Source organism: Nomascus leucogenys, chromosome 7b (assembly GCF_006542625.1).
Source record: "Nomascus leucogenys isolate Asia chromosome 7b, Asia_NLE_v1, whole genome shotgun sequence".
NCBI classification, from domain to species: domain Eukaryota; kingdom Metazoa; phylum Chordata; class Mammalia; order Primates; family Hylobatidae; genus Nomascus; species Nomascus leucogenys.
Genome location: NC_044387.1, coordinates 50,115,602 through 50,187,336, shown reverse-complemented (window position 1 = coordinate 50,187,336; position 71,735 = coordinate 50,115,602). Strand labels below are relative to the sequence as shown.

The window sequence follows — 71,735 nt, the reverse complement described above, 5'->3', positions numbered from 1 at the left end:
CAGGTCAGGGAATTCCAGATATAGTGCTGAGCTGGCTCAGTCCTGGGCACCTGCATTTCAGTGGAAATGTCGGGAGATGGGATTAGGTCTGAGGGTAACTGTGGGCCTGAGGCCAGTAAACCTCTATGTAGGACATGAGAGAGTCAAGGGGAGGCTCCACCATGGCTGAGACAAGGCTGAGGCTGCTCCTTGGCCACGGGGGAAGTAAGTCCTATGGATGTGACTCCTGCAGCTCATCCCACTCAGGACCATGGGGACTGCTGAGCATGGGTTTGCTGATCCCTCAGGGTCTGTGTTCTCTTCTCTCTTAGACCATTGGAGGTTCTCACTGAGTCAGGTTCTAGTGGTGAGTCTGTGGAACATCTGGGTACAGATACTGTTTGCTTCAAGTGACTCCTTCCCAGGAAAGTCTTGAGAAGGCCCCCATCTCAATGTCACCTTTTCCTGCATGGGGAGCAGCAGAAACACTGGGCATTCCCTCCCAGAAATAGCCCCTAATTTTGTGTCTTAGGACATCAGTGATTATCCCTCAGAGGTCCGAGCCTGATTCTACAGCTCTGGTTTATTCCCACAGCCTCCTGGACAACTTCTGCACTCCAGCCTGAGGACTGGCTGGTTATCACTGTCACACAGCTGCATCCTGACTCTATGTTACCAAGGGTTCCTGTTCCATGGGGAAATGAGAGAAAGATCTGCCCCATTCTTCCTCTCTGCCCCATCTCTCCTTTATCCCTGCCTATGACCAACAGCAGTTCATGCCAAGGCTTCTGCTGTCACTTGTGTTACTGAAAGCAGAGCAAGGGTTCATTGACAATAACTCCTTTTCTTACTGGTCTCCCAGTGCAAAGAGAATCAACTTGTTTCTAGAAGCAAAAGGAGCTGCCCACACATGGTGGGTGTGGATGAGGTGAGGATGACAAGAAAGAATCCAGCCTGTGTGACCCAGAAGTCCAGGAGCCTTTGGCCTGGTCCCAAAGGTGTCCCCTCCTTTTGGTGCAGGTGTGCTGACCATTTCCTGAGCTCTGAAACTGTGGGAAAGATGACAAGAAAGGAGAATCCTGCCTGTGTGACCCAGGGATGTGAGAGAGGAAGTCTGATGCTTAAGAAAACATGGGCTCAGCATTCTGAAAGGTCCAGATATGGCTTGGCCTAGAGCTGGTGTAGAAGAGAAGCAAGAGAGATGCTCAGACTTGGGTGGCCCAGGCACAGCGGTCCTGTCAAGGGGCTGAGCTCTCTGCAGCATGGATATCCTGCAGAGACCTCCTTGGGGAGGCTGTGATCCTAGAATGATGCAAAAGTGCTAATGGAAGTGAGCAGGGGATGGTTTATGGGGGAATGAGGAGATGGGTGTGGGGTCAGATGTGGTAAGGAGGGTGCAGCCTGAAGAGGAGGCTGTCCATTGTGAGTCATAGGAGGAGGAGGCCCGGGACCTAGAGCAGTGACAAAAAGAGGACCTGGAAGGACCTGTGCCCTGAAGACACATAGAGACTGGGGTTATGGTTTGTCTGTGAGGGTCCCTGAGGAGAATCACATAAAAAATCCATAGTCAGTATCCTCTGTCCAGGGCTCACTGTCCCAGCTGTTGTCACTCCCGGATCCTCTGGGTGTCCAGATCCTGTAGTTTTGGACCTGTTCTTCTCTCTGCCCTCAACCTAAAAGCTGATGGGGCATCCGCCAGGAAGTGCATCCATGGGCAGGGAGGGGGCCATGAGTAGCCTTGTCCTGTATGTGAGACACTGCTCAGCCTCGGTGACCGCCTGTTCATTAACGTGGGAGGAAAGGAAAACAAAATTCACTGTGAACATCTATGCATCATCAAAGAAAAAGCAATGAGAAAAAACAGGAAGTGAAGCCCAGCTCTAATAGTTTATTCCTACTTGGAAACAAATAAAACTTAATATGTCTGATGTGTTAAGTAAATACAACAAACATATTTTAAAAAGTATAAAAATTATGTAAAGGCACATGGCTTACAGTAAAAGGAACATTTAAAATAACAACACCCTTGAAATGTGATCCCAAAACACAGCATACATTTTATTTCAGTTCCATATATGGACTAGTTTTATTTAAATGTCTGTATTAAATTTCACTATTGCATTGTTTAAATGGAGCATTTAAAATCTTATTGTATTGCAACTTATATCAACATAACCATCTTGCTGTTTTTCTGTGTCCCCTTAAAATTCCCTAAACAAATATTTATTAAGAGCCAGGGTGTATCATGCCAGGACACATGCAGTCATAGACATAACCTGTTTCATTTTTCATTTTGATCAACAGAATTGTGTTTTCTGTTAAGCTTCTTGTTTTTAGTTATTAATTCTAGATGTCATTACAGATCAAAGATGAAAAATTTCTATCATCTTTAAGCACCCCCACAACATTCACTACTGAATTTGAACCATAATTTTCCCCTAGAATCCTCCTTGGGGGCTCGATAGTAAGAGCTGCCACGTATCAGGCTCACCTGAGGACAGACGCTGGTTAAACCAAGTTGAAGTTTTAATTCTTCCCATCTTCAAAGACTGAGCATCTTTGCTCTTTTTGCTCATAAGTGAAACCCTCCAAAGTCATTTGCCAGGATCCCCTGCAGATGGGCATTCAGTGTACAGACTCCTAAGCAAGATCCCTGGTCACAGTATCCAAATGACTTTGGCTGCAAATCTGGGGAAGTAGAGAGAGAGCAAAGATTTACCAGAAAAACCCTCTGGGAATGTCTCCCCAGGGGACCCTAGAGGGAAGAGCTCCCTTTCTCCTCAGCGCCACAGGATCCACAGAGGAAGGAGAGCTCTGGCCACCAGGAAGGAGCCACATGAGAGGAGAGGACCAGGTGTCCCACACAGGTGGGAAGTGAGTCCATGGGGCCGGTCCCCGCTCTGGGCTTGACCCTGACATAAGAGGACTCTGTGTAGACACCACCTGAGTCCTCTACAATGTACAGCCACAGAGCCATGGACAGATTCACTCCTGAGGAGTCCAGTAGAGCGTGAAGACTGCCGTGAGGTCACAGCTAGGAGACACAGGTGTCACCTGAGCTGGCCTGGACCTGAGAGAGGGGGCAGTGGACAGAACAGACGGAGGCAGCGGTGTAAATGAGAGGCTCTGGTCACCTTATCATAGAATGGTTTACCTTCGCTGGACACCAGAGGGCGCTGGGGGACCATTTCTGAGAAGACGCGTGGGGGGCGAGGAAGTAGAACCGGCCACCTGTTTTGCCTGGTGTCCTCTGCTCAGGGCTCACAGCTGTGTTCTCCCCACCCTCTGGGATCACAGAGCTCCACCCCTGCCACCCCCTGACATCCTCAAGCCCAGGAGCCTGACCCAGGGCTCAGGGTGGGGTCACAAACCTGGGGGGGGTGGGGTCTGATTTGCATGGATGGACTCTCCCCCTCTCAGAGTATAAAGACAGGGAGAGATCTGGGGGCAGCTCAGCTTCAGCTGTGGGTAGAGAAGACAGGATTCAGGACAATCTCCAGCATGGCCTGGTTCCCTCTCCTCCTCACCCTCCTCACTCACTGGGCAGGTGACAGGATAGGGGAGCAAGAGAGGGGCCCTGGGAAGCCCATGGGGCCCTGCTTTCTCCTCTTGTCTCCTTTTGTCTCTTGTCAATCACCATGTCTGTGTCTCTCTCACTTCCAGGGTCCTGGGCCCAGTCTGTGCTGACTCAGCCACCCTCAGTGTCTGGGACCCCCGGGCAGAGGGTCACCATCTCTTGTTCTGGAAGCAGCTCCAACATCGGAAGTAATAATGTAACTGGACCAGCAGCTCCCAGGAACGGCCCCCAAACTCCTCATCTATATAATATCAGCGGCCCTCAGGGGTCCCTGACCGATTCTCTGGCTCCAAGTCTGGCACCTCAGCCTCACTGGCCATCACTGGTCTCCGGTCGGAGGATGAGGCTGATTATTACTGCGAGGCATGGGATGACAGCCTGAGTGGTCCCACAGTGCTGCAGGCCCAGGGGAAGTGAGACAAGAACGCCCTTCCTTTTCTGCCAGGAGGGTGAGCCCTGGCAACTGCTGCTCAGGCCTGGCCTGTGGCTTCTGCTGCTGCAGCTTCCCCCATGGGTCCAGGGGCATCCAGGGCCCTGCCTGAGAGTGGAGGGTCCTCCTCCCCTTTAGTCCTCAGAATCAGGCACAGGTAGCAGCATAGCACTGCTTTTGCTGTATCCCAGAGGTTTTGATAGGTTTTATCAAGATTTAGTACAACTGCAACCTTACTATTGGCCAATGGCTTTTGAATTCCTAAGAGTGTGACCTCATTTAATCCTGACAACAGCTTTATGATTGCTTTTCATTCAGTAGGTCGTGATTAGAGAGGGAGTGCTTGTGTTCTGGATGTAAGGTTCTCTAATCTATCAAATAAAAACACCGAAGGTCAGTTAAATTTGAATTCAGTAAACAATGACAAAGAATTAGTAGTGTAACTCCCACACAATATTGTTCATTTGAGATACAAACTTACCTTGCAGTTCATCTGCCAACTGAACACAGGGTTCGAAGCCTGGAAGAGGCAGAGTTAGAGCTGCTCTCTCTTCCTGATGCCAGGTCTATGAGCTGAACCTCAAAGACAGGGCTTCTCTAACACAGCTACCCTCAAGTGAGCACATCGGCACTAAATACACAGTATACGATGCCCAATCAATAATGCCTCTTCACTTTTCTAATTCTTCTTTCTATTATTCTTCAAATCTGCAGACTCAAGACCTCCCCAAACATTGCAGCAGCCAGGATTTTGAATGAGGGTCCTCATATGTCTTTCAAAACAAGATGCAAGGGTGCTCCTCAGTCCCCACACAGAGGGGCTTAAGCCAGGAGTGCATAAGTAACAGTAAGAGACAGAAGAACTCAACCTGGCTCTCCCTCCGTGCAGTGAAACCCTAATTCCCGGGTTCTTTGATTCTGAAGGTGGGTGGGCTGAGAGCAAGAGGAGCCCCACCTTGAGAGCTCCGAGTATTCAGGACAAGACTTGGCAGCCTGAATAGGGGCTATGTCTTGATGTGGAAGAAGCAAGCATCTCTCGGCACAGGCCTGCTCTTCTGGTGGCTTCTCCTTCACCAAACTGGGCTGCCCGCTGTGATGTCTATCAGAGAATCTCCTTCAGTAAGACCAAGATTCCAGGATTTAACTAAAAATAGCAGCACAGACCAGAAAGATATGTCATGGTACTTGAATTCTGTGCAGAGCAATAAGTACAAATGCAGCTTAACAGGGGTCTTTGCAGTTGTATCTTTGGTGAAGGAGAAAATAGACAATGGCAGGGAGAAACTGAAGGACTCAGTAGATCTGGAACTGGGGCAGCACTGGGTGTTATAAGGTTGTCCTTGAGGGGTCTACAGATGCTGACAGCTGGGAAGTCATCCTGCATCATCTGCTGACTGCTCACTGGGCTCAGCAGCTATGTCCTCACAGATAACCAGATTCAATCAACCTGGCCTTTTCCACCCAACCTGGGGAATGTATTCTGGTGACTGTTTCAACTGAGGTTCTATGAAGGGGTTGGGAGATAAGAAGAGGGGACTGATTTGCTTGAAGAAACCATTGCACACCCTTTCCTTTCATCTAAAACCTATTAATGGAAACTCTGAGGCCACCCATAGAAGTCTAGCTGGTCTCCTAAATTTGGGAGTTATGAAGGAGTCATTCCTAATCAATCTACAGGATGAGGGGCCATCAGCAGCAGGTGGTCAGAGTGAGGGAGAAACTGGCTTCCTTGAGAGACTCATCAGCACAGCCACCAACTCTGGGGAAAATGGGGCACTTACTATTACAGTCACCCCAAACTACTCACAGGAGCCTGAGCCTAGTCCCCTCACCTTATTGTTTCTGATTCTGGTCCATGCCTCTGTTTTCCCTGGACCCCTTGCCCATGTCTGAGTCCAGGGTAGCAGGGGTAGTTCCATCCCAGTCAACAGCTATACAGAAGTAACAGCTGCTATGGCTTGAAGCCGAGTCTACAGTTCTACCCATGAGGGCCTCTTTTTCTCTCCGATCCCCTCACACAGGTGACCACTGCTGTGGGTCTGGTGGAGTGGCCACTGGCCCCAGGAGAACACAAAGTATTTATTCTTCTCTAACACCAGGCATATATTGGAGGGGGTTTGGTGGGTGTAGAGCAGAGTGGCTCTTCCAGATGCAAAGCAGTAAGACCCGGGCTACAGAAAATCATTTCACAAACCTCCACACCCTTTCATGATAAAAACACTCAATGAGCTACGAATACAAAGAAACTACCATAACATAGTAAAGGCTATCTATGAAAAGCCCACAACCAACATCATACACAATCTTAAAGACCAAAGATACGCTTTTGTAATATCAGGAACATAGCAACAATGCACACTTTCACTGCTTCTATTCAAAACAGTATTGAAAGACCTAGCCACAGCAATAAGGCAAGAGAAATAAACAAACAGGATAACAATTAGAAATAAAAAGTAAAATTATCTCTGTTTTCAATGGATATAATGTCATATGTAGAATACCCTTAAAAGTTCCTCAAAACAGCTTTTGTCAGAATGATTAAATGTATTCTGTAGTGTTCAGAATACAAAATCACCATGTAAAAACATCTCATGGCTGGGCATGGTGACTCACGCCTGTAATCCTGGCACTTTGAGAGGCTGAGGTGGGAGGATTACTTGGGATCAAGAGTTCAAGGACAGCCTGGGCTGCAAAGCAAGACCCTGTCTCAAGAATAAAAAAGAAAGAGAGAAAGAAGGAAAGAGAGAAGGAAGGAAAGAAAGAAAGAAAGAAGAAAGAAAATCTCTTATATTTCAATACTTAGAAAATCTCTTATATCTCAATACTTAAACAAGGACAGAGAAAACAACCCAAAACGAAATTAATAAAACAAATCAAATTACAACATCATTGGAGAGAGTAAAATATGGCTGGGCACGGTAGCTCATGCCTGTAATCTCAGCACTTTGGGAGGCCGATTTGGAGGGATCATCTGTTCAAGTTCAAGACCAGCCTCGCCAATATTGTAAAACCTCGTTCCTACAAGAAAAAATAAAATAAAATTGCTAGCTGTGGTGGCACATGCCTGTAATCCCAGCTACTCAGGGGTCCGAGTCACAAGAATCGCTTCAGCCTAGGAGGGAGAGTTTGCAGTGAGCCAAGATCTTGCCGCTGTACTCCAGCCTGGGTGACAGTGAGACATTGTCCCAAAGAAACAAATAAATAAAAATGAAGCAGTAAAATACTTAAGAATAAAGTTATTCAAAGAGGTTAAAGATTTGTAGATTTAAAAGTATGAAACATTGCTAAAAGAAATTAAAGAATACACAAATAAATGGAAAAAAATCTCTTGTTCATGTACTGGAAAACTCAATATTGTTATGCTAGCAAAACAAACCAGGAGGAATCGACAGATTCATTGCAATCTCTGAAAACATTCCAATAATATTTTATGCAAGAATAGAAAAAAATTAAACCTAAAATTTATATAGAGTGTGAAGGGAACCTAAACAGTCAAAGTCGTCTTGTAAAAGAAGAACAGTGTTGGAGGTCTCACACTTTCTGATTTCAAAACATACTACAAAGCTACACTAATCAAAACAGAGCGGTATATATGTAACATATATACTGATAAATAAAACAGAACTGAGTGCCTAGAAAAAAAACTCTTAGTTATACAGTCAAATAATTTTAAACAAGGTTGTCAAGACTTTTCGGTGGAAACAGGACAGTCTTTCACAAATATAGACGTTCTGGGAAATAATACTGAATGGCTTTTGTTGTTGTTGTTTTCCAGTGGTCTCAAATGTTCTCTCAAAGATGCTACAGAACATAGCCTATTCATTTAGCAAGTTAAAAGGCTGAGTAAGACTGTGAGAGACTCCCTGCTCATCATCATTCTTCTTCCACTTCCAGTGACTACTCTTATATTCTGTGCCATAAGCCAACAGCTACTGATCCCAGGATCTTGTAATCCTTCTGTAAAACTGGTGCCGTGCTGCATACTTTGCACCTTAGACTTTTTATCTTACTGTATTTTCTAAGGAGTGAATAATCTTGTCCAAATAACTAACATATTTAAAGACATTTCCTTCTGTGGGCACTGATTTCATGCTTTCTGTTTTACAAGGAAGTGGTGAGCCCGTTTCTGAGAACACCTGGAATCGATGGCTGTACCTTCCAAAGCAATCTAAAAGTGATTTCCTTTTGGCATGTGTTTGGTTTTGTTATTGATTTGAAAACATACTTTCGAACACTGAGATCTCTGAAACTACTAGATCTCTACAAGTGTAACCGTGAAAGAAGATTCCCTGCAGCTTTAACGAAATGAGAAACTCTTTCCAAATAAAACTTGTTTTGAAGTTAAAAAAAGAATAATGTGAGATTGGAACCTGGGAGGTCCAAGGCTTCCCAAGAGCACTCTCAATTCTGAAGCTAATTGTAAGCTCAGGGCTCCCCAACAGCCCTTTACTTCTTATGATTCCCTGGAAGGACTCACATAACTTACTGAAAACTGTGACGTTCATTAATATAATTTTTCTACAGTGGAATAATACACATTAAAATAATTCAAGGGAAGAGGCACATGAGCAGAGTTTAGGAGAATTCCAAGCACAAGCATCCAGTTGTCCTCTCCCAGTGGAGTAATAGACAATGCTGCATTCTGCTGGCAGCAATGTGTGATTCTATGTAGGAAGCATTGCCAGCCAGCAAAGCTCACCCAGGCTTGGTGTCCAGAGGATTTTGAGTGGTGGGGTGGGTGAGAGTGGGATCGTCATGCAGACCCTGTTGATCATCCTCATGGCTCACTTGAGTTTCTACTCGATTGGAATTGACAATAAAACTTCAACCTTCAACCTTTGTCATTAAAAAAAAATTGTCTAAAGTAAATTATTTTAAAAATTCTCACTTAAACCAGCTGTTTATCCAATATAAGGCTCAACAGAAATAGTTACATAAAGTCAGTAGGTCATTAAAACAATTTAGCCATTCAAATCATTCAAATAAAAATGAACATCATGTAACACTAAAATCGAATTATAGTCAGGGGCAGGATTTCAGCAACAGCAAGAGAAAGTAGTACAAATAGGAATGAGCAAAGAATAGACAAGTAATGAGTATGAATTGGCCTGGGAAATATTGTGGCAATGTCCAAAGATAAATCAATAGTTATTTGTGAAACAAGTGAAAAACAACACATTCTCAGTCCAGGAAAGCCACCAGGGGGCGGTCTGGGTCTCTTGGATTGTAGAAGCCCAAGAGGTTCAAACTTACAGAACCCTGCACAGTTGCTCACTGACTCATGTAAATGTTAGAGCAGCTGCTTCCTCCCACAGGGCAAATCCACAGCACACAGCCTCCCTGGGCTGGCCCCTCACAGTGTAGCTGCTCTCAGGGCTGTGGACCCAGGTGGTGATAAAGGCAGTAAGGATTTGCGTAAAGCAGCACACGACACACCCCCTCCATTCGGAGAGCTCAATAGGAGATAAAGAGCCATCAGAATCCAGCCCCAGCTCTGGCGCCAGGGGTCCCTTCCAGTATCAGCATCATGACCTGGACCCTGCTCCTCCTCCAGTTCCTGCTCACTTGCTGCCCAGGTTAAGAGAGATTTCAAATACCAGCCTTTGCAGGGATCCTTGTGTCTCCCCTTCTAATTTCTAACCTGTGTCTGTTTTTTGTTTCAGGGTCCAATTCGCAGACTGTGGTGACTCAGGAGCCCTCACTGACTGTGTCCCCAGGAGGGAAAGTCACTCTCACCTCTGCTTCCAGCACTGGAGCACTCACCAGTGGTCACTATCCAAACTGGTTCCACAGAAACCTGGACAAGCCCCCAGGGCACTGATTTATGATACGAGCAACAAACACTCCTGGACCCCTGCCCGGTTCTCAGGCTCCCTACTTGGGGGCAAAGCTGCCCTGACACTGTCAGGTGCGCAGCCTGAGGACGAGGCTGAGTATTACTGCTCGCTCTACTATAGCGGTGCTCAGCACAGTGACAGACTCATAAGAGGTACCAAGACACAAACCTCCCTTGGTCCTCATGATGTGGAGATTGTGTGATCAGACACGCCAGCCCTCAAGGCAGCCTACATGTGGACCAGCCATAGAAAGGGGAAGGAAAGGGTCTGAATTGATTCCTGTCCCTCCTTGTGCCCTGAAATGGAGGAAATGTGAGAGTGATTTGCAGTAATTGAATCAGACAAAGCAAAAGTTATTTGTTTTATATTAAAAAAAAAAAAACAGAAACAGCAGGATCAGACCTAAAGGCTGAGTCTAAATGCATTTCCTCCAGAAAGAAGCTTCTTCAGACAATGGACTTTCTGAGCTAAGAGCGAAGAGAATAAACTCTCCATTTGTGTGTTATTAAAGTTTATTTTATTGAGTTACTTTCAAAGCAATACATGCCTATTACATAAAATCAAAAAGTATTAAAAGTCACCAAGTTCTCTGCTAAGCTACCTTATCCCAAGCAATCAGAGTAAGTACTTTTCTTCATTTGGATGCATTTTTAAATTTCTGTTTTTAATATTTCTACAATGGTGATTAAACCTTGTGCTCATTCCTCCGGTTTGATCCACCTTTATGCTCTTGTCACTTAAAGTTAATATAAGTAGTGTTCCATTTATTTAAAAGGATAAAAATTTTAATAGTTGATCATTGTATTTTGAACCGAGTACCAGTGAAGCATTCTAGCTTTTAGGTAATTCCAATTGTTTGCTAGTCAATGATGTTATATAACGTTATTATTATAACACTCCTCGTCATTTCTGTGGATTTTGTGAGGTCAGAGAAAATTTCTGCGCTTTTCAATGGAAAGCCTTGATTACATTATTCCTGACTTCCCAATGCACAAAATAGAGAAACAAAAATTTCCTGCTCATATTAGTTGGAGCATAATAGATTCAGGTATGAGGAACAATTTATACTCCAAACTACATACAGTGTCTTCAGGCATGTATTAGAAGAGTACTTCTCAAACTCTCTGATATCCTTAGTTCTGAAGAAGCTCAAAGTTGGCTAATTCTTTTACATTTATCTCTCTATTTTTTAACCTCAACCAGCACCTTCTCCTGATTCCTGGGGTTTTCTGCATTTCCAGTGAATCCAGTGAACCACACAAATAGGCTAACTGATTATTCCCAAGCTCCAGCACCCTCCCTTACATGCTGATCTAGTGAGGAATCAAATAGGAAGAGAGACCCATGGATTTCTGGCAGCCTAGGAAGTGAGTTCATGGCTGATCTCAGCTTGCAAACCAGACATTTGTCTCCTTGTTTCCCTTTACTGTTCATTGGGCCCAGCAGCTGTATCCTTCCAGGTTTCCTGGACAGTGATGGGCCACACTCTCCCAACTTCCAACCACCCGCTCCTCACAAAGAATAACCAGACTCAGCATCTTATGTGAGGGGCACAGCCAGGGGTCAGGATAGATTCGCATTAAGTCCCCTCCTCTAAGAGAGGCCAGGGAAGAGGGGCTGTTCCCCCTAATCCATGTGGCTCAGGAAGCAGAGCTCTAGAGACATCTCTACCATGGCCTGCACCCCCTCCTCCTCACCCTCCTCAGTCGCGGCACACGTGGCTGGAGACAAGGAGGCAGGGACTGGCACTGGCAGGACCAGGGCTCTGCCTTGCTCCCCTGGCTCACTGAGCTGCCTCCCTCAGCCTGTGTCTGTCTCCTGACTCTCAGTGCCCTGGGCAATCAGGGCTCATTTGGTAGACTGAGCCATCTGCCTGTGGCTAAACCAGCCACCATCTCCTGCACTGGAATCAGCAGCAATAAGGTTCTTGGAATTGTGTACTGGTACCAACAATGAACAGGAAGTGCCTCCAAATTGCTGACTCATAGAAGTAAATATCTGCCCGCAGGGATCCAGGATGGACACTCAGGCTATCAATCTTTCAAAGAGGCCTTCCTAAGCATCTCTGGGCTTTGGGCTGAGGACAAGGCTGATCACTCCTGTTGGCTTCAGACAGCCCCCTGGAGGTCCAAACAGTGCTGCAGTCTGGAAAAGTGAGATGGGAACACACCAGGTCTTCGAGGAGCATGACCTTCCAACAGCACCCCCCAGAACCAGGACAGCTGGTCTGTTTACCATTTGTGTGGATGTTTCTTGGTGATACCCCTAACCAGAGCCCAAGACTCAGTTCGGGGACAGTGATCTAGAGAATACAGCTTTGTTCTCTCACAGCCAGCTCTCAGAGGAAGCCCTTAGCAACAGCATTGTCAGACTGCCTCAAAAAAAAAAAAAAAAAATCAGAAAGTCTCTGATTCCAGGAACAGGCTGCCCTGGGGACAGACTCAAGATGAGTCAGGGGGAGCAGGGACAGAATCCAGCTGGGTCTGCCTCAGGCAGGTGCACTAACCCAAAGGTCTGTTCATCCTTATTGTCTACTAACACCTACTATGTGCCAGTCTCAGGAGAGTGCTCAGGATACAGAGTTTACAAGACAGACAGGGTTCCTGTCTTTGCAGGGACAATGCTTCACAGAAGAGTGAGCACCAACAAGTAAATGAGAATAAGGCATATTGTGAAGTATACAAGGGTTGACATGGCCCAGAAGACAGTGAGCAACAAGAAGCCATTAGGAGGTTGTAAGCAAGGAAGACAGAGACTCTGCTTCTCTGCTTTGAGATTCAGGAGGCAAAGTCCAGCTTCTCTAAGGAAGATGAAAAAGGAGGGGACAGAGTGAAGGCAGATGGTCCAGTTAGGACATGGTGGCTTTGTACACATGAGAGACGAGGTTTCTGGCAAGTAATGTGGCAGCTGAGCTGGGAAGACTGTGTGTGACTCACACCATGGAGAGAAGGACTAGAGGAAGGAGGCCAATGGTTGAGGCTCTGAGCGTGTCCTTGTGATGGAAACGTGACAACAGCCTGCAGCCGTGATCGAGTGTGTCACACTCCTTCTCTCTGGAAAGCTCACAGGACTCAGGACTCATTGCTGCCCTTCCCTCCTATTCAATAAGATTAATGTGAACCATCACTTTTCACACCTGAAAAGAGACCTGGTTACTTTGTTTTATATATATGTGTATATATATATATATGCTGTTTTTATTTATATTATTCTGAATTATTTTATTATACTTTACGTTCTAGGGTACATATGCACAACATGCAGGTTGGTTACATGTGTATATATGTGCCATGTTGGTGTGCTGCATTTAGCTCAGCGCTTACTTCACATGCCATCAGATCAACTCTCTGGTTACTTTCTATTGAGCAAAAGCCCCAAGGGTCAGGGCAGAGCATTGTAGAGCTCATGGGATGATGCCCTACACATTCAAGGGGCTGCTGTTAAAGCTCAAGATCAAACCTCCCGGAGCTCTGTCAGAAACCATGAGAGGGGAGGTGTCAGTGCTGAAGTAGCTGATTTGGGAGCGCACTGATGTGTGGTATGTGCAGGTGCAGGAGACTGAGGACTGAGGCCCAGCACAGGAAAACGGCTCCCAAGGTGTCATTATGGGGCAGGGCGCTTGTAGCCTCCTCAGTGATAGGTGGGGGTAAAGGTCAATTAAAAAGCTGGAGAGCAGTGGAAAGGCAGGATTCTGTGTCTGGGCAAGGAAAGGAGGTCCAGCCCCCACCCAGGCATCCTTATTCACCCTTCTTTTTACCTTCCTTCTTCCTTGCCACCTGCCCAGGGCAGGCTTCCAGGGCTGTGGTGTCTCTGCTGCTCTTCCTCTGTCACAAAGAGAGCCGTAAGGAGGTTATCTGGTGGCAAAGCTATCTCCTCACACTCAGTTGTCTAGTTACCCTGAGGAATTCCTCTGGAGGATGGGAATATTCTGTTTTACCTCTGACCTACAGTAAGATCTCAGCCATTAATGAGGCCAAGAAGAATGACCACATTCTGTTTACACAGGATTATTTATAACACACATAGTCAAATAACACCATCAAGTTCTGAGCACGTGAATCCATTCTTCAGAATTATAGAAATGCATGTCTCTCAGCTGTCAGCAATGGGCTTCAAATCCCCAGGGTGACTAATTGGTCAGGGTGGGATCAGCCACATGAAGAGGTTTCTTTACTGTTAGTGACTCTGTTCACTGTGTTTCCCCTGCTGAGATCCAACCTCCATGAGATTCTTCACTGTAGTTGTTGCTGTTGTCTTGTCATTGCTGTACCTACAGAGCCGAAAACACTGCCTGGCACTAAGGACAGGCTCAATACATGTTTGTTAAATATGGGAGTTCACCTACATTGGAATTCCAAAAAGAGATACAGATCTGAGGTCAAGATAATAATTTTTTTTAAAATTCTGGATATTTTGTGTTTGAGATTCCAAGTTCATTCAATAGAAGATATTAAGTAAGAACTTTTGCCTTTGGATTTGGTTAGCAGGAGAAGGATATGGATATAAAAATACATATATATCACACATACCTCCCCATGGCCCAGAGACTTGAGAGCCCAGCTGGTCTCTGCAGCTGCCAGTCGCAGCCTCTGTTCACTCATTTATGGTCTGATTCCCATGGATCCATATATGCTGGATCCCATGGGTTCATGTGGAGAAAGTGGAGAGGATGTGATGGGCTTTCCCAGTCCTGCTTAAAGAAACCACAGGAAGCGAGTAGATCATAAAGCAAATTCTTGGGACAGAAGTCCCTTGGGAGCAAATAAACTGCAGAATATGGGTGAATTGGGAAAATTTCTGGTAATATTTATACAACTAAGAAACTTTACATTAGATATCCTTCAACACAATATTCATTACAGAGCTTTAAATCAGCCATATGATCAATGCAATTCAAACATTAAACTCATCCACCAGAAGTCCCATAATAGACTTTGTTGAGGAAATTCTTGAAGGAAGAATGATGGGTTTGTGAGCTCTGTGTCCACAGAAGAGATATTTCTGCACTAGGAGGACTGGGTAAAGACAATAAATAATTAGAAATGTAAGTGCCCATCTGGACTATATTCTAATCCAATAGGAAATGCTGTGAGTCCTGCATCTGCAAATCCTTGCATTCATTGTACTTACTTCAATTTCCCAATTATTACAATAAATTAACTTTAGACATGGATGATCAAAAAAGTCAATTAGTGTGAGAATCCTTGAAATCTGTTGCTTTAATGCGCAAAAGTTAGGGAACACTTCAAATGCATATATTGGTTAATTTATATACCAATGGTATGATACCTCTTCATTGGTCTATTGTAAAAATCACCTAGCCAGGGGCTAAGTTGATGGGTAAAAGGTGTTGAAAAGTTAAACAACATGAACCACATTGATGATGGTCAAAGTTGGCTGAGGGAACAAACAATTCATTAGAAAATTATCAGTATGTTTGTGTGACTCAAAAGTTTCCATGATAACCAGTGTTGAAAGTATCCTTGTTTATGACGAGATGGTTGTGTTCTGCTTTTAACAGGTGTACAATGTGGACAAAATGCAAGCTTACACTTTGATTTCAAGTAGAAGACCGTCTTCTCCCAACAGGCAGAGGAGAAGCTGGTGTGGAGGTCATGGAAAAGACAGGAGCTCAGGGTTTCCCAGGACAGAGGTGAGTGAGTCTGGAGCCCTCAAATTAAGAGGAGAGGCTGTGAGTTGGGCTGTGGGGGTGTGCAGGGGCCACAGTGTGAAGGGCATGCTGTGGAGGCCTCAGGGCTCAGGTTTTATAAAAATGAGGAGTTACTGAAGGGGTTTAAGCCAGGGAGTGCCTTCCCTGCCTCATCTGAATGAGACAGATCTCTCCAAATGCCCTGAGGAGAGAGTGCCTGAGGGAAGTGAGTGGTCCTGATTCTGGATTACTCACTAAAGCACCTTGTGAGTCTAGAAATTCAGGGGCCATTTGCACAGTTAGCACAAGAGTAGACGTGGTACTTTGAGAAGTGATGGTCTCTGCCTTTGTCTCCTCAGACATTCAACTCACTTGCAAGAGAACTTTGAGGGCAAAATACATACTGATATTTCTAATAAACTGAAAACATCCAATCAAAAAATACATGTGGCAATATCACATTACAAAGAAATAGTATAACATCTAGGACAAATTCTTGACCAAAAAATATGACACAACTGTGCAGACAATGACACGTTTTACTTAGGGAGATAATGGCTAACTTCATTAAATAGAGAAATACATCATTGTTCACTGATAAAGGTAAGTCTACCAAATCTAGTAATTATCCTATATTACTGAATTGAGTCATATCCCTATAAAACATACGAAACCATTGCATATATAACTCTTGCTAAATTACTGCCTTTAACATGTCAAGAATTTTTTTATTTTTCCTGGAAAAGTCTCATTATTCACCGTCCTTTTGAACAGCCCCAAGCTGCCCTTCAACCCAGCTCCTTAGCTGATCCCTTTTCCATAATGCCCACCCTAATGGCAATTAGATTTTTCTAGAACACTGTGGTGGTGCTGACACCTGTAAAAGTTATATATGTACATGTCTGCACATCCCACAGACCAAGACTACTACTGGGAGTGAGAAATCACAGTAGTAATTCATAGCATAATAGAAGTGTCTAGGAATCAGATCAAGGATATGTGAATCCAGACAGTGACAGTGACTGGAGAGCGGCAGAGACCAGCTGGGTTTTGAAGTCTCTGAGCCATGGGAAAGTGTGTGTCCTGGGACCAGCGTCGGATGTTGTGGGGCTGCCCTGTGGTTGCTACACAGCTGTTCAGTAAGGACCATTCACTCAAAGAAATCCAGGCCTTGGGGCTGGGCCCTGTGCTCACTGATGGGGACTCGGCAGCTGTGTCCCCTCTGGCCTGGCAGAGTTCCCTGAGCAGGGACCTGTGTATGGTCTCAACAGGTGCTTCCTCCCAGGGCCTTGCAAGAAGAAAAGCAAACCTTCCTCCCGCTCAGTCTGCAGAGAGAGCTGAGCTGCATCCCCAGGTCTCAAGGAGGGGCTGGGCAGTCCCTGCCTGGAAACACATTTGCATGAGCAGCCCCTCCTCTGCAGAGGGTGGGAAGAAAAGGAGGCCTGGGGCAGCCCAGTCCCACTGCGGGTAAGAGGCTGTGTCCATCATGGCCTGGACTCCTCTCCTCTTCCTGCTCCTCTCTCACTGCACAGGTAGGAAAAGGCCTCAGAGACCAGGGTCAGCCACACAGCCTGATTCTGAGTCTTCTGGCATAGATCCCTGAAAAACTTTACCCTCCATTCTGCCTTATCACTCATAAATGCCTGTGTTTCTAGGTTCCCTCTCGCAGCCTGTCCTGACTCAGCCAAGCTCCCTGTCCGCATCTCCTGGAGCATCAGCCAGACTCACCTGCACCTTTAGCGGTGGCATCATTGTTGGTGGCTACCACATATTCTGGTACCAGCAGAAGCCAGGGAGTCCTCCCCGGTATCTCCTGAGGTACAAATCAGACTCAGATAAGCACCAGGGCTCTGGAGTCCCCAGCCGCTTCTCTGGATCCAAAGATGCTTCGGCCAATGCAGGGATTTTACTCATCTCCGGGCTCCAGTCTGAGGATGAGGCTGACTATTATTGTATGATTTGGCACAGCAGTAGCGCTTCTCACAGTGACACACACAGATGGGGAACTGGGATGAAAACCTCGCCCTGCTCTCACTCTTGTTCTGTGACAATTTTCAAATTGTGAAAATAACTTGCCTATTTACAAAGTGTATTTGGAAGTACTCTCTTGTGGTAACAGGCTTTTCTCTCAATTTCCCATTCATAGTTTTTGAAGTCTGAGTAAAACAAAACCAAACCAAACCACCAGATGACATCACAATGTTGGCCGCTTGTCCGTATGTGCTAAAACCAGTGCCTGTGGAGCTGGGCCTTTTTCTCCTGAAAGAAGCAAAATGCGCCTTTTCTAGCTCACATTGTAGTCAGAGCCTGGGAACACTCTAGCAGGTAAACAGTCTCCTGCCTCATGGATTTGGCTTTCCCAGGGTTCAAACCAGAGACCTCCCATTTCATTTCCAGTAGTCTGTGCTCAGGGCTGTCCAAGGCTCACTGTGTCCCAGGAACAAAGCACTAAAATGTAAAATGCTTCAAGAGGACACAGGTCAGGGAGGAATTCCAGACATAAAGCTGGCCTGGCCCAGTCCCGGGTACCTGCATTTCAGTTTCAACGTCAGGAGAGCAGATGTGGTGGGGAGGTAACTGGATCTGAGGCCAGCAAATCACTCTGTAGGACATGGGAGAATAAATGGGTGGCGGAGGGGCTCCATAATGGCTTAGACAAAGCTGAGGCTGCTCCTGGGCCATTGGTGTTAGGTTCCATGGATGAAACTTTCCTCCAGCTCATCCCACTCAGAATCACGGGAACTTCTGAGGGTGGTTTTCCTGAACTCTTGGGGCCTGACTGTGTTATTTTCTGATAGCACCACTAGGGCTTTCACTGAGTCAGGGTCTAGTCAGTGCAATATCTGGGTACAGAAACTGCCCAATATTTGCTTCAAGTGACTTCTCCCCATGAAACTCTTGAGGAGGCCTACATCTTGATGTCACCTTTTCCTGCATGGGGAGCAGCAGAAGCATTGGGCGGTCCCATGGAAATGGCTACTGAGGGCTCCCAGGGAGTATCCCTATATTTGTGACCCAGGACAACAGTGATGGACTTTCAGGGGTCCCAGCCTGATTCTCCTGTTCTGGCTTTGTCCACATTGCCTCCTTGACCAGCTCTGGACTGCAGGCTGAGGACAAGGCTGATTGTAAGTGTCACACGGTGGCATCCAGACTCCATCTCACCAAAAGCTCCTGATCCATGGAGAAGTGAAAGAAAGATTTGTCCCCAACTCTTTCTGTCTTCCCCATCCCTCCTTTATCCTTGCCTGTGACCAACACCATTTCATGCCAAGGCTTCTGCTGTCACTTTTGTTACTGAAAGTAGAGCATGGCTTCAGTGAAAAGAACTCCTTTGCTTACTGGCTCCCCAGTGCAAACAGAATCAATTTGTTTCTAGAAGCAAAAGGAGCAGGCCACACACGGGGTGGATGAGGTGGGGATGACAAGAAAGAAGAATCCAGCCTGTGTGACCGTGTGACCGAGAGACCCAGGTACCCTCTGCCTGGCCCTATAGGTGTCATCTCCTTTTGGTGCAGGTATGCTGGCCATTTACTGAGCTCTGAGACTGCTGGGGAGATGACGAGAAAGGAGAATCCAGCCTGTGTGACCCAGAGACCCATATGTGAGAGTGGAAGTCTGATACTTAAGGAAACATGGAATCAGCATTCTGAAAGCTCTGGCTCTGTCTTGGCCTATGGCTGGTGTAGAAGGGAAGGAAGAGAGACGCTCGGCCTTGGGTGGCCCAGGCACCTTTGTCCTCTCAAGAGGCAGAGCTCTCTGCAACGTGGGCTTTCTGCCTCTGTAGAAAGCCTTCTTAGGGAGGCTGCAATCTGAGGATGATGGGAAAAAAGCTATTTATAGTGAGCAGGGGATGGTTTATGGGGGAATGAGGCAAGAGGTGTGGGGTCAGATGTGGTAAGGAGGGTGCAGCCTGAAGAAGAGACCGCTTTTGGGAGCCTTATGAGGAGGAGTCCCAGGGCCCAGAATGGTAACAAATAGAAGACCTGGAAAGACCTGGGCCCTGGAGACGCAGAGGCACAGGGGCTTGGGTCTGTTCTTGAGGGTTCCTGGAGAGGATGACAAAAAAACTATGGTCAGTGACCTCTGTCCAGTGCTCCCAGTCCCAGCTGCTGCCGCTTACAGAGCCTCTCGGTGTCCAGGTTTCTCCCCTGAAGTCGCTTTCTCAGCACCAGTCCCCAGGAGCAGGTTCACCTTCTGTGCCCAGAGTGGGGCTTACACAGCTGAGTGGAAAAGACAAGATTTACAGGAATGTCCTATGTCTGCCCATTGTGTAGGGGGTGGGTGAACAGTTGTGGGCATTTGAGCTCCTCTAGGGACCTGAAAGAGCAGAGGTGCTCCCCAAGACCTGGACTCCTTACTTCACCCTCCTCCCATCACTCTCCTCACTGCAGCTATGGCCAGGTGAGGGCTCAGGGCTACTTGAGGACCTTGCACAGCCCAGGGCCTCCATCCCAGGCGTTGTCTCCAAACTCTGTAAGGGCTGCCTCTGAAACTTTAGAAACGTTTATTTCTATGTCCCCAGGACAGGGTTAGAGAGCGCTGACCCCATTTCTTGCAAGCTGCTCATCAGCTGTCAGGGCCCCAGTGAGGAGAAGAAAGAGTTAGAAATCAGGAATGTACCCAGGGCTCCCCTCTCTCCTCTCTCCCAGCCACCACCTGGCTTCTTCTATCTACAGAAATAAAGAGGAGGTGGCCACAGAGGGCAAGAGAAGGGCCAGGCAATATCCAAGGCAGCAGAGCCAGACAGTCCCCCCGGATGGTGTGGGGAGGTGCTGGAGGTGTCTGGGACCAGGGAATAGTGAGGACAGTCTTACTAAAATAAGGAGGGGTGGCAGAAACTGAGGCCTAGATGGTGAACCAGATCTCCTGAACCATCTACTCATTTTTTCTTCTATTGCAGCCTGGGTAAGAATAGGACAAAAAAGTCTTTGAGGAGGTTTTTTTCCTCAGCTAAGAATCCTTAGAGGATTAACTCAGGAGTTGAGAGGAGACTGAGCCTTGCTCTCAGGCCGAAAGAGTTTGGGGCTTTCAAGGGAATTGGATAGAAGTGAAGTTCCCGGACTCTGGCATCTAAGACTTAGGCCCCCTTAGCAAGCCCAGCACTGATACCAAAATGGAAGACGGCTGATAGATAAGTCTAGAAAGGCCTAGATGAAATAATCCTGGGGCTTAATCCTAAATCTAGAAAGAGAAATGGGTTTCATGATATAAAGCAGAATGAGTATTAGATCTTGAATCTGAAGACTTGGGCTTGAAGTCAGACATGGTGGTGCACATCTGTAGTCCCAAGTTTTTGGAAGGCTCAGACAGAAGGATCACTTACACCCAGGAGTTTGAAGTTACAGTGAGCTGTGATGATGCCACTGCACTCCAGCCTGGGTGACAGAGTGACACTTTGTCTCTAAACAAATAAACAATCATCCGGGTTTACGTCCTGGCATTTACTGGCCATGTGGCCTTGGGCAACCCAAGTTTTCTTTCTTTATTTCCTCACTTGAAAAGTGGAGATAATGATGGAAATACCCACTTAGTAAAGGTGTTGGGAAGATAAAATGGGATTAATACAAAGTCACTCCATTGCTATTAGGAGATTGAAGCTTACAGACTGGAGGCCAGAGTGCTCGAGGGGCTTGAGGAACTGAGAACACCCAATCTGGAGGCCAGACTGGTAGAGAGATGCTTGGGACAGCCCAAAGCCATAAAGGGCCTGAATCTGGGAGAGCGCCAGGGCCAGGAGGCACCAGGGCTGCTGGGGAGGGGCAGGAGCTACAAAACAATTAATTAATTAATTGTACTTGGTGTTTACATTGTTCTAGAATTTATTCCTCAGATGGGCAAATATTTTCACTTACCTTCCTACCTATCTGTCTGTCTGCAATCTGTCAGTGAGGGCCTGAGAGGAAGGGGAAGGCACAGAGGCAGAGGCTGGGCCCGAGGGCAGGTCCCAGTCATCTGGAAGCAGGCTCTGGTCAGCCAGGGAGGGAAAAGAGGGAGTAGCTCCTGGTGTCTTGGAGGCAAGCACTGCGCTGTCCCTGCTGGTCTTCTGCTCTGCAGTCCCTAGGGGAGGCTCCTCAGGGAGGCTGAGTTCCAGGACTGTCTTGTAAACCACACAGTGAGCTTGGCAGGTGAGTCCAGGGCATGAGAGCTGTGTGGAGACCTGAGACTCAGATGCTTAGTGATATGGACACTGCCCACCTCCATCCTATATGGAGAGGATAAAGTGGATAGTGAAGAAAGCCAGATACTCAGGCCTGTGTGGGCTTCAGACAGCAGAGGGTGCTGTGGGCTGACTCTGAGGCCTGTGCTGTGGATCCCAGATGGGAACCACCTGCTAGGCCTAGGCTGGAGCCCTCTGCCTCTGCTCACGGGGACCAGCAGCTGTGTCCTTACAGGTCCTTAGGGAGCCACAGAACAGCTCCACTCAGGTCCACCCCATCCCAGGCTCAGCTTTCTAGGCAAGGGTCAGAGTCAGGGCCTAGGGTGGGACTTGGCCAGCCCAGGAGAGGAGGCTGGTGTGCATGAAGAGACCTTCCTTCATCCTGGGCTGTGGGAGAAAATAGCAGGGACTGGGGCAGCTCAAGCCCAGCCGAGCATCATCGGGATGCAGAGCTGTGTGTGGGTCCCCACCATGGCCTGAGCTCCTCCCTTTCTCCCCCTTCTCATTCACTGCACAGGTGACTAGGGCTAGGGATCAGAGCTGTAGGTGAATGGAGCGAGGACCCTGCATGCTGCCCTCTCCACTGACCCACCTCTCTCATCCTGTGTTATTCCAGGTGTCAAGGTTCTGGGCCCGGTCTGTGCTGACTCAGTGGTGTGAAGTGTTCGTGTGGGTGGGGCAAACGGCCACCATCTATCGCACTGGAAGCAGAAGCAAGGCTGGGTGTGGGCCTGTGTCCTGGTACCAGCAGTGCCCCCAGACTCCTCATCTATGACAGCAGTCATCGGTCTGCACAGGTCCGAGCCCAGTTCTCGGGTCCCAGGTTGGGGATCATGGCCTCCCTGGGCGTCTCTTGGCTCCAGGCAGAGAACGAGGCTGATTCTTATGCTCATCTTGAGCCACAAGCATCCACGATTATGCAGTGCTGCGGGCCAGTGGGGAGCTGGGAGGAAAACCTTCTGTCTCCCCAGTAATGTGTCTGCCCTGTTCAGCCTCCACCCCTTCAGCACAAGTTTCTGGGGAGGAAGGATCGAAGCCTGGGTGAGAAAAAGGGTCAAGACTGGCTTTAGGACCTGGAGCCCCCTGCTGAGGGGGCCTTTATAGGCAAGAAGGCTGGGGAAGTTCCTGTTTATTTTCACAATGGAAACAGACACCAGCTCCCCAGCCTTGTTCAAAGGCATCACAGGACCTCTTCCTCTCCAGATGGCAAGGGGGAGAATCTCCCTCTGAGATACATGAGAAGTCTCTTCCCATGACCTGTCCCGTCACCTGGATGAATTTGTATTTGGAAACCAAATGACTCCCCAGTGCCAGGCATTACATCCTCACAGAAAACCTTCCAGAATGAGCAAGATCTTCCCTCCCTGCCCCACTGGCCAGGAATCCCTGACATCAGGATGGCTGGACTAGATCACTCATGCCATCTCCCCTGACACCATCATGGTTACTGGGGGGACTCTCTGATTAATTTGGGCCACACAGTGCCTGTCCCTGGCATTGCAGTTGGGGGTGCTTACAGGCTACGTTTATGGCTGGGTGATCTGGGGTCTGGAAAGGAGAGGAACAGAACAGAAGATTTGCCTACATGGCCCCCTGTGTGCATCAATCTGCCCTCCGCCTTTATGCTAAGTTCATGATGGGTGACGTCTCATCGAGACTGCCCAGGTGGAACCTGGCAGTTCCAGGTGTGTCCTCATCTCACAATGCTTCATCTTGGGCTCCCTGACCTTTCTGATATTCCTTTCACTGATTAATTTTGGGCCAGGACACAGCCATGCCCATACAGGAGGCAGCGATCTCAGAATCAGGCAGTCTCCGGAGAGACAGAAAACAGATAAACACCCTCCTCTTGGCCTCCTAAGCCCGGAGGAGTTAAAGAAATAAAAGGAATTCAAGAAGAAACATAAGTGGTCACTGCCCACCATCACCTGGGCACCTGTTCTCCACCTGCCCCTCTCTCAGTGAGGACCAGACTCAGAGGCCTAGAGAAACATGTCTTCATCTGTTCATACCGTGGGATGCCTCCTTCTGTGCTCATCCCAAGACTGCTGTTCCCCCAGGTTACCTGTGTCGCAGCTGAGAGTCTCCTCAGCTCTAACTGAACTCTCCCGGTTTACTTAAATCTTAGATTATCCTTCTCAGTATCCTTCTAGGAAGTTCTGTCTCTACCCAATAATATCATGCCATTTCCTCAGGTCTAGAGCCATTTGATTTCCAAACTTCTATACTCACACTTACGTTCTCATTCTCTGTCATGGCTCATTTACTACTCAGCAGCTAATGAGGCAAACCATGTATCTACAGCCCATTGACATGAAAAATGGGGAGGAGAGGGTTCCTTAGATAAATACAGGGTTAGCAAAGAAAAGGTTCAGTAACTCTTAGGAATCACTTCAGGATACAAGAAAATTCATTCCAGAGCTTCAAGAGTTTACAACTCAAAAACAAGAGCAGCAATGCATTAGGTGGTGAATCTTCTTGGCCTTCTCAATGAATAACCTCAGAAATGGTCAGAGCATACATTTCAAAAAGGTAAGCATATGACTTTCACAAACATGTAGCACTCACATATGTCAACAATTTTAATTGGCTTATATATTTTGGAGAAAAACAGTATGATGGTAAATAAAAGAAATGTTAAAAAGCTTTTAAATCTCAGTGCTTATAGTCCACCAGGATAGCACCTGTGAAGGAAATTTTCGTGTTGAAGGTACACCATCTTTCAGAATAATAGCAACATAGCTATGAATTTGTCTTCTCATCTCACAATCTAGAAATTGAAATCACCACATTTATATGAAATATCTAGAAAAATACCTGTACATTTGGACATTCCCACCTACCACCACCCATCCATTCTCTCCCAAAGTGGAATCCCTCTGCCCCCATTCTGCTCCTCTCCACACATCTGCCTGCTGACATGTGGCTCCTCCCTGCCTTCCTTTCCAGATCCCCAGCAGATTGGGCCCACCAGGGGAACAAGCTCTTGGACTTGGGAAACAAAAGTGCATCTTTTTGGACTTCTGAGGACTTGCCCTGCCAGGGTCTCTTTCTGGATCACAATCCCTCTGTTCCTGGGCATCCCCTTTCTGCTGGACCCTGTTATTCATCTCTCTGTTACTCCATCTAGGTCTACTCTGTGGACTTCCCTCCATCTTCACCTGAACCCCAGGAATCTTCAAGTCATGCCAGTATTCCCTCAGTTCTCCTGAAATGCCTCGTTTTCGCTTCTCCTGAGATCCCACCAAGTCATCCCTTCTCAGACCCCTGAGTGTAGCAGGGGCCTCTCTGGTCTCTTTGCTTCAATTATAAATGAGGAGAATGGGAGGTCCTCTTTACCGCTCCTACCCCAGTGTTGCCATCAGGGTCAGCTTCATGAGGCAGGGATGAGGCTGTCTAGATCAACACGGCATTGCCAACCTTGAGCTCTGTGCTCAGCGCAAGGTAGGGACTCAGTAATTATTTGAGAAAAACCTACATTTCATCACACTGGCCTCATTATACTGAACCCAGGATGGGGCTGAACTGGGAGAGCCAGCGGTAGAAATGTTCCTCTCTCTGCTTTCAGGCTAAGAACTGATGGGACGTCCATCAGAGAGAGCATCCCTTGGCAGAAAGGGGGCCATGGGCAGCCTTGTCCTCTATGAGAGACACTGCTCAGCCTGGGGGAACCTCTGTTCATGAAGGTGGGAGAAAAAGATGAACAAAATTCACTGTGAATGTCTATGCGTCATCACAGAGGAGGCAATGACAAGAAAATAGGAAGTGCAAGCCCAGTTACAATTCGTTTCTACTTCAAAGAAATAAAATTTAATATGCCTGGTGTGTTATGTAAACACAACAAACATTTTTTTAAAACTATAAAAATATTTAAAGCAACATGGCTTACAATAAACAGGAACATTTCAAATAATGACACTCTTGAAATGCAGTCCTAAAATACAGCATACATTTTATTCCAGTTACATATCTTGACTGGTTTTATTTAAATGTTTATATTAGATATCCCTACTTCATTGTGGATTTTTGTTTGTTTGTTCGTTTGCTGTTTTCGAGATGGAGTCTTGCTCTGTCACCCAGGCTGGAGTGCAGTGGCACAATCTCGGCTCACTGCAACCTCCAACTCCCAGGTTCAAGCGATTCTCCTGCCTCAGCCTCCCATGCAGCTGGGACCACAGGCACGCACCACCATGCCTGGCTAAATTTTGTGTTTTTAGTAGAGATGGGGTTTCTTTCTTTCTCTCTTTTTTTTTTTTGAGACGGAGTCTCCCGCCGTTGCCAGGCTGAAGTGCAGTGGCGCAATCTCGGCTCACTGCAACCTCCACCTCCAGGGTTCAAGTGATTGTCCTGCCTCAGCCTCCCAAGTAGCTGGGACTACAGGTGCCTGCCACCATGCTCAGCTTATTTTTGTATTTTTAATTGAGACAGGGTTTCGGTTTCACCATGTTGGCCGGGATGGTCTTGATCTCTTGACCTCGTGATCCGCCCCCCCTTTGCCTCCCAAAGTGCTGGGATTACAGGCATGAGCCACTACGCCAGGCCCAAGATGGGATTTCATCATGTTGACCAGGCTGGTCTCAAACTCCTGATCTCAAGTGATCCACCAACCTCGGCCTCCCAAAGTGCTGGGATTACAGGCGTGAGCCACTGTGCCCGGCCTAGTCCATTGTTTAAATGGTGCATTTAAAACCTCATGGTACTACAACTGCCTGGTGACAAGTTCACCAGAGTAAAGAACATAACTATCCTGCTGTTCTTCAACCACATGGGATTCCCCAAACAAAGATTTGTGGAGTCCAAGGTGTATCATACCAGAACTCTTGCAGTCATGTATACAATCTGTTTCATTTTTCTTTTTAATAAATGGGGTTATGTTTTTTCTTCAGCTTATTGTTTTTAATGTATCATATTCTAGATGTCATTACACGTCAAAGATGAATAATTTCTGTTATCTTTAAGACATGCCCAAAACACTCATCACTGAATTTGAACCATATTACTTCCTAAACATTCTAGTTGAAATGGTTGATCCTAAAAGCTACCACGTGTGAGGCTCACCTGAGTACAGACTATGGTCAAAACAAGCTAAAGTTTTAATTCTTCCCATCTTCAAATACTGAGCACATTTTGTTTCCTCTTAAGCAAAACACTGCAAAGTCATTTGCCGGGATCCCCTGCAGACTGGCATTCAGTGATGGAGAACGGACTCCTAGGTGAGATCCCTGGTCACAGGATCCCGGTGACTATGACTGCAAGTCTGGAAAGGAAGAGAGAAGACAAAGATTTACCAGAATAACCATCTGAGAATGTGCCCCGGGCGTCCTGGAGGGAAGAGCTCCCTATCAACCCAGCACTGCAGAATCCACAGAAGAAGGAGAGCTCCGGCCACCAGGGAGGAGCCACACGAGAGGAGAGGACCCAGTGTCCCCACAGGTGAGGAAATGAGTCCACGGGGCTGGTCAGTGCTCTCGATTTTATTCTGACATAACAGGACTTTGTGTAGTCACCACCTGAGTCCTATATTGTGAACAGCCAGGGAGCCACAGACAGATTCATCCCTGAGGAACCCACTAGAATGTGAAGTCTTCCCTGGGCTCATGAAAAAAAGACCCAGGGAGCTGCCTGGCCTTGCCCTGATGGAGAGGGCAGTGGACAGAACAACGGGGAGTAAGGGGTGCCTCTGAGATGCTCTGGTCACCTTGTCACACAAAGGTGTTGTACAATGTCGCACCATGGACACTACGGGGCGCCTGCGTACCATTCCTGAGAAGATTGGGTGTGATGAGAGCAGGACCAGCGCCACCTGTCCTGCTTGGTGCCCTATGCTTAGGACTCACCGATGTGAAGTCTCCGCCCCCTGGGACCACACGGCCCCACCCCTGACATCCTTAGGCAGAGAAGCTTTACCCAGGGCCCAGGGTGGGATCAGGAAGCTGGAGGGTCTGATTTGCATGGATGGACCCTCCTTCTCTCAGAGTATAAAGAGGGGCAGGGAGAGACTTGGGGAAGCTCTGCTTCAGCTGTGAGCACAGAAGGCAGGACTCAGGACAATCTTCATCATGATCTGCTCCCCTCTCCTCCTCGCCCTTCTCATTCACTGCACAGGTGCCCAGACCCAGGGTCAGGGGAGGGGTCCTGGAAGCTCATGAGGCCCTGCTTTCTCCTTCTCTCTCTAGAGCAAGAATCACCATGTCTGTGTTTCTCCCACTTCCAGGGTCCTGGGCCCAGTCTGCGCTGACGCAGCCGCCCTCAGTGTCTGCGGCCCCAGGACAGAAGGTCACCATCTCTTGCTCCGGAAGCAGATCCGATATCGGGAATTATGCAGTATCATGGTACCAGCAGCTCCCAGGAACAGCCCCCAAACTCCTCATCTATGAAAATAATAAGCGACCCTCAGGGATTTCTGACCGATTCTCTGGCTCCAAGTCTGGCACGTCAGCCTCCCTGGGCGTCACTGGACTCCAGACTGGGGATGAGGCCAATTATTACTGCTTAGCCTGGGATAGCAGCCTGAGTGCTTGCACAGTGCTCCAGGCCGATGGGGAACTGAGACAAGAACCCTCTTCCTCCTCCGCCAGGAGGGTGAGCGCCGGCAGCTGCTGCTCATGCCTGACCTGTAGCTTCTGCTGCTGCAGCTTCCCCCATGGGCCTCGGGGCAGCCAGGCCCCTGCCTAGGAGTAGAGGCTCCACCACTTTTGTCCTCAGAGTCAGGAACAGGGACCCCAGGAAACAGAATATCCTGCTCCTGCAGCTTGGGACACAAGGGTCTCTGCACTGAAATCGTGGGTTGAGGGGGCAGGTCCAGCTGTGTCTTCACAGACCTTCCTGTGTCTGCCCATGGTGTGGGGAGGGGGGAGGGGGTGTGGGCTTTTGAGCGTCACTAGAGGACTGAGGGAGCAGAGGTGCTCCCCAAGACCTGGACTCCTTCCCTCGCCCTCCTCCCATCACTCTCCTCACTGCAGCTATGGCCAGGGAGGGCTCAGGGCTACTTGAGGACCTTGCTCAGCCCAGGGCCTCCATCCCAGGCATTGTCTCCAAACTCTGTAAGGGCTGCCTCTGAATCTGTGGAAACACTTATTTCTATGTGCCCAGGACTGGGTTAGAGGGCACCAACCCCACCCCTTGCAAACTGCTCCTCACCTCTCAGTTCCCCAATGAGGAGAAGAAAGAGTTAGACATCAGAAGCCTACCCAAGGCTCCCCTCTCTCCTCTCTCCCAGTCTCCCCCTGGCTTCCTCCTTCCACAGAAATAAAGAGGAGGCAGCCACAGAGGGCAAGGGGAGGCCCAGGCATTATACCAGGCAGCAGAGCCAGCCAGTCCCCCTAGATGATGAGGGAGGTGGTGAAGGTGTCTGGAACCAGAAAATAGTGAGGACCCTCTCACTAAATTGAGGAGGGGTGGCAGAAACTGAGGCTCAGATGGTGGACCAGATCTCCTAAGCCATCTTCTCATTTCTTCTTGTGTTCCAGTTTGGGTAAGAATAGGATAAAAAAAAGTCTGAAGAGGTTCCTTTCCTCAGATAAGAATTCATTGAGGATTATTGCCCACTCAGGCATTGAGGGGAGGCTGAGCCTCACTCTCGGGCTGAAAGAATTGGGGGCTTTCAAGGGAATTTGATTGTACTGAAGCTCCCAGACTCCGACATCTAAGACTTATGCCCTCGTACCAGAGCCCAGCACTGATACCAAAATGGATGAAGGTTGATAGATAATCCTAGCATATTCTAGCTGACACTGACTTGTGGAAAAGAGAATCAAGTTAAAATATTGACGTGATAAGGTGGCATCGCAGAGTGAGGAGAGGAGAGCTTGGGTGGGGGAGGGTAGAGGAGCCATTACAGGGTTGGACAAGGAGGACACAGAATCTGAGGTACGTTTGTGAGGAAAACTCCAGATGCTTCAAAGAAGATGGAAAAGGAGGTAGGCAGTGTGAAGGCCGTGGGACCAGCTCTGGTCACCGGGAGAGAGTGGTCAGATTTAGCACCAGTGTCTGGGGAGGAGGGACTGAAGCCCGGGGAAGGGGAGAGGCTCAAGGCCGGCCTTAGGACCTGAGTGGGGCACAGTGATCACAGTGCTGGGGGGTTCTTCAAGTGCAAGGAGGATGCAGGAAGGCTTGAGCTCATTGTCACAATGAAAACTTAGAGAACAGATCCCCAGCCTTGTTCAAAAGTGTCACAGGACTTTTTCCTCTCCACATGGCAACGGGGAGAGGAAAACTTATCTCTGAGATATATAAGATGTTAGTTCTCCATAACCTCTCCTGTCCCCTGGCTGAATTCCTATTTGGAAACAAAATGACTCTCCAGTTTTACATATGACATCCTCACTTAAAAAAGTTCCAGAATGCGAAAGATCTGCCCTCCCTGACCCACTGGTGAGGAATCTCAGCCTTCAGGACAACCGGACTAAATCATTCATGCCGTCTCCCATGACAGCATCATGGGGAACAGGGGGCCTATCTTGTGGGTTTGGACCACACACTGCCTGTCCCTAACATTGCAGCTGGGGACACTTACATGCTGAACTCATGGCTGGGAGATCTGGGGTCCAGACATGACAGGAAAAGGAAAAAGACCAGGAGCTCTGCCTCAGTAGCCCCACTGTGTGACTCACTCTACCCTCCACCCTCATCTTCAGTTCATGATGGGTGTTGTCTTGTGAAAACTGAGAGCCGGGCTGGAACACAAGCAAGAGAGTCTCTGACTCACAAATCTCCATCGTGGGCTCTCTGGCCTTTCTGATATTCTTTCTGCAGATCTATTCTGGGCCAGGACACATCCACGCTCATCAAGGAGGCATTGATAGGAGAATGAGGTAGCCTCAAGAGAGACAAGAAGCAGATAAGCACCCTCATATTGGCCTCCTAAGCTCAGAGGAGGAAAAAAAAAGGAAAAGAAGTTCAAGAAGCCACACTAGAAGCCACTGATCACCATCACCTCCGCACCTGTCCTCCATCTGCCCCTCTTTCAAGTGAGGGCCAGACTCAGGGGACAGCACCTGCACCTCCGCCTCTGTCCACACACTGCATAGGGAGCCTCCTTCTGCTCTCATCTCAAGGCGACTGCTCTGCCAGGTCAGCCCTGTCACTGCTGAGAGTCTTCCCTTGGTCCTGGTCAGAGGGTCTGGGATCAGCAGCAACCTGGCTTTGATTCAGCTGTGACCCCGCCCCTTCAGGTCACAAAGCCAACGATTAAATCCTAACTGAACTCTCCTAGATTTCTCAAACCTTAGATTCTCCTTCTCAGTGTCCTTCTAGAAAGTGCCACCGCTACCAAATAATTCCATATTATTTCCTCAGGTCTAGAGCTATTTGATTTCCAAAATTCTATACTCACTCTTCTGTTCTCATTCCCGGTCATGGCCCATTTTCCACTCAGCAGCTAATGATGCCAACCATGTATCTACAACCCATTGTCACAAAAAAAAGAAAAAGAGAGATGGGAGGGTTCCTTAGATAAATACAGGGTTAGCAAAGAAAAGTTTCATTACCTCTTAAGAATTACTCCAAGATCTAAGAAAATTAATTCCAGAGCTTCAAGAGTTTACGCCTCAGAAACAACAGCACGAATACATTAGGTAGTGAATGTTCTTGGTCTTCTCAATGAAGAACGTCTGAAAGGTTCAGAGTATACGTTTCAAAAAGATAAGTGCGTAACTTTCACAAAAATGTAGTATTAACTTATGTCATCAATTTTAATTGATATATATATTTCTAGAAAAAAAAGTAGTATGATGGTAAAAGAAATGTAAAAAAGCCTTTGTAAAACACAGTGCTTACCGTCCACCAGGATAGCACCTGTGAAGCAGATTTTCTTTGCTGAAGATACACTGTCTTTTAGAATAACAGCAAGATAGTTTGAATTTGTCTTCTCTCACAGCAATCTAAAAATTAACATGATCCCATTTCTATGAAATATCTAGAAATATTCCTGTACATGTGGACATTCCCATCGCACACCCCCCATCCAGGCTTTCCTAAACTGGCATCTCCTCTTCTTCTGCCCATGTTCTCCCCCTCTCCACGCCTCTCCTGCAGACACGTGACTCCTCCCTGCCTTCCTCTCCAGTAGCCCCAGCACATCAGGCCCAACCAGTGAACAAGCTCCTGGACTTGGGGAACAAAAGTGCCTCTTCTTGGATTTCTAAGGACTTGCCCTGCCAGGGTGTCTTTCCCAATCACAATCTCTCCTTCCCGGGAGTCCACTTCTCCTAGATCCTGTTATTTATCTAATGTTACTCATCTGTATCTACTTGGTGAACTTCCCTACATCTTCCCCTGAACCCCAGGAATCTTCAGCTCATGCCCACATTCCCTTGGTTATCCTGTCCCTTCTTCCTTCTTCCCCTGTGAGCCCACCTAGTCGAGGGCTCTTCTCAGACCCTGGAGTGCAGCAGGGACTTCTCTGGTCTCTGCCCCAGGGATTAAGGGGGTGGAAGAGAGGACTCCTCTGCCCTTCCTATGCCTGTGTTTTCATCAGGGTCAGCTGCACAAGGTAGGGATTAGGCTGTCTAGATCAACATGCCATTTCCAACACTGAGCTCTATGCCCAGCCAAAGATACGTGCTCAGTAACTATTTGACAGAGACCTACCTCTTATCACATGGGCCACATTATACTGGGCCCAGGATGGGGCTGAACTGGGAGAGGTAGCTGTGAACCTGCTCCTGTCTCTGTTCTCACCCTAAGAGCTGATGGGGCATCCACCAGGAAGAGCATTCCTGGGCAGGGAGGGGGTCATGGGCAGCCTTGTCCTGTATGTGAGACACAGCTTAGCCCAGTCACAAGATCCCGATGACTATGACTGCAATTCTGGGGAAGTAGAGGGTGAAGATTGACCAGAATGACCCTCTGGGAATGTGCCCTCGGCATCCTAGAAGGAAGAACTCTCTTTCTACTCAGCGCTGCAGGATCCACAGAGGAAGGAGAGCTCTGGCCACCAGGGAGGAGCCACATGAGAGGACCAGGTGCCCCCACATGTGAGAAAGTGAGTCCATGAAAGTCAGTCCCTGCTCTGGGTTTGATTCTGGCCTGTGAGGACATTGTATAGTCACCACCTGAGTCCTCTGCAATAAACAGTGAGAGCGCCACGGATAGATTCACTCTTGAGGAGCCCAGAAATTGGGAGGACTGCCCTGAGGTCACAGGGAGGAAACACAGGCACCACCTGGCCTGGCCTTGAGCGGGGGCAGTGGACAGAACAGCGTGGAGGCAGCATTGTCTCTGAGAGGCTCTGGTCACCTTGTCATACCATGGTTTGTCTTGGTCTGGACACCAGGGGGCGCTCGGGGGCCATTCTTGAGAAGACATTTTGATCAGAGCAGAACCAGCCACCTGCCCTGCCTAGTGTCCTCTGCTCAGGGCTCACAGCTGCGTCCTTTACACCCCCGGTACCACACAGTCCCACCCCTGCCACCCCCTGACATCCTCAGGCATAGCGGCCTGACCCAGGGCCCAGGGTGGGATTAGAAAGCTGGGGCTCTGATTTGCATGGGTGGACCCTCCCACTCTCCGAGTATGAAGAGGGGCAGGGAGAGATTTGGGGAAGCTCTGCTTCAGCTGTGGGCACAGGAGGCAGCACTCAGGACAACTTCCAGCATGGCCTGCTCTCCTCTCCTCCTCGCTCTCCTCGCTCACTGCACAGGTGACTGGATACAGGGCCGGGGAGGGGCCCTGGGAAGCCTATGGATTCTTGCTTTCTCCTGTTGTCTCTAGAAGCCGAATAATGATGCCTGTGTCTCTCCCACTTCCAGGGTCCTGGGCCCAGTCTGTGCTGACGCAGCCGCCCTCAGTGTCTGGGTCCCCAGGGCAGAGGGTCACCATCTTCTGCACTGGGAGCAGCTCCAACATCGGAGAGGGTTATTATGTACACTGGTACCAGCAGCTCCCAGGAACGGCCCCCAAACTCCTCATCTATGAAAATAATAAGCGACCCTCAGGGATTTCTGACCGATTCTCTGGCTCCAAGTCTGGCACCTCAGCCTCCCTGGCCATCGCTGGACTCCAGACTGGGGATGAGGCTGATTATTACTGCCAGTCCTATGACAGCAGCCTGAGTGCTGACACAGTGCTCCAGGCCCAGGGGGAACTGAGACAAGAACCCACTTCCTCCGCTACCAGGAGGGTGAGCGCCGGCAGCTGCTGCTCAGGCCTGGCCTGTGGCTTCTGCGGCTGCAGCTTCCCTCATGGTCCCAGGGGCATCCAGGGCCCTGCCTGGGAGTGGAGGCTCCCCCTCCCCTTCTGTCCTCAGAATCAGGAACAGGGAATCCAGGAAGCAGAATATCCCTCTCCCTTAACTTGGGACACAGGGTCTCTACACTGAAGTCCTGGGCTCAGGTGGCAGGTCCAGTTGTGTCATCTCAGACCCACCTCTGATGGGGAACCCATGTATTCATTATTCTCCTTTCCCCAATTTCAGGAGTTTCCAGAGTGGTGTCTTCCTCTCTCTGCTCCTCAGTGTGAGTCCCTGTGTTTCTTTTCTCCCGAGCCTATTCTTTTTTTTTTTTTTTTAACAAAACTCCTTTCATGAAGGAAAAATGCACACCTAATAAAACAGCTGGATTTATAGCATTAAATTAGGCCCATTTTTGCATTTTTCTGGATCTTTGAAAATATCACCACCACTGAGCTATGCAAACTCTGACTAACCCCAGCAGCCATTCATGATGCTTTGTCATCTCCTTCACTCCCCGAATGCCCTCCTGGGCAGCCAGGAATCTGCCTTTGCCACTACTGTATGGTTTCCATTTTCTGAAACTTACTAGTGTTATCAAACACTATCTTCCCATTTGTTCAAGCTTCTTTCACTCTGCACACTTCTTTTGAGATTCTCCCTGCTGTTGCTGGATTGCATCCCATTCTCCAGTGGGCTCATTACAACCTTTGAGAGTCCTAGGACATTTTTTTCTTATTCTATTTATTTACTTATTTATTTTAAAGTTTGAATTCATTGTCCATCAAATCAAACTCTACGGGTGATGTTCATCTAAGGTGACAGGAGTCAGTGAGGTCTTGTCAGGATTCTTGCTTCTTCATCTCTTGCCTCTAATCCTTTCTATAATGGGAGAGTTTCTTATCTTTTTTAAGTTTTTCTATTTATTATTTTATTTTGGCTTTTAAGGCTTTTAGTGTTTTTTTAAATTTTTTTATTTCAATAGGTTTTTGGGGGAACAGATGTTGTTTTGTTACATAAATACGTTTGTTAGCAGTGATTTCTGGGATTTTGGTGCACTCATCACCCAAGCAGGGAACACTGCACCCAATGTGTAGTCTTTTGTCCCTCACCCCGTCCCACCCTTTCTCCTGAGTCCCCAAAGTCCGTTGTGTCATTCTTATGCCTTTGTGTCCTCACAGCTTAGCTCCCATTTACGAGTGAAAACATATGATGTTTGCTTTTTTATTCCTGAGTGAATTCACTTATAATGATAGTCTCCATTCCATCCAGGTTTCTGTTAATGCCATTATTTCATTCCTTTTTAAGGCTGAGTAGTGGTATATATATATATATATATATATATATATATATACATATCTCACATTTGCTTCATCCACTCATTGATTGATGAGCATTTGGGTTGGTTCTATGTTTTTGCGATTGCAAATTGTGGTGCTATAAACATGAGTGTTCAAGTATCTTTTTCATATAATGACTTCTTTTCCTCTTGGTAGATACCTGGTAGTGAGATTGCTGGATCAAACGGTAGATCTACTTTTAGTTCTTTAATGAATCTCCACACTCTTTTCCATAGTGGTTGTACTAGTTTACATTCCCACCAACAGTGTAAAGGGGTTCCCTTTTCGCCATATCCATGCCAGCATCAATTATTTTAATTTTTTTTATTATGCCATTCTTGAGGGAGTAAGGTGCTATTGCATTGTGGCTTTGATTTTCATTTCCCTAATTGTTAGTGATCTTGAGCATTTTGCCATAGGCTTGTTAGCCATTTGTATCTTCTTTTGAGAATTGTCTATTCATGTCTTTAGCCCACTTTTTGATGGGATTGTTTGTTTTTTTCTTGCTGATTAGTTTGAGTTCTTTGTAGGTTCTGGATATTAATACTTTATTAGATGTATAGATTGGGAAGATTTTCTTTCACTCTGTGGGTTGTCAGTTAACTCTGCTGATTGTTTATTTTGCTGTGCAGAGGCTATTTCATTTAATTCAGTCCCATCTATTTATCTTTGTTTTTAATGCATTTGATTTTGGATTCTTTGTTATAAAGTCTTTGCTTAAGCCAATGTCTAGAGGGGTTTTGTCAATGTTATCTTCTAGAATTTCTAAGGTTTCATGTCTTAGATTTAAGTCTTTGACCAATCTTGTGTTAGTTTTGTATAAGATGAGAGGTGAGGATCCATTTTCATTCTTCTATGTGTGACTTGCCTATTATCTCAGCACCATTTGTTGAATATCGTCTCCTTTTCCCACTTTATGTTTTTGTTTGCTTTGTCAAAGATCAGTTAGCTCTAAGTATTTTGCTTCATTTCTGCATTCTCTATTCTGTTACTTTGGTCTATGTGCCTATTTTTATGCCAGTACCATGCTGTTTTGGTCATTATGGCTTTATAGCATAGTTTGAAGTCAGGTAATGTGATGCTTCCAGATTTGTTATTTTTGTGTAGACTTGTTTTGGCTACATGGGCTCTTTCTTGGTTCCATATGAATTTTAGTTCTATGAAGTTCTGTGAAGAATGATGGTGGTATTTTGATGGAAATTGCATTAAACTTGTAGATTGTTTTGACAGTATGGTCATTTTCACAATATTCATTCTATACATCCGTGAGCATAAAATGCATTTCCATTTGTGTCATCTGTGATTTCTTTCAGCAGTGTTTTGCAGCTTTCCTTGTAGAGGTCTTTCACTTTCTTGGTTAGGTATATTTCTAAGTATTTTATTTTTTTGGCAGCTATTGTAAAAGGGGTTGAGTTCTTGCTTTGATTCTCACCTTGGTTCCTGTTGTTGTTGTATAGCACTGCTACTGATTTGTGTCCATTAATTTTGTATCCTAAAACTTGCTGAATTCTTTCACTAGTTCTAGAAGCATTTGGGGTGAGTCTTCAGGGTTTTCTAGGTATACAATCATATTATCAGCAAACAGTCACAGTTTGACTTCCCCCTTATCAATTTGGATATCCCTGATTTCTTTCTCTTGTCTGATTGCTCTGGCTAAGACTTCCAGTACTACGTTGAATAGAAGTGGTGAAAGTGAGCATCCTTTTGTTGTTCCACTTCTCAGGGGAAATGCTTTTAACTTTTCCCCATTGAGTATAATGTTGGCTGTGGGTTTGCCACAGATGGCTTTTGTTGCCATAAGTTATGGTCCCTTCTATGCTGATTTTGCTGAGAGTTTGAATCATAAAAGATGCTGGATTTCATCAGATGCCTTTTCTGCATCTATTAAGATAATCATGTGATTTTGTGTTTTAATTCTGTTTGTATGGTGTATCACATTTATCAACTTGTGGATGTTAAACCATCTCTGCATTCCTGGTATAAAAGCAATTTGATCATGGTAGATTATCTTTAAGACAGCTGTTGGATTTGGGTAGCTAGTATTTTGTTGAGGATTTTTGCATCTAGGTTCATCAGAAACATTGGTCTGTAGTTTATTTTTCTGTTATGTCCTCCCTGGGTTTGGTATCAGAATAATTCTGACTTCACAGAATGATTTAGAAAGGATTCCCATTTTCTCTATCCTGTTAATAGCATCAGAAGGATTGGTACCAGTTCTTCTTTGAATATCTAATTGAATTCAGCTGTGAATCCATCTGGTCCTGGATTTTTTGTTGTTTGCAATTTTTTTTATTACCATTTCAGTCTAGCTGCTTGTTATTGGTCTGTTCAGAGTTTCTACATCTTCCTGGTTTAACCTAGCAGTGTTGTATATTTCCAGGAGTTCATCCATCTCCTTTAAGATTTCTAGTTTATGTACATAAAAGAGTTCATAGTAGCCTTTAATGATCTTTTGTATTTCTGTGGTATCAATAGTAATATCTCCCGCTTCATTTCTAATTGAGCTTACGTGGATCTTCTCTCTTCTTTTCTTGGTTAATCTCGCTAATGGTCTGCCAATTTTATTTATTTTTTCAAAGAACCAGCTTTTTGTTTCATTTATCTTTTGTATTTTTTTTTGTTTCGATTTCATTGAGTTCTGCTCTGATCTTCGTTATTTCTTTTCTTTTCCTGGGTTTGGGTTTGGGTTTGGATTGTTGTGGTTTCTCCAGTTCTGTGAGGGGTGACCTTAGATTGTCTACTTGTGCTCTTTCAGACTTTTTGATGTAGGTATTTAATGCTATAAACTGTCCTGTTAGCACCACTTATGCTGTATCCCAGAGCTTTTGATAGGTTGCATTAAGATTTAGAACAACTGCAATCTTACTATCAATCAGCAGCTTTTTAATTCCTGAGGATGTGACCTCATTTAATCCTGACAACAGCTTTATTATTGCTTTTCGGGCAGTAGCCCCTGATTGAAGTGGTAGTGCTTTGTGGCCTGGAGGTAAGGTTCTAAAATTTATCAAATATTAAATTGGTGCACAAGTAATTGCAGGTTTTACAAATAAAAGTAATGGCAAAACCCACAAGGACTTGTACACCAACGTGATATAAACACTGGAGGTCAGTTAAATTTGAATTCAGGAAAAACAATGATAAAGAATCAGTATGTGTATCACCCACATAATATTGTTCAATTGTAATACAAACAACTGGGTGCCCTGCATTTTATCTGGAAACTCCACACAGTGTTCACAGCTTGAAAGAGGTAAAGCTGGGGCAGGCCTGCCCTTCCCGATGCCAGGTCTAGGTGCTTAACATCAAAGACAGAGCTTCTCTAAGACAGCTACCCTCAAGTGAGCATGTCAGTTGGCACTAAATACATATGATATGATCCTCAGCCAATGATCCCTACTCACTTCCCTAATTCTTGCTATTATCCTTTAAGTTTGCAGACTCAGGGCCTCCCCCGAAATTGCTGCAGCCTGAGTTCTGGACCTGGGACCTCATGTCCTGTCACAACCAGATGCAAAGGGGCTCTTTAGTCCCTACACAGAATGGCTTCAGCCAGGAGAGCATAAGTAACATGTAAGATTAGAAGAGCTCAGAGGGGCTCTCCTTCTGTCTCATGACAGATGAAACTTCAGGGCTCTGATGTTTGTCAGGGAATCTCCTTCAGTGAGGCCAAGATCCTAGGACTTTACTAAAATTAGCAGAGTGGACCAGACAGGCATGTCGTGGTACAGGAATTGTGTTCAGAACAATAAGTGCAGATGCATCTTAACAAGGGCCTTCACGTTCTATCTTTGGTGAAAAAGGAAATAGACAAAGGCATGGAGAAACTGAAGGACTCGATGGGTCTGGGACTCAGGTAGTGCTGAGTGCTTTGGGCTTGTCCTGGAGTAGTCTGCAGATGATGACAGCTGGGAAGCCAGCCCCTGCTCTGACCTTGTTTCATCTGCCCACTGGATCAGTGGCTGTGTCCTCACAGGAAAGCTGGCTGCAGCCAGACTGGCCTTCTCCATCCCACTTGAGAAATGTATTCAGGTGACTGTCTGGGGTGAGGTTCTACTAAGGGCTTGGGAGATATGAGGAGGGGGCTGATTTGCATGAAAGAACCACTTCACCCCCTTTCCTTCATCTAAAACCCATTAATAGAAACTTCAGGGCCATTCATAGAAGTCCAGCTGGTTTCCTACATTTGTGGGGCATAAAGGATCAATGCCTGATTGATGCCTGATCAATCTAAAGGAAGAGGGGCTATCAGCAGGTAGTGGTCAGAGTGAGAAAGGAACTGACTTTTTTGAGAGCTTCATCAACACAGCCACCAGCTCTGGGACAAATGGGGTGACTGTCTGTAACTGTCACCCCAAATTACCCACAGGACACTGAGCCAGTCCCCCCATTCTATTGCTTCTGATTCTAGTCCACATTCCCCTATTGTCCCTAAACACGTTGCCCACGTCTGAGTCCAGGGTGGCAGGGATACCTCCATCCCAGTGAACATCTACAGAGAGCCTCTTCTGTTCCCCTCCCGCCTCATGCAGGTTACTACTGTTGTGGGTCTGGTGGAGTGGCCCCTGGAGAACACAAGGTATCCCTTCCTCTCAAAAGCCAGGCATGTAATAGACATGGTTTGAGTTGATGTAGAGCAGAGTGGCTCATCCAGATGCAAAGCAGAAGACCTTGGCTACAGAAAATTATTTCACAAAATTCCACACCCTTTCATGACAAAAACACTCGATGAACTATAAATAGAAGGAAACTATCTCAACATAGTAAAGACCATCTATGAAACTCCCATAGCTAACATCATATAAAAGCTAAATAACCAAAGATATTTTCTGTAATATCAGGAACAAACCAAGGATGCATACTTTCACATCTTCAATTCCAAATATTATTGGAAGACCTAGGCAGAGCATTTAGCCTAGAAAAAGAAATAAACAGAATAAAAACTAGAAATAAAAGTATAAAATCATCTCTGTTTTCAGATGACATAATGTCATATGTAGAATGCCATTAAAAGACCCAGAAAATAATTCTGAAAGAATGATTAAGTGAATTTGGTAATGGTTCAGGATACAAAATCACCACTTAAGAACATCTCATGGCTAGGCATGGTGGCTGACGCCTATAATCCCAACACTAGGGAGGCTGAGGTGGGAGAATTGCTTGGGGGTCAACAGTTCAAGAACAGCATGAGCGACAAAGCAAGAACCTGTCTCTACCAAAAATAAAAAAATAAAAAGGAAGGAAAGTCACTTATATTTCTATACTTAACCAAATAGGACACAACCCAAAATGAAATTAAGAAAACAATTCAAGAGGACCCACAGACCCTCCGAAGGAAGGGGACTGCACCTGCAGGACCCAGGAGACACTGCAAATACTTTGAGTGCCTCAACTGCGGAAGTGGGAAAGGGAGACCCTCCTCTCCCACACACACCCCTACTGGACAATGTGAAGGTCTGTTTGCAGGAGAAGTTCTCAACTTTACCTGGAACGGAGTTAAGTTAGACAGCCAAGCTCAGTGAAATACACAGGTGTAGGAGGTAGCGGGGAGGCCCTGGGAACTCGCTGAATCCCCAAACAACCCATTCCTGCCTGGCACCACAGGGATACATCAGAAGGGAGGACAGAGGAGCAGTGGGTAAAACTCCAGGGGAGAAGGACTTTCCTAGCTGAACTTTGCAACAATTTGAATGGGGTGAGAGGCTTCCTGGCTGGAACTTGGGGTAGGGCACGAATCCAGCTTGCAGACTTCACAGGCAGGAAAAAAACTAAAGCCTTTTTCTTTCACAGCTGGGAGGCAGAAAGCCTCAGGCAAGTTTTCAAGCCCGACTCGCCCTCTGCCTAGAAACAGACTCAGGGCTGTGGTCGGGGGGCACAGTGGGAGTGAGACCGGCCCTTTGGTTTGCATGGAGCTGGGTGAGACCTGTGACAGCTGGCTTTCCCCCACTTCCCTGATGACTTGCATGATTCAGCAGAGAAAACCATAATCCTCCTAGGTACACAACTCCAGGGACCTGGGAATCTCACCCCCATAGCTCACAGCAGCCGCAGCAAGACCCGCCCAAGGAGAGTCTGAGCTCAGACACGCCTAGCCCTGCCCCCACCCGATGGTCCTTCCCTACCCACTTTGGTAGCAGAAGACAAAGAACACAATCTTGGGAGTTCTAGGGCCCCACCCACCACCTGTCCTTCTCCATAATACTACAGCTGGTGCTTTCAAGAAAGCGCCATCTCCTGGCAGGAGGCCAACCAGCACAAAAATAGAGCATTAAACCACAAAAGCTAAGAACCATCACAGAGTCCATTGCACCCTCCGCCACATCCACCAGAACAGGCACTAGTATCCATGGCTGAGAGGCCCATGGATAGTTCACATCACAGGACTCTGTGCAGAAACCACCAGTACCAGCCCAGAGCTGGGTAGACTTGCTGGGGGCTAGACCCAGAAGAGAAACAAAAATCACTGCAGTTCAGCTCACAGGAAGACATCCACAGGAAAAGGGGGAGAGTACTACATCAAGGGAACACCCCGTGAAACAAAAAAAATCTTAACAGCCTTTAGCCCTAGACCTTTCCTCTGACAGAGCCTACCAAAATGAGAAATAACTTGGGGGGAAGAGTGGGAGAGGGGCGAGGAATAAAAGACAACAAACACGGTACAGTGTATACTGCTCGGGTGATGGCTGCACTGGGATCTCACAAATCACCACTAAAGAACTTATTCATGTAACCAAACACCATCTTCCCAATAACTTACAGGGGGAAAAAAAAGAATATTATAACAATGGAATCATATGTAGCCTTTCAGCATTGGCTTTTTTCACGGAGCACAATTTCCTTGAGCTATATCTGAGCTGCATTGTATCAATTATATAGTTTGTTTCTTTTTATTGCTGAGTAATGTTTCATGGTACAGTTGTATCAAGCTTGTTTAACCATTCACCAGTTGAGGAAAATGTGGATTATTTCCAGTTTTTTTGGCTATTGGGAATAAAACTACTATGAACATTCTTATAGATTAAAAAAAAAGAAAACAGTTCAAATTTCATCATTAGAATGAGTAAAATACGGCTGACACGGTATCTCGTGCCCATAATCCCAGCACTTTGGGAGGCTGAGATGGGGGATCATCTGAGGTCAGGAGTTGTTAGAGACCAGCCTGGCCAATATGGTGAAACCCTGTCTCTACTAAAAAAAAAGATAAAAAAAATTAGCTGGGTGGGTGGCACACTCAGTGATTGCAGCTACTCATGAGGCTGAGGCACAATAATCACTTGAACCCAGGAGACAGAGTTTGCAGTGAGAGGAGATGGTGCCACTGTGCTATAACCTAGGTGACACAGTGAGACCCTGTCCCAAATAAATAAATAAATGTAAAATACTTAAGAATAAACTTAAGAAGGTAAAACACTTGCACATTGAAAACAATAAAACATTGCTAAAAGAAATTGAAGAATACACAAATAAATGGAAAGACGTTTTTGGTTATGAATTGGAAAACTCAATATTGTTAAGATACCAGTAGAAACCAAAATAAAACATACTATAGAGTCATCGCAATCTTTATCAAAATTCCAATACTGCTTGGTGCAAGAATAGATATAATTCTAAAATTTGTGTAGAATATCAAGATACCCAAAATAGCCAAAATAATCTTGTAAAAGAAGAACAGTGTTGGAATCCTGACACTTCCTGATTTCAAAGCATACTAAAAAGATACACTAATCAAAACAGAATGGTACATATAGACAGACATACAGACAAACAGAATAGAATTGAGTGCCTTGGAGAAAACTCTCAGTTATATGGCCAAATGATTTTCAACAAGCTTGCCAAGACCATTCAGTGGGGGAAAGAACAATCTTTTTAACAAATGCTGTTGAGAAAACTGGATATCCACATGCAATCTGGAAGTGAATCAAAGACGCAAATGGAAGAGCTACAACTAAATCTTAAAAGAAAACATTGGGAAGAAGGTCCATAACATAGGGTTTGGAAATGATTTCTTGGATATGACACAAAAAAGACAAGGAAAACATAGAAAAAGAAGAATATAGATAAATTGGATTTCATCAAATTGTAAAACTTATGTGCATCAAAGGACACTACCAACAGAGTGAAAATGCAAATAATAGAATGGGAAAGATTGTTACAAACTTTATATCTGATAAGGCATCCAAGCTATAGAAAGAACTTCTACAACTCAATAGTAACAACAAAAATAGGAATAACCCGAATAAAACAAGGACAAAGGACTTGAGTAGATATTACTACAAAAAAAAGATCTATGAATGTCCAATAAGTACATGAAAAGATGTTCAGCATCACCAATTATTAGTACACTGCAAATCAAATCACAATAATATACAACTCTATACCCATTAGGATGGCATTAACCAAATAATAGTAAATAAAAAGTTCTAGCAAAGGTGTTTAGAAATTGCAACTGTTACAATTTGCTGGAGAGACTGCAGAATGATGCATCCACTGTGGACGCCTTATGGCTTTTCCTCATAAAATCAAACATAGAATTACTATTTTATCAGAATTTTCACTTCTGGGAATGTGCCTGAAAAAATTGAAAGCAAGATCTCAAAGAGAAAATTGTACATCCTCGTTCATAGCAGCATTGTTCACAATAGCTAAAAGGTGGAGGCAGCCCAAGTGTTAACTAATGAATCAACAAGATGTATTATACACACACAAGGGAATATTATTCAGCCTTAAAAAGAAAGTCTGACCCATTCGATGGCATGGATGAACCTTTAAGACATCATGCCAGCAGAAATAAGCTGGCTTCAAAAGGACAAAAATTGTTTGCCAGCCCTTATATGAGGTACCTAGAATAGTCAACTCCACAGTGACAAGAAGTAAAATGATGTTTCCCAGGTATGAAGTTTTGGTTTGGGAAAACAAAAAATTTGTGGAGATGAGTGGTGGTACTGCGGTTGTACAATAGAGTTAATTTATTTAATGTCACTGGAGTATACATTTGAAAATTGTTAAAATAATGTATTTTATGTTTGAATATTTTACCACAGTCAAAAAGAGGAAGATTTATGTTTGGTGCAGTTTCTCTCCTTCCAAGAACAGTGGAAACATACAGGACTAGGACAGTGTACATGAGTATCCAGGACACCCTTCCTTTTATGCCAGCCCCACAGCATCCAGGACACCCTTCCTTTTATACCAAACCCACAGCATCCAGGACACCCTTCCTTTTATGCCAGCCCTGCAGCATTCTAACAAGTTAAGAGAGTCAGAGGTGCCTCATTACAGGTGACTCAGAATAATATGAGAAAGTCTAGAGGTGGCCATGATGTTAGCGGTGGGTGCCCAACCCAACCAGGAGCAGCTGCAAATGCAACAGTGGCCAAAGAAGGGGAGATGAAGCTGGTGGCAGAGGTAGCAGCCCCTCCAGCTGGAGAGGGGCATCTGCTTCTGTACAAAATGGTTCACAGTTGCTAAGTCTTGCATGGATGCCTCATCCTGTTTACCTCATGACCAACTACAGTTTTCATTGCAATGTATGTTATCATAGCAGTAATATCTATTTCCTCCAGTAGCAAGCAAACATGAATGAAATGTGTTTTACTGCTTTGTCCAACATGACAAGTTAGTCCCAAACATGGGATGAATGTTTAAAGTCAATGTTCTCTAAAGATAAGGATATTATACCATTTATTGATAAATACGGGGAGGGCATGATGACCATTCAGACACTTGGAATAATTACTTGGCTAAATAACATTGTTTAAACAATGAGTAAATTTAGTTATTCTTTGCAGAGCAAAAAAGATCCAAGTTTCACCAGTCCCTTGGCAAACACTACATTTCAAGCTATGGAAGGGACACATCCTGAAATTTTGTGCTACTCTTTCTGAAGACACGGAAACAGTCAAGTCATACCTAATACTTATGAACATAAAGCTTTGATAAAGTTCAAGAATTATTTGTATTTTGAGGAAAGAGACTTTGTCGCTAAAGCAGAGAAGAACCTAAAACGGACTCCTCATAGTGAGCTAATATTTTATAAAAAGGTGTCAATCAAGGTGTGGCTTACAAAAATACTTTCAAGGATGTTTACTTTCCAGCCATCTCACTGGACAAGAACTGGGTGGTTTTCATTAACTTTGGACGGTGCTTCAATGTCCTAAAAATGATGTCACTTACTGCCCTGAGTGACATGGGATGGGATGCTGTGGTAGAGCACACTCTGGCTGATGTCTTGTATCTGCTGGAGACGGAAAAGGATGAGAGACACAGTCCTCCACAGGAAATCTCAAATGGGTCCCTCTTTCTTTTCAGATATGGACTTTCTGGGGAGTAATACTGTAGGGCTTTTGTTGTTGTTGCTTTTAACTGTCTCAAATGTTCTCCCAAAGATGCTACAGAACACAGCCTCTCCTTTGAGCAAGTTAAAAGTCTGGGTACGACTGCAAGAGGCTCCCCGCCTGCCAACGTTCTTTCTCGACTTTCAGGGACTGCTCTTCTTCTGTGGGCCGTAAACCAACAACTGCTCATCCCAAGATCCACTAAGCCCTCTGGGAAATTGGTGCTGTACTGCATATCCTGCTGGCTGGGACTTGTTACATTGATGTTTTTCTAAAGAGTGAATAATCTTGTCCATGTAACTAACTTATTTAAAGACATTTTCTTCGGTGGGCACTGACTCCATGGCACCTGTTTTCCAAGGAATTGGTGAGCTTGTTTCTGAGAATACCAGAAATCAATGTACATTCCAAATCACTCTAAAAGTGATTTCTTTCTGGTGTGGGTTTGGTTTTGTTATTAATTTTGAAATATATCTTTGAATACTGAGATCTCTGAAATGACTAGATCTCTAGAAGTGTAATTGTGAAAGAAGGTTGCTTGCAGCTTTAACAAAATGAGAAACTCTTCCCAAATAAAACCTGTTTTGAAGTTAAAAAAAAAAAAGTGACATTAGAACCTGCAAAATCTAAGAGTTCCCAACAGCAGTCTCAATTCTGATGCTAATTGTAAGCTAGAAACTCCCCCAACAACCCTTCACTTCTTATGATTCCCAAGAAAGACTCATATCACTCACTTAAACTTGTGACGTTTGTTGATATGATTTTTTACAACAAAAGAATGCAGATTAAAATAATTCAAGGAAGGAGGTACATGGGCAGAGTTCAGGAGAATTCCAAGCACAAGCATCCAGTTGTCCTCTCCCAGTAAGACAGTAGACAATGCTGCATTCTCCTGGCAGCAATGTGTGATTCTATGCATGAATTATTGCCAACCAGGAAATCTCGCTGAAGCTTGGTGTCCAGGCAGGTTTTTTTGGGGGCGTGAGTTGGGGATGGGGTTGCTTATGTAGACCTTGTTGATCATCCTCATGGCCGACTCCGACTTGAATTTCCACTGAATTGACAATAAAATTTCAACCTTAAATATTTGGTCATTTTCTTTTTAATAAATCCTCTAAAATAAATTATTTTGAAAATGCTCGCTTTAGCTAGCTGTTTATCCAATATGAGACTCAACATAAATAGTTTCAAAAAACCAGTGGGTTATTAAAACAATTGCTTTAGTCATTCAAAACATTCAGATAAAAATTAACACCATGTAACACTAAAATCGAATTATAGTCACTGGGGCTGGATTTCAACAACAGAAAGAGAAAGTAGTACAAATAGAGATGAGCAAAAAATAGACAAGTAATGGGTGTGAACTGGCCTAGGAAATTTACAGTGGCAATGTCAAGAAGATAAATCAATAGTTATTTGACAATACATGCTCAGTCCAGGAAAGCCACCAGGGGGTGGTCTGGGTCTTCTGCATCATAAGAAGCTCAAGGGGTTCAAACTGAATGAACCCTGAACAGTTGCTCACTGGGTCATGTAAAATGTTAGAGCAGCTGCTTCCTCCCACAACACACAGCCACTCTGGGCAGGCCCCTCACAGTGTAGCTGCTCTCAGGGCTGAGAACCTGGGTGGTGCTAAAGGTGGTGAATATGGTAAAGATTTGCACAACACACCTCCTCCATGCAGGGATCTCAGTAGCATCTTCAAAGGATGGGCTTTCTGAGCTAAGAGCAATGAGAAGAAACTTTCTAAACTTAAACTAAAATTTATTTATTGAGTTACGTTCAAAGCAATACATGCCTATTACATAAAATCAGGAAGTATTTAAAATCACCAAGTTCTCTGCAAAGGTTCTTTATTCCAAACAATCAATATGACTAGATTTTTTTTATTTGAATGCATTCTTTCATTTTTGTTCTCAGTATTTCCACAATGGTGATCAAGCCTTGTGCTTTTTCATCTGCTTTTACACCCCTTTATGATCTTTTCATTTGAGGTTAATGTAAGTAGTGTTCCATTTCTTAAAAGGGATAAAACATTTAAATAGTTGTTAATTTTATTTTTATTTGAATACCAATGAAATGTTATCATTTTTAGATAATTCTTATTGTTTGCTACTCAAACAAAGGTATGATATTATCTTATTATTGAAACACTCCTGGTAACTTCTGTGGAAGTTACTTGTGAGGTCAGAAAAAAAATGCCTGAAGTTTTCAATGGAAAGCCTTGAGTACATTATACCTGACTTCACAATGCAGTAAATAGAGAAACAAGAGTTTCCGATTCATGTAAGAAGGAGCATAACAGATTAAGGTATGAGGAATAATTTATATCCAAAACTACACCAGTGTCTCCATGCCTGTGTTAGAACAGTACCTCCCAAATTCTATTGTGCATATGAATCTTCTGGGCATTTTGCAAAATGCACATTCTGATTCAGGGGCTCTGGAGTGAGGACACAGTCTCTGCATTTCTAAAAAGTTCCTACCACACAAAATCTACATACATGTTTGAACAAAAACAAGTCCAGCCAGGAGAAGAGGCTCACGTGTGTAATCCCAGCACTCTGGGAGTTTGAGGCAAAAGAATTACTTGAGGCCAGGAGTTTGAGACCAGCCAGGGTAACATCGCAAGAACTTTTCTCCACAAAACATGTTTTTAAATAATAAAAAATGAATTAGCCAGGCATAGTGTGGCATGCTTGTCATTGTAGATACCTAGGAGGCTGAGGCAGGAGGGTCGCTTCACCCCAGGAGTTCAAAGCTGCAATGAGCTATGATCATGCCACTGTACTCCAGCCTGGGTGACAAAGTGAGACCTTGCCTCTAATAACAAAAACAGCAATAATAAATTCATAAGAATAGTATAAAATAAGGAGAAACCTTGGCGGACAGTAACCTAAGAGATAGATATCTCAACATAGTGGTAATGTGTTTGGATGACAGAAGAACCCCACACTTGGCTGGGTGTGGTGACTCACGCCTGTGATCCCAGCACTTTAGGAGGCCAAGGCGGGCAGATCACCTGAGGTCGGGAGTTCGAGACCAGCCCGGCCAACATGGAAAAGCCTCGTATCTACTAAAAATGCAAAATTAGCCAGGCGTGGTGGCACAGCCTATAATCCCAGCTACTCGGGAGGTTGAGCCAGGAGAATCACTGGAACCCGGGAGGCAGAGTTTGCGGTAAGCCGAGATCGAAGAACCCACACTCCATGCAGGAAGACGACCAGGGAGGACAGCTGCAAAGCAGGGAGAGGCTCCCCTTTCTTTAAGAAACAAAACAAAAGCAAACAACTAACCTGACTTCCCCTCTGGCTCCCGTCCAACATTCTTACTAGCTTCTCATCTAGTCTTTTCTGTAGTGTAGCCCATCCTTACCCTCTCCCCTCCCACACCTCTGATTCCTGAATTCCCTTCTTGGTTATCTCTCCTTTTCCTGTCAACCACTTCTCCCCTCTATCATCCTGAGTTAATTATCAAGAGCTTTATAACCAGAAACCTATTGGTATTTTTCCAGATTTTTTTTTTCTTGAAATTGGACATTTATAAATTTTCTCTCTTTTTTTTTGGTGGGGGGTGGTGGTGAGGGTAGGGACAGGGCCTCACCCTGGTTGCCCAGGCTGTGGTCTCAACTCACTGCAACCTTCACCTCCTGACTCGAGCAATCCTCCCAACTCAGCCTCCCAAGTAGCTGTGACTATGGGCACGCACCACCACACCCTGCTAATATCTTGTATTTTTGGTAGAGATGGGGTTTTCCCCCATGTTACCCAAGCTGGTCTTGAATTCCTGAGCTCAAGTGATCCACCCGCCTCAGCCTCCTGAAGTCCTGGAATTACAGGCATGAGCCACTGTGCCCAGCCTATTTTTTCTCTTTTACGAGCCTCTCTGATACCCTAGTTCTGAAGTAGCCCAGAGTTGGCTGATTCTCCTATTTTGCCTCAGCTAGCACTTCCTCCTTCTCCTTTTTTTTTTCTCCTTCTGATCCCTGTAGTCCTCTGCATTTCCACTGAATCCAGTGAACCACACAAGCAGGCTCATTTATTCTCCCCAAACTCCACCACTCTGCCTTATGTGCTGATCCAGTGAGAATCAAGAAGGAAGAGACACCCTTGGATTTCTGTGCAGCCTGGAAAGTCAGTTCGTGGCTGGACTTGGCTGGGACACCAGACACCTGTCTCCGTGTCTCTATTTAGTATTCATAGGGTCCAGCAGCTGTGTCCTCCCAGGGTGCCTGAAGAGTCACTGACCATGCTCTCCTACCCAGCCTCAAGAAGCCACCCAGTCCTCGAGAAGTATAATCAGACTCAGCGTCTTATGTGAGGGGAACAACCATGGGGACAGGTTGCAATGAGTCCCCTCCTCTAAGAGGGGCCAGAGAAAAGGGGCTGTTCCCCCTAATCTGTGTGGCTCAGGAAGCAGAGCTCTAGAGACTTCTCTACTGTGGCCTGTATCCCTCTGCTGCTCACCCTCCTCAGTCTCCGCACAGGAGGCTGGAGATAGAAAGGCAGGGACTGGCACTGGGAGGACCAGGGCTCTGCCTTGCTCTCCTGGCTCACTGAGCCACCTCCCACACCCCGTGTCTCTCTCCTGACTCTTAGGGTCCTGGGCGGTCAGGGCTCACTTGGGGGTCTGCACAGTTTGTCTGTAACTAAACCAGCCACCCTATCCTGCACTGGAAACAGCAGCAATAAGGTTCTTGGAATTGTGTCCCGGTACCAACAATGAACAGGAAGTACCCTTAAACCTCTGATCCGTAGATGTAAATATCCACCTGCAGATCCAGAACTGATTCTCGACTGATCAGTCTGGCAAGGAGGGCTTCTTGAGCATATCTGGGCTCCAGGCTGAGGACAAGGCTGGTCACTAACGTTGGATTTAGACAGTTCTCTGGAGGCCCCCACGGTGCTGCAGTCTGTGGGGAAGTGAGATGGGAACATTTCAGGTCTCCTAGAAGCACGCCCCTACAGCACCACCTACAACCGGGAAAACTGGGCTGTTTACCATTTGTGTTCACGTTTGCTTGGGCTGGTGCTAACCAGGGCCCAGGTCTCAGGTCAGGGACAGTGATTTAGAGAATGCAGCTTTGTTTCCTCAGAGTCAGCCCTCAGAGAAAGCCCACAGCAACAGCATTGTCAAATTGCCTCAAAAAAAAATCAGAAAGTCCTTGGTTCCTGGAACAGGCTGCCCTAGGAACAGAGCCAAAATTGGTCAGAGCAAGCAGGGACACAACTGTGCAGAAAACAACAAGTTTTACTTAAGGAGATAATGGTTGACTTTATAAAATGAGAAATATGTCACACTACTCACTGGTAAGTTTACCAATGCTATTCATTTCCCTATATCACTATATTGAGTAAAAACTCTATAAAATGTATGAAATCACTGTAGAGGTAACTTTTGTTGAATTGCTACTTTAACATGTCATGGATCATTTATTTTTCTTGCAAAATTCTCATTATTCACCATTCTTTTGAGCAGCCCCTAACTGCCCTTCAACCTAGCTCCTCAGCTGACCCCTTCTCCGTGATGCTTGCCCTGATGGCACATGTAGGCAGTTAGATTTTTCTAGATTTTAAAAGTTATATATGTACATGTCTACATCTCATGGACCAAGACTCATTCTGGTAGTGAGAAATCACAATAATCATGCATAGCCTTATGGAATTAGTGTCTAGCAATCAGACCATAGAGGTGTGAATAGAGACAGTGACTAATGAGCTGCAGAGATCTGCGGGGCCATCAGGAGGTAAGTGTCCTCTAATCAGCATGGGATGCTGGGGGACTGCCCTATGGTCCCTACACAGCTGCTCAGAAAGGACCATTCACTCAAAGAAATCCAAGACTAGGGGCAAAGACCCTGTGCTCACTGATGGGGACTTAGCATCTATGCCCTCCCATGGCATGGCAGAGTCTCCTGAGCAGGAAGGTGTGTGTGGTTTCAGCAGGTGCTTTCTTCTGGAGCCCTCTCAAGGGGAAAAGCAAAACTTCTTCCTCCTCAGTCTGCAGTGTGAGCTAAGCTTCAGCCCCAGAGCCTAGAGAGGGGCTGGGCAGTTGCTGGATGGAAACACATTTGCATGAGCCGCCCCTCCTCTGCAGAGCGTGGGAAGAAAAGGAGGCCTGGGGCAGCCCAGTCCCACTGTGCATGTCAGGCTGCGTCCACCATGGCCTGGACTCCTCTCCTCCTCCTGCTCCTCTCTCACTGCATAGGTAGGGACAGGCCTCAGAGACCAGGGTCAGCACCTCAGCCTGATTCTGGCTCTTCTGGTAAAGATCCCTGAAAAACTTCACCCTGAACCCTGCCCATCAACCACGAGTGTCTGTGTTTGCAGGTTCCCTCTCGCAGCCTGTGCTGACTCAGCCACCTTCCTTCTCCGCATCTCCTGGAGAATCCGCCAGACTCACCTGCACCTTGCCCAGTGACATCAATGTTGGTAGCTACAACATATACTGGTACCAGCTGAAGCCAAGGAGCCCTCCCAGGTATCTCCTGTACTATTACTCAGACTCAGATAAGCACCAGGGCTCTGGAGTCCCCAGCCGCTTCTCTGGATCCAAAGATGCCTCGGCCAATGCAGGGATTTTACTCATCTCCGGGCTCCAGTCTGAGGATGAGGCTGACTATTACTGTATGATTTGGCCAAGCAATGCTTCTCACAGTGACACACACAGATGGGGAAGTGGGATGAAAACCTCACCCTGCTCTAGGTCTTGTTCTGTAACAATTTTTAAATTTTGAAATAACTGGCCTGGGCACAAACTACATTTGGAAGTACTTTCTAGTTGTAAAATGCTCTTCTCTCAATTTCCCATCCATTCTTCTGAAGTCTCAGTAAAACAAAACAAAACCAAAACATCTGATGACACCGAAGTCTTGGCTGGTTGTCCACATGTGCTAACACCACTGCCTGTGGAGCTGGACATTTTTTCTTCAAAGAAGCAAAATGAGTCTTTCCTAGCTCACATCATGGTCAGAGCCTGGGGACATCGTAGCAGGTGAACAGTCCCCTGCAGCATGGACTCTGCTCTTCCAGCGTACAAGCAGAGACCACCCCTTCCATCCCCAGTAGTCTGTTCTCAGGGCTGTCTAAGACTCACTGTGTCCCAGGAACAAGGCACCCGAATATGAAATGCTGCCTGAGGACGCAGGTCAGGGAATTCCAGATATAGTGCTGACCTGGCTCAGTCCTGGGTGTGGGGAGCCAAAGCAGAGTTGTTCCCATGCACTGGCAAGGCCTGCAGACAGGGAAGTAGGTGGCATGGTCAAGGACCTGACCACTGAAGATCCTATCGTTGGGTATCTTCCTGTTCTTAGCAGATCAGTGAAGCGCTGAGAATGGCTTTTCACAGTTAGTGGTTAGTACAGGACAGACTGCGGAGGCCGCACCTGTTGAAGAAGACAAAAACAATTATTGTGTGGACCTTTGACCCCTGGCATATATAAAAGCACTGAAGAAAGCAGAACTTGGGTCTCTTCCCTATCAGGGGACCGTCCCTCCTAATCCCGCTTCTCTGTGTCTTTCTTTCATCATTCTTCCCACTACTTCTCGGCTTCTCGGTGCATTCCTGAATAACCCCTGTGGCCGGACTGCAAGAGGTGGTGCCTGAACAGGGACCCAAGAAATACTGTGGAAAGAACGCCCAGTTCTGGTAAGTTCTTCAGAAGTTGTGTGAGTATAAACAGTTGTGGGCGCATAGTCATACATTGGGAGTAAAAATAGGACATTCTGGCTCTAAGGAACGTGCTGTTTACATTCAAGTGTTGCAATCTATGATGCATACCCGTGGGGCTTCTATAAAAACTAAGCAGTTGGAAAAATTCTTGGAGACGGTACAAGAGACATGTCCTTGGTTCCCTGAGGAAGGCACTATCAATGTGGACACCTGGTCAAAGGTGGGGGAAGGCCTGCGGAAGCATTATACTCTGCATGGCCCTGATGGCATTCCTGTGGTGACTTTTGGACTCTTTAATCTGGTCCAGGAATGTCTTGTGCCTTGTCCTGAAGCCTATAAGCCTTTAGGCTCTATGCCATGTGGGAAGCCTTCTGCCCCTATCATGGCTGAGGAAAAGTTGGTTGTTTGTCATCAACCGTCTCCAAGAGATGGGAAGTTGTCTTGTGAGGAGTCTGAAAAATCATCATTGCCTACTTCTCCTGCTTCACCTCTATCTTCACCAGGGGGAGATGAAGAGGCCTTGGTACGTGCTTTCGCTGCCACCTTTCTTAAGAAACCCCCTGGATCTAATTGTTCTTGCTCTTGTTCTCATAAGCCTGACTCTTTGCCTGCGTCTGTCATGTCACCTTTGGAGGGTGCTTTGCATCATGCTCATTTGTCTGGAGAATCACTAGAAGGTTTTCATGCCTTCCCTGTCAGGCTTGACCCACAGACAAATCAGCAATATCATGAGCCTCTGCCTTTTAAGACTTTAAAGGACCTTAAGGCTGCTGTGGTTCAGTATGGGACTACAGCACCCTTTACTTTAGCCATGGTGGAAACTTTGGCAGAGGATGCTTTACCCCCTAATGATTGGAAAGGCATAGCAAAAGCCTGCCTAGACGGGGGTGACTACTTGTTGTGGAAAACTGAATTTTTGGAAAAGGCTGAAGAAATTTCTTGCCGTAATCGCTTGGCGGGTAATCAGGTTACTTATGAAATGCTCACTGGCTTAGGTAACTTTTCAGATACTGCTAATCAAATTGGTTGGCAAAGATGGATTTATGACCAAGTATCCAATATTGCCCTCTCTGCCTGGAAGAAATTGCCATCTTCCAAACGCACAGAGGAACTTACAAAAATTCGCCAGGGACCTGACGAGCCTTATCAGAACTTTGTCTCTCGATTATTACAGGCAGTGGGCCGAGTGGTCAGTGACTCTGAGGCAGGTACTGTAATTGTAAAGCAACTCGCCTTTGAAAATGCGAATGGCACTTGCCAAGCCGCTATTCGCCCATACAAGAAAAATGGGACTCTGGAAGATTATATTCGCTTATGTTCTGAAATTGGCCCTGCTTTTAATCAAGGTGTGGCTTATGCTGCAGCTATGAAAGGAGTTCCTGTTTCTCAGATTTACTTGCAGGTGCAAGGAAGGGGCCAAAATAAGCGGCTACAAAACAAGGGAGGTAATCAAACCTGTTTTAATTGTGGTAAACCAGGACATCTTAAGAATCAATGCCGCCACACGCCCGCGAGTTCAGGGAAATCACCTAAGGCTCGACCTACTTCCTTGTGCCCTCGATGCCAACGTGGGTTTCATTGGATGAATGAATGTAGGTCTCATACTGATTCTCAAGGCAACCTTCTTTCCCCTCAGGGAAACCAGAAGTGGGCCTCCCCCCGGGCCCGACAAACAATAGGGGCCCTTCAGACAGCCCCTCCAGTGACCTCCATGAGTCCCTCCAATCCCTTTCGCGAGCCACCCCAGGGTCAGCAGGATTGGATTTGTGTGCCACCTCCAGCTACGTACTAACACCTGAAATAGGTCCGCAACGCATTCCTACAGGAGTGTTTGGGCCTCTCCCTAAGGAGACTGTTGGGTTGATTATTGGAAGAAGCAGTGTCCTCTTTAAGGGGTTAATTGTCTATCCTGGAATAATTGACTCTGACTACACTGGGGAACCTCAAGTTATGGCTTCCACCTCTCAAGCTGTGGTTACTGTATCTAAAGGTCAGCGTGTGGCCCAACTTCTGCTTTTACCCTATGTTTCTCAAGTAGGGCAAACAGCTTCCTCTTCTGCGCGCGGCAGCCGCAGTTTCGGTTCCTCTGATGTCTATTGGTTGCAGGCTGTTGATGCCGAGAGACCTACCCTGCAACTCCAAATAGAAGGAAAGACTTTTTCAGGTTTAATTGATACTGGAGCAGATGTTTCTGTATTTAGTTTACAATTTTGGCCCACTTCATGGCCTCTTACTGCCTCTATAACTCATCTACAAGGTATTGGAATGTCTCAAAACCCCCAGCAAAGTGCACAAGTATTAACCTGGACTGATCAAGAAGGTCACCAAGGAAAATTTCAACCCTATGTGTTACCCCACTTACCTTGTAACTTATGGGGACGTGATGTGTTACAACAAATGGGGGTTTATCTGTTTAGTCCTAACCCCATTGTGTCCCAACAGTTGCTCCAGCAGGGACTGCTCCCCAACCAAGGATTAGGAAAACATAACACTGGCATTCTTGCTCCAGTACAAATTACACCAAAAAATGATCGACATGGTTTAGGTTTTCCCCAAGGCCACTGATCCTAGCTGCCCCCTTAACTGCAGATGCTATTCAGTGGAAATCTAATGAACCTGTTTGGGTGGATCAGTGGCCTTTAACTCAGGAAAAGTTGATGGCAGCCACTCAATTGGTTCAAGAGCAGCTCTCTGCTGGACATATTGAACCTTCTACTAGCCCTTGGAATACACCTATATTTGTTATTAAAAAGAAATCTGGAAAGTGGAGGCTATTGCAAGATTTGCGGGCTGTAAATGCTACTATGTTACCCATGGGGGCACTGCAACCTGGTCTCCTGTCCTCTACGGCTATACCAAAAAATTGGTCAGCCTTTGTCATAGATCTTAAAGATTGCTTTTTTACCATTCCTCTTCATTCAAATGATAAGGCTCGATTTGCTTTTAGCCTTCCCTCTATTAATTTTCGACAGCCTATGGCTAGATATCAGTGGAAGGTCTTGCCTCAAGGCATGGCTAAAAGCCCTACTTTATGTCAAAAGTATGTGGTCGTGGCTTTACAATCTTTTAGGGCTCAGTTTCCTCACATCTATTGCTTACATTACATGGATGACATTTTAATTGCAGGAGAGGTTTTCGCAGAATTGCGACAAGCCTTATTGTTTTTACAACAGCATTTGCCTACCTTTGGTCTGCAGATAGCAGGAGAAAAAATCCAACAAACCTTTCCTCTTATTTATCTTGGTCAAAAAATTGCTGAGACTACCATTTCTTCTCAAAAAATACAATTTAACCTCTCAAAATTGCAAACACTTAATGATTTTCAAAAACTTCTTGGGGACATAAACTGGGTTCGACCTTTTTTGTCCCTTACTACTGCTGACTTGCTGCCTTTGTTTGACATTTTAAGCGGAAGTAGTGATCCTGCTTCTCCTAGAACCCTCACCTCAGAAGCAAAGCAAGCTCCACAGCTTGTGGAGTCAGCAATTCAACATGCTCATGTATCTCGAATAGATTATACTCGGCCCCTACTTTTGCTGATTCTTACCCCACACCTATACCCTACAGCAGTGTTTTGGCAACAATCCCCTTTAGAGTGGCTACATTTACCCTCTACACGTTATAAAACTATTCAACCTTATGTCGAATTGGTTAGCCAACTTATTATGGCTGGCCGCAAAAGGTCTCGCCAAATATATGGAAAAGACCCTGATATCCTCACTGTTGCTTTTACTCAACAGCAAATCGTTTCTCTTTATCAATTCAACATTTCTTGGCAAATAGCACTTAGCAATTTTACTGGTCAATTTTCAGTTCATTACCCTAAACATAAATTGTTAACCTTTTTTCAGCGTACCTCATTTGTTCTTCCTCTTCATCATTCTCATCAACCATTAGCCCATGCTCACCTTTTGTTCACTGATGGTTCGAAAACAGGTGTTGCAGCCGTCATCGCTGACAACCGTCCTTTTCGGTTTCCCACTACTTATTCTTCTCCACAGCGAGTTGAACTTTTTGCCGTGTGCCAAGCCTTACAAATGTTCCCCTCTGAGCCCACTAACATCTATACTGACAGTGAGTGGGTTTTTCGCAGTAGCATTCATATCGAATCTGCTACTATTTCTTCCTTGCTTGATGATGAACTTTACCAGTTACTTTCACTTTTACAGTCCTGTTGTCGACAGCGTACCGCTGCCTGTTTTGTGGGACATATCCGGAGTCATTCTCTGTTGCCCGGACCATTATCTGCCGGAAATGCAGCTGCTGATAAACTGTGTTTCCTCACGGAGAATGCTGTCCAGCGAGCAGCTAATTCCCATGCCATACATCATCAAAATGCTCACAGTTTACGATTACGGTTCAAAATCACTCGTGAAGCTGCTCGTGCTATATTGTAAAGCATTGCTCCGCCTGCCCTCAACTGCAACCTGTCCCCCATTATGGAGTTACTCCTCGAGGCTTGCAGCCCCTACATTTGTGGCAGATGGATGTTACTCACCACCCTCCCTTTGGTAAATCCAGTTATATCCATGTTTGTGTAGATACTTTTTCAGGTTTCCTTTTAGCCTCCGCGCGCTCCGGGGAGGCTGTCAAAGATGTTAAAGCTCACTTACTATATTGTTTTCAAACCTTGGGAATTCCCCGGCAACTCAAGACAGATAACGCGCCAGCTTATGTTGCTAAAGCTTTTCACTCTTTCCTTGCACAATTTAATATTTCACATTGCACTGGCATCCCTTATAACCCACAGGGTCAAGGTATTGTTGAACGTGCACACTCCACCATTAAACATCAGCTTGAAAAAATTAAAACGGGGGAACTTTACCCCCGCACACCTGCTAATTATTTGCATCATGCTGTGTATGTGTTGAATTTTTTGCGCCTGGATGCCGCAGGACGCTCTGCTGCTGAGCGGTTTTGGCATCCGGAGGCATCTACAAAAGCTCTTGTGAGGTGGAGGGACCCACTGACTGGACAATGGCATGGACCTGACCCTGTGCTAATATGGGGACGAGGGAGTGTTTGTGTTTTTCCTGAAGGATCTGATGGCGGACCTCGGTGGATTCCGGAGCGGCTTGTTCGGCATGCGGAACGGATTCCTTGTGAGCAGAATGCGGAACCTCAGCCTCCACAGCCCTCCTCGCAGTCCTCCGGGGGTTCGCCGCGGGATGCTTCGCCGAGCCCGCCGCCCTCGCCGTCCGGCAATGGGAACACGTAATGCCCCCCTTCCCACCTGGGGTCAGATTAAGCGTCTTTCCACTATGGCACAGAATTTGGTGACTAATCAAGGAAACCCTCTCACGGTGGAGAATCTTTTCCTGGCCATGCTGGCTCTCCTGAGCCTTCAGGTACTGCCTACTGAAGGGAAAACTTATTGGGCATATGTGCCTGAGCCCCCCTTGTTGCGCCCAGTTGCATGGAATGATGCTAATGTCCCTGTGTATACTAGCAATACTGACTTATTTGGGGGCTTAGATGGAGACTTCATTATCCCTGTTTCCACCATATACAGGATCCACTGCTACACTGCCTATTTGCCTTTCCTTTACTCCAGTGGTTGGCTGCCTTACTCTTGGGCGCGAAATTCGACGTGTGGCAGGATATCTACCCACGGCGCTACATACTATTGTGCAGTGGCAGCTTTCATTCTGGGGGTTTTCCACTGAGGCGGTCACCCCAAAAAGCCAACATCCGCCTCATGTCCTTCCCCCATGCCCTGTTGTCAGGCCTGGACATGTTGTCTCAAAATATCCTGTATGGCAAAGTTGTGCCTATCTACCTGGAACTCAACATCAAATTCCTCATTATGGCATTAATCTTACTGACGGGTCTCGCCCATATGCTTACATTCCTCCCATTTCTGGGACGCGCTATGTCGCTACTGGAGATTGGACGGTGCCTATTATTACCGCTCAGGAGGGACAAGTGCCAGAACACATTTGGCATGCCGCCGCTGCTTTAGGAGTGGTAGAATTCCTCTATCCAGTACAGACCACTCACAAGCAAGTCCGAACTGGGTTGCGTGCCTGTGTGCGTGCCCCCTATGTGTTCCTTTCTGGACTTTTCAATATTACCATTAAAGCCCACATGGGCAAGTTGGTTTCCCCACATTTGGCTCATAGCATTCCCCATCAAGGTGAAAAGGAATACATTATTCATTGCCTGGATTGTAACCTTACCAACTGTGTTACTAGAGACAATTTCAAGCTAACTTTGGCTATTTTACAGCAGCCTCCTTTTGTGATGCTGCCTGTTCACCTTAATGAAACCTGGTATACCGATCCTGGTTTTGCTGCATTACAAATAGTTGTTAAGTCTCTTACCCGAACAAAATGCTTTTGAGGACTTCTCATTGCAGGAATAGCAGCACTTGTTACTGCTGTAGCTACTGCAGCAACTGCAGCTGTGGCCATCACACAGTCCATTCAAACTGCTCACTTTGTAAACGATCTTGCAAAAAATACTAGCACCGCTTTAGGAACTCAGGAACGAATTGATTTAAAAATCAATGCAAAATTAAATGCATTAGAGGAGGCTGTTGAATTTCTAGGCATGAGAGTAGAGGCCTTACCTACTAGACTCCCCCTAAAATGTCATGCCGATTATTAATGGATCTGTATAACAGCTCATGAGTACAATCAATCTCAATGAGGCTGGGAAGAAGTGCAGGCACACCTTCATGGAGTCTGGTCAGCTAACAATTTCTCTTTAGATATTGCCTCGCTACATAATGAAATACAAAAAATGCAACAGGCACATTTAAATATTGTGAATCCTTAGGATGTTGCTGATAGCATTTTGTCCATTTTTCATAAGTTATCCCCTACATCCCAGTTGTCTGCTATAATTATTAGTCTAGCCACCATTGCAGGTATTGTTTTATTAATTCTTTGTGTTTTCCCAGTCTGTCTCCGAGGAGCCTCCTCTGCTATCACCCAGCTCCGGATAAATCATCAACGGCTTCTTTTAGAAAGAAAAGGGGGAACTGTGGGGAGCCAAAGCAGAGTTGTTCCCATGCACTGGCAAGGCCTGCAGACAGGGAAGTAGGTGGAATGGTCAAGGACCTGACCACTGAAGATCCTGTCGTTGGGTATCTTCCTGTTCTTAGCAGATCAGTGAAGCGCTAAGAATGGCTTTTCACAGTTAGTGGTTAGTACAGGACAGACTGCGGAGGCCGCACCTATCGAAGAAGACAAAAACAATTATTGGGTGGACCTTTGACCCCTGGCATGTATAAAAGCACTAAATAAAGCAGAACTTAAGTCGATTCCTTATCAGGGGACCGTCCCTCCTAATCCCGCTTCTCTGTGTCTTTCTTTCATCATTCTTCCCACTACTTCTCGGTGCATTCCTGAATAACCCCTGCGGCCGGACCGCAAGACCTGGGTACCTGCATTTCAGTGGCAATATCAGGAAATGGGGTTAGGTATTAGGGTAACTGGGGGCCTGAGGCCAGTAAACCTCTATGTAGGACATGAGAGAGTCAAGGAGAGGCTCCACCACGGCTGAGACAAGGCTGAGGCTGCTCCTTGGCCACGAGGGAAGTAGGTCCCACGGATGTGACTTTCCTGCAGCTCATCCCACTCAGGACCACGGGGACTGCTGAGGGTGGGTTTCCTGATCCCTCAGGGCCTGACTGTTCTCTTCTCCTCTCTTACACCATTGGAGCTTCTCACTGAATCAGTGTCTAGTGGTGAGTCTGTGGAATATCTGGGTACAGAAACTGCCCAATATTTGCTTCAAGTGACTCCTGCTCATGAAACTCTTGGGGAAGTCCCCATCTCAAGGTCACCTTTTTCGGCATGGGGAGCAGCAGAAACATTGGGCATTCCCATGGAAATGGCTACGAGGCCTCCCCCAGAGAGCCCCTAAGTTTATGACCTAGGACAGCAGTGATGGCCCCTCAGGGGTCTCAGCCTGATTCTCCTGCTCTGAGTTTATCCACACAGCCTCCTGGACCACCTCTGGGCTCCAGCCTGAGGACTGGCTGGTTATCACTGTCACACAGCTGCATCTTGACTCCATGTTACCAAGGGTTCCTGTTCCATGAGGAAATGAGAGAAGATCTGCTCCACTTCTCTGTCTCCGCATCCCTCCTTTATCCCTGCCTGTGACCAACAGCAGTTCATGCCAAGGCTTCTGCTGTCACTTGTGTTACTAAAGCAGAGCAAGGGTTCAGTGACAATAACTCCTTTTCTTACTGGTCTCCCAATGCAAACAGAATCAATTTGTTTCTAGAAGCAAAAGGAGCTGCCCCCACATGGTGGGTGTGGATGAGGTAGGGACAAGAAAGAATCCACCCTGTGTGACCCAGAGGCCCAGAAGCCTTTAGCCTGGTTCCACAGGTGTCTCCTCCTCTTGGTGCAGGTGTGCTGACCATTTCCTGAGCTCGGAAACTGTGGGAGAGATGACAAGAATGAAGAATCCAGCCTGTGTGACCCAGAGACCCAAATGTGACAGAGGAAGTCTGATGTTTAAGAAAACATGGGCTCAGCATTCTGAAAGGGCTAGATATGGCTTGGCCTGGAGCTGGTGTAGAAGAGAAGCAAGAGAGATGCTCAGCCTTAGGTGGCCCAGGCACAGCGGTCCTGTCAAGGGGCTGAGCTCTCTGCAACATGCATATCCTGCAGAGACATCCTTGGGGAGGCTGTGATCCCAGAATGATGCAAAAGTGCTAATGGAAGTGAGCAGGGGATGGTTTATGGGGGAATGAGGAGATGGGTGTGGGGTCAGATGTGGTAGGGAGGGTGCAGCCTGAAGAGGAGGCTGTCCATTGTGAGTCATAGGAGGAGGAGGCCCGGGACCTAGAGCAGTGACAAAAAGAGGACCTGGAAGGACCTGCGCCCTGAAGACACATAGAGACTGGGGTTTTGGTTTGTCTGTGAAGGTCCCTGAGGAGAACCACATAAAAAATCCATAGTCAGTGTCCTCTGTCCAGGGCTCACTGTCCCAACTGTTGCCCCTTCCTCCCGGAGCCTCTGGGTGTCCTGGTTCCTTAGCTGTGGACCTGCTCCTCTCTCTGTCCTCAGCCTAAGAGCTGATGGGGCATCCGCCAGGAAGCACATCCGTGGGCTGGGAGGGGGCCGTGGGCAGGCTTGTCCTGTATGTGAGACACTGCTCAGCCTCGGTGACCCCCTGTTCATTAAAGTGGGAGGAAAGGAAAACAAAATTCACTGTGAACATCTATGCATCATCAAAGAAAAAGCAGTGAGAAAAAACAGGAAGTGAAGCCCAGCTCTAATAGTTTATTTCTACTTGGAAAGAAATAAAACTTAATATGCTTGATGTGTTATGTAAATGCGATAAACATTTTTTGAAAACTATAAAAATTATGTCAAGGAACATGGCTTACACTAAAAGAAACATTTAAAATAATGACACACTTGAAATGCAATCCCAAAACACAGCATACATTTTATTTCAGTTCCATATATGGACTGGTTTTATTTAAATGTCTATATTAAATCTCACTATTCCATTTTTAAATGGAGCACTTAAAATCTCATTCTACTGCAACTGCCTGGTGATACATTCACCAGTGGAAATATCAACATAACCATCCAGCTGTTTCCCTCCATCCCCATAAAATTCCCCAAACTAGTAATTATTAAGAGCCCAGGATGTATCATGCCAGAACTCATGCAGTCATAGACATAACCTGTTTCATTTTTCATTTTGATCAACAGAATTACATTTTTTCTTATGTTTGTTTTTAGCTTATTAGATTCTAGATGCCATTACAGATCAAAGATAAATAATTTTCTATCATCTTTAAGCCACCCCCACAACACCCACTACTGAATTTAAACCATAATTTTTCCCTAAAAATCCTAGTTGGGGTGCTCGATGCTAAGAGCTACCACGTATCAGGCTCACCTGAGGACAGACTCTGGTCAAACCAAGTTGAAGTTTTAATTCTTCCCATCTTCAAAGACTGAGCATCTTTGCTCTTTTTGCTCCTAAGTGAAACACTCCAAAGTCATTTGCCAGGATCCCCTGCAGATGGGCATTCAGTGCTTGGAGGACAGACACCTTGGCAAGATCCCTGGTAACAGTATCCAGATGACTATGACTGCAAATCTTGGGAAGTAGAGGGGGAGCAAAGATTTACCAGGAAAACCCTCTGGAAAGAGCTCCCTTTCTCCTCAGTGCTGCAGGATCCACAGAGGAAGGAGAGCTCTGGCCACCAGGAAGGAGCCACATGAGAGGAGAGGACCCGGTGTCCAACACAGGTGGGGAGGTGAGTCCATGGGGCTGGTCCCTGCTCTGGGCTTGATCCTGACATAGGACTTTATGTAGATACCACCTGAGTCCTCTACAATGTACAGCCACAGAGCCATGGAAAGATTCACTCCTGAGGAGTCTGAAGACTCCTCAGTAGAGCGTGACGACAGCCCTGTAGTCACAGGGAGGAGACACAGACACCACTTGGCCTGGCTTGGACCTGAGAGAGGGGGCAGTGGGAGTGGTAGAGGAAGCCGTGTATCTGAGAGGCTCTGGTCACCTTATCATAGAATGGTTTACCTTGATCCGGACACTAGAGGGCGCATGGGGATCATTCCTGAGATGACCGGGGTGATCAGAGCAGAACCAGCCACCTGCCCTGCCTGGTGTCCTCCGCTCAGGGCTCACAGCTGTGTCCTCCCCACCCCCTGGGACCACAAAGCTCCACCCCTGCCACCCCCTGACATCCTCAAGCCAAGGAGCCTGATCCAGGGCACAGGGTGGGGTCACAAACCGGGGGTGTCTGATTTGCATAGATGGACTCTCCCCCTCTCAGAGTATGAAGAGAGGGAGAGATTTGGGGCAGCTCAGCTTCGGCTGTGGGCAGAGAAGACAGGACTCAGGACAATCTCCAGCATGGCCTGGTTCCCTCTCCTCCTCACCCTCCTCACTCACTGGGCAGGTGACAGGATTCAGGGCCAGGAGAGGGGCCCTGGGAAGCCCATGGGGCCCTGCTTTCTCCTCTTGTCTCCTTTTGTCTCTTGTCAATCACCATGTCTGTGTCTCTCTCACTTCCAGGGTCCTGGGCCCAGTCTGTGCTGACTCAGCCACCCTCAGTGTCTGGGACCCCTGGGCAGAGGGTCACCATCTCTTGTTCTGGAAGCAGCTCCAACATCGGAAGTAATAATGTATACTGGTACCAGCAGCTCCCAGGAACGGCCCCCAAACTCCTCATCTATTATAATGATCAGCGGCCCTCAGGGGTCCCTGACCGATTCTCTGGCTCCAAGTCTGGCACCTCAGCCTCCCTGGCCATCACTGGTCTCCGGTCCGAGGATGAGGCTGATTATTACTGCGCAGCATGGGATGACAGCCTGAGTGGTCCCACAGTGCTGCAGGCCCAGGGGGAAGTGAGACAAGAACCCCCTTCCTCCTCTGCCAGGAGGGTGAGCCCCGGCAGCTGCTGCTCAGGTCTGGCCTGTGGCTTCTGCTGCTGCAGCTTCCCTCACGGATCCAGGCGCATCCAGGGCCCTGCCTGAGAGTGGAGGCTCCTCCTCCCCTCAGTCCTCAGAGTCAGGAACAGTGCATCAAGGAAACAGAACATCTGCTCCCTGCAGCTTAGGACACAGGGTCTCTGCACTGAAGTCCTGGGCTGAAGTGGCAGGTACAGCTGTGTCATCACAGACCCACCTCTGATGGGAAACCTGTGTCTCTGTCATCCTCCTTTTCCCATTTCCAGGAGTTTCCAGAGTGGTGTCTTCCTCCCCCTGCTCCTCAGTGTGACTCCCTGTGCTTCCTTTCTCTCCAGCCCATTCTTCTTTAATAAAACTCCTTTCATGTAGGAATAATGCACATCTAATAAACCACCCATATTTACAATAGGGAATTAGACAAATTTTGGCATTTCTCTAGATCCTTGAAAACATCACCACCACCGGGAGCTATACAACATACAACCTGTGACCAACCCCAACAGCTCCTCATGACCCTTGTCACCTCACTCCCTCCCCCAACACCCTCCTTGGAAGCTGCAGATCTGCTTCTGTCACTATTATTTGGTTTCCGTTCTCTGGAACATATCAGTGTTATCAAACATTATCCTCCCATATGCTCAGGCTTATTTCACTCTGCACACTTCTTTTGAGATTCTCGCTGTTGCCGCATTGTACCCATCCCGTAGAGGGCTCATTACTATCTTTGAAGGTCCTTAGGCCACTTTTTTTCTGATTTTATTTATGTACTTATTTTAAAGTTTGAATTTATTGTGCATCCAAATCAAACTTTAGGGGCAATGTTCATCTAAGGTGACAGGACAGTCTGTGATGGCTTGTCAGGATTCTTGCTTCTTCATCTCTTGCCTCTGATTCTCTCTATAGTGGAAGAGGTTCTCATCTCATTTATTTATATATTTATTTATTTACTGATTTATTTGGGTTTTTAAGGGTTTTAGTGATTTTTCTCTTTTTGATTATTTTTCAATTTTTTTATTTTAATAGGTTTTTGGGGGACAAGTGTTGCTTTGTTACATAAATAAGTTCTTTAGTGGTGATTTCTGAGATTTTGGCGCACTCATCACCCAAGCAGTGTACACTGTACCCAATGAGTAGTCTTTTATTCCTCACCCCGCTCCTACCCTTTCTCATGACTCCCCAAAGTCCATTGTATCATTGTTACGCCTTTGTGTTCATAGAGCTTATCTCCTGCTGATGAGTGAGAACATACAATGTTTGTTTTCCATTCCTGAGTTACTGCACTTAGAATAACAGCATCCAGTTCCATCCAGGTTGCTGTGAATGCCATTATTTTGTTCCTTTTATGGCTGGGTAATATTCCATGGTATGTGCATGTATACATCACATTTGCTTTATCCACCTGTTGATTTATGGGCAGTTGGGCTGGTTCCATGCTTTTACAATTGTGCTGCTATAAACATGTGTGTGCAAGTATATTTTTTGTATAATGGCTTCTCTTTCTCTGGATAGATACCTAGTCGTGAGATTGCTGGATCAAAGGGTACATCTATTTTTATTCCCTTGAGGAATCTCCACACTGTTTTCCACAGTGACTGTACTAGTTTACCTTCCCACCACCAGTGTAAAAGTGTTTTGTTTTCACCACACCCATGCCAACATCTTTTATTATTTTTATTTTTTGATTATGGCCATTTTTGTGGTAGTAAGGTGGTATCACATTGTGGTTTTGATTTGCATTTCCCTTATCATTAGTGATGTTTAACATTTTTCTATATGTCTGTTGTCCATCCGTGTATCTTCTTTTAAAAATTTTTATTCATGTCTTTAGTCCATCTTTTGATGGTACTGTTTATTTTTTTCATAATTTGTTTGAGTTACTTGTAGACTATAGATATTAGTCATTTGTTGGATGTATAGATTGTGAAGATTTGCTTCCACTCGGTGTGTTGTCTGTTAGCTCTGCTGATTCTTTTGCCGTGCAGAAGTTTTTAGTTTAATTAAGTCCCATTATTTATCTTTGTTCTTGTTGCATTTGCTTTTGGGTTCTTGGCCATGAAGTATTTGTCTAAAGTGACGTCTAGAAGGTTTTTTTTGATGTTATCTTCTAGAATTTTTACAGTTTCTGGCCTTACATTTAAGTCTGACTCATCTTGGGTTGATTTTTGTATCAGGTGAGAGATGAGGATCCAGTTTTATTCCTCTACATTTGGCTTGCCGGTTATCCCAGCACCATCTGTTCAACGGGATGTCCTTTTTCCACTTGATGTTTTTGTTTGCTTTGTCAAAGGTCAGTTATTTGGCTTCATTTCTGGATTCTCTATTCTGTTCCATTTGTCAATGTGCCCACTTTTGTACCAGTACCTTGCAGTTTTGGTGACTATAGAGTCAAACTATACTAGAGTATAGTTTGAAGTTGGCTGATGTGATGCCTCCAGATTTGTTCCTTTTGCTTAGTCTTGCTTTGGCTATGCAGGTCTTTTTCAGTTTCATATGAATTTTAGGATTGTTTTTTCCAGTTCCGTAATGAATGATGGTGATATTTTGATGGGAACTGCATTGAATTTGTGGATTGCTTTTGGCAGCATGATCATTTTCAACATATTGATTCTACCCATTCATGAGCAGGGGATGTGTCACATATGATTTTTTCAGCAGTGTTTTGTAGTTTTCCTTGTAGAGGTCTTTCACCTCCTTGGTTAGGTATATTCCTAGGTATAATTTTTTGCAGCTATTTGTAAAAGGGATTGAGTTGTTGATTTGATTCTCATCTTGTTCACTGTTACTGTATAACAGAGCTACTGATTTGTGTGCCCTACTTCTGTATCCTGAAACTTTGCTGTATTTATTTACCAGTTTTTTTTTTTTTTTTTTTGAGATGGAGTCTCGCTCTGTCGCCCAGGCTGCAGTGCAGTGGCGCAATCTCAGCTCACTGCAAGCTCCGCCTCCTGGGTTCACGCCATTCTCCCACCTCAGCCTCCCGAGTAGCTGGGACTACAGGCGCCTGCCACCATGCCCGGCTAATTTTTTTGTATTTTTAGTAGAGATGGGGTTTCACCATTCACAGGATGGTCTCAATCTCCTGACCTTGTGATCTGTCCACCTCGGCCTCCCAAAGTGCTGGGATTACAGGCGTGAGCCACTGTGCCCAGCCATTTATTTACCAGTTCTAGGAGCTTTTTGGATGAGTCTTTAAGGTTTTCTAGGTATACGATCACATTACCTGCCAACAGCAACAGTTTCACTTCCTCTTTACCAGTTTGGATGTCCTCGATTTGTTTCTCTTGTCTGATTGCTCTGGCTTAGACTTCCAGTACTATGTTGAATAGAAGTGGTGAAAGTGGGCATTCTTGTCTTGTTCCAGTTCTCAGGGGAATTGTTTCCAACTTTTTTCCTTTCAGTATAATGTTGACTATGGGTTTGAAATAGTGGACTTTTCTTACCATAAGGTATGTCTCTTCTATGTCAATTTTGCAAAGGGTTTTAACCATGAAGTGATGCTGGATTTTGCCAAGTGCTTTTTCTGCGTGCATTGAGATAATCATGTGATTTTTGTTTCTGATTCTCTTTATGTGGTGTATCGCATTTATCGACTTGCATATGTTAAACCATCCCTGCATCCCTTGTATGAAACCCACTTGAACATGGTGGACTATGTTTTTGGTAGCTGTTGGAGTTGGTTAGCTAGTATTTTGTTTAGGATTTTCACATCTATGTTCATCAGGGATGTTGCTCTGTAGTTTTCTTGTTTTGTTATGTCCTTCCCTCATTTTGGTATGAGGGTGACACTGGCTACCAAGAATAATTTAGGAAGAATTTACTCTTTCTCCTTCCTGTGAATTACTGCATTAGTCAGAGTTTTCTAGATGGACAGAACTAATGGAATGTGTATATATATATAGCGTGATCACAACGTCCCACAATAGGCCATCTGCAGGCTGAGGAGCAAGGAGAGCCAGTCCGAGTTCCAAAACTGAAGAACTTGGACTTCCATGTTCGAGGGCAGGAAGCATCCAGCATGGGAGAAAGTTGTAGGCTGGGCCCCTAGGCCCATCTCTCTTTTCATATTTTTCTGCCTGCTTCTTTTCTAGCCATGCTGTCAGCTGATTAGATTCTTCCCACCCAGATTAAGGGTAGGCGTGGCTTTCCCACCCACTGACTCAAATGTTAATCTCCTTTGGCAACACCCTCACAGACACACCCAGGATCAATCCTTTTTATCCTTCAATCTGATCAAGTTGACACTCAGTATTACTCATCACAAGTCCACTCTTTGTCAACTTCAACCCATATATATCTTCTGAGATCATACATAATCTTCAAATAAAGACAATAATAAGGTCATAATTACACCTAACATAATACAACTATCGTTCATATAAACAGAAACACATCAATCCCCAACGCAAATACTGTTACATAAAGTTAACAATACTTAAACGCTGATGTGAAGTCAATAAATCTTATGTCACATGATAAAGGAGAAAGGAAATAAAATGAAGATATTTTCTTAGGACAAGGGTATACATGCACAAACATGTTTTTAACAAAAGAAGGAGGAAATACTCATGACAATTACACTCCTCATTTCTGCAGCTGGCCATATTGATGATTACTTTCTTCTACTACCCATTCTGTATTCTGTATTCCCTTTGACTTCAGCAAGCACCTCAGCAGGTCGTGGATATTTTTCCAGGTGAAGTGATCCAAATCTTCATTCCTGAAGCATCTGGTTCATTTGTAGTCCTGCCTGGATTGGGCTGTTGTAGTTTTCCATGGACCTTAATCACAGGGCATGATGATACTAAGAAATGCCCTAATGGATCTCCTGTATTCCATGTATACTCTTCCTTACCTCCGTTGTGGAGCAGTAAACTGATTGCACCTTGATAGTCTGTCCCAAACACCCCAGCCCACACTGTAACTCCCTTCTTAGCCTGTTGACTTAAAGGTAGGAGGAACCCAAAGTGTCCAGGTGGCAATCTTAACTTCCCCAGTTTAATGGAATCATTGATGTGTCTCCAAGTGGCAGTGTTCCTTCCTCTGGAACTAAATCCTCTAAGCCAGCAGAACGTAATGTCACGGGAACAGGAAGCAAAAATTTTGCTAGTGGATCACTAGGGGTGATGGTGAGTGCTGCCACTTCCACTTACACCCCTTGATTCCTAGATTCATGAATCCTGGCTATGGGAGAAACAGTACCATATATTGGATGCTGACTCAGAGCATACATGCCTTCTGGGGAACTTAGCCCCAGCACTGACAATACTGCAAAGTATTGTCACCTAGTTGACATTGTAATTGTGACTTCAAAAGGCCATTCCAAATCAATCCAGCTGCTTCAGGATGATGGGAAACATGGTAAGACCAGTGAATTTTATGAGCATGAGCCCACTGCTGCACTTCTTTAGTAATAAAGTGAGTGCCCTGGTGAGAACAATGCTGTGTGGTATACCATGACGGTGAATAAGGCATTCCATGAGTCCACAGATGGTAGTCTTACAGGCAAACCCATATCTGGAATAAGTGTCTATATCAGTGAGGACAAACCTATGCCCTTCTCATAATGGAATATTTCCAATATAATCAACCTTCTACCAGATAGCTGGCTGATCACCCCAAGGAATGGTGCCATATCAAGGGCTCAGTGCTGGTCTCTGCTGCTGGCAAATTGGGCACTCAGCATTGGCCATAGCTAGGTCACGCTTGGTGAGTGGAGACCCAGTTCCAGTTCCAAAACTGAAGAACTTGGAGTATGATGTTCAGGGGCAGGAAGCATCCAGCACAGGGTAAAGATACAGGTTGGGAGGGTAGGCCAGTCTCTCTTTTCACATTTTTCTGTCTGCTTATACTCTAGCCATGCTGGCAGCTGATTCGATTGTGCCCATGAAGATTAAGGGTGGGTCTGCCTTTCTCAGCCCACTTACTCAAATGTTAATCTCTTTCAGCAACACCCTGAAAGACACACCCAGGATCAATACTTTGTATCTTTTCATCCAATCAAGTTGACACTCCGTATTAACCATCACAATTAGTGTCATAGGATTAGTACTAATTCTTCTTTGAATGTCTGATAGAATTCAACTGTGAATCTGTCTGGTCCTGGCTTTACTTTGTTGATATTTTTTAAATTATCATTTCAATCTTGCTGCTTGTCATTGGCCTGTTCAGAGTTTCTATATCTTCCTCGTTTAATCTAGGAGGGTTGTATACATTCAGAAATTGATCCATCTCCTCTGGGTTTTCTAGTTTATGTGCATAGAGGTAATCAGAGTAGCCTTGAATAATCTTTTGTATTTCTGTGGTATCAGTATTAATATCTCCCATTTCATTTCTATTTGAACTTATGTGGATCTTCTCTCTTTTCTTGGTTAATCTTGCTAATGGTCTATTAATTTTATTTATCTTTTCAAAGAACCGGTTTTTTGTTTCATTTATTTTTTGCATTGCTTTTTGTTTCAATTTTATTTAGTTCTGGTCTAATCTTCGTTATTTCTTTTCTTCTGCTGGGTTTGGGTTTGCATTGTTCTTGAGTCTCCATTTCCATGAGGTGTAACCTTAGACTGTCTATTTGTGCTCTTTCAGACTTTGTGATGTACGTATTTAATGCTAAACATTCCTCATAGCACTGCTTTTGCTATATCCCAGAGGTTTTGATATGTTGTATTAAGATTTACTACAACTGCAACCTTACTATTGACCAATAGCTTTTTAATTCCTGAGAGTGTGACCTCATTTATGCCCGACAACAACTTTATGATTGCTTTTCATGCAGTAGGCCATGATTAGAGAGGGAGTGCTTGTGGCCTGGAGGTAGGATTCTGCAATTTATCAAATAAAAACATTGGAGTTAAGTTAAATTTGAATTCAGTAAAACAATGACAAAGAATTAGTATGTGTATCTCCCACATGATATTGTTAAATTGAAATACAAACTTACCTGGGTGCCCTGTAGTTTATCTGCCAACTCCTCACAGGATTCGAGGCTTGGAAGAGGCAGTGTTGGGGCTGGTCTCCTCTTACTGATGCCAGGTCTATGAGCTGAACCTCAAAGACAGAGTCTCTCTAACACAGCTACCCTCAAGTGAACATGTTAGTTAGCACTAAATACACCATATACGATTTCCAATCAATAATGCCTACTCACTTCCCTAATTCTTCTTTCTATTATTCTTCA

The 71,735-nt window shown here is 45.7% G+C and overlaps 2 pseudogenes and 6 gene segments (V, D, J or C); all 8 read left to right on the top strand.

Moving 5' to 3' along the window:
- Positions 1 to 3,480: 3,480 nt before the first annotated feature.
- LOC115835860 lies at positions 3,481 to 3,973 on the top strand (annotated as a pseudogene).
- A 5,540-nt stretch (positions 3,974 to 9,513) lies between these two features.
- Positions 9,514 to 11,348, top strand: LOC115835859. The segment is given in 3 exon segments: positions 9,514 to 9,562; positions 9,650 to 9,975; positions 11,284 to 11,348. Coding segments are annotated over 3 exon segments (440 nt in total).
- A 5,611-nt stretch (positions 11,349 to 16,959) lies between these two features.
- LOC115835858 lies at positions 16,960 to 22,408 on the top strand. The segment is given in 3 exon segments: positions 16,960 to 17,005; positions 17,129 to 17,517; positions 22,250 to 22,408. Coding segments are annotated over 3 exon segments (594 nt in total).
- Positions 22,409 to 27,662: 5,254 nt separating this feature from the next.
- Positions 27,663 to 28,308, top strand: LOC100580700. The segment is given in 2 exon segments: positions 27,663 to 27,738; positions 27,848 to 28,308. Coding segments are annotated over 2 exon segments (507 nt in total).
- A 4,875-nt stretch (positions 28,309 to 33,183) lies between these two features.
- On the top strand, positions 33,184 to 33,952 carry LOC100589708. The segment is given in 2 exon segments: positions 33,184 to 33,274; positions 33,384 to 33,952. Coding segments are annotated over 2 exon segments (615 nt in total).
- A 10,948-nt stretch (positions 33,953 to 44,900) lies between these two features.
- Positions 44,901 to 45,469, top strand: LOC115835857 (annotated as a pseudogene).
- A 6,165-nt stretch (positions 45,470 to 51,634) lies between these two features.
- On the top strand, positions 51,635 to 63,349 carry LOC115835856. The segment is given in 4 exon segments: positions 51,635 to 51,680; positions 51,803 to 52,150; positions 63,109 to 63,192; positions 63,294 to 63,349. Coding segments are annotated over 4 exon segments (534 nt in total).
- A 615-nt stretch (positions 63,350 to 63,964) lies between these two features.
- Positions 63,965 to 64,627, top strand: LOC115835855. The segment is given in 2 exon segments: positions 63,965 to 64,050; positions 64,167 to 64,627. Coding segments are annotated over 2 exon segments (507 nt in total).
- Positions 64,628 to 71,735: the final 7,108 nt, after the last annotated feature.